Here is a 72,089-nt window from a genome sequence, read left to right on the forward strand (position 1 = left end):
TACGGGAAGATCAACCTCACTAGAATCCCGGCAGAAACGGCGAACGGGAAAGAACCGGTACTTCTCCGTGTCCGTGAGGTCCTCCTCCTCGCAGCCAATCTCAATCGACGGCTTTGAATCCCGTTTCCACCGGTAGTCAATATCGAGAGTCGACTCGCTGCTCTTTAAGATGGCATGGGCGTGAAGATCCCCTTCCTTTTGCTGCCGAAGCAGCAGGTGCCCCCGTTGCAGGGCGCGCCGCCCCCAGAGGCATTGCGTGACGCAGTAGACCTCGTGTGGCACGGCGTCGACGTGTTTCCACCAGCTGCATCCGTCCTCCAAGTTCACCTCGCCAAACCACTCGATTCCGATCATGTGCAGCAGGTACAACATGGGGGAATACTCGCAGGATATCACGCCATCGACGAGCCGGCGAAATCTGGAAGTGACCTTCTCCGTCGCCAGATCGAAGCGCACGTTCCGATACACATCCCCGTGGTGCTCCGTCGCGCGATGCACCGCGTACCGGCAAATGGTGGCTCCGTCGTTGCACGCCGGCGCGCCGTAGAGCACGCCGTGCCGCTCACCGCGGATGCGCACCGTCCTCCAATCCGTGTCCGCCCCGACCGTCAACACCTGCAGCTCTTGCCGCACCATGCTCAGTCTTGTGCTCGGACGAAAGAAGTACCCATCGTAGTTAACCTTCCCTTCGAAAGCACCGTGGACAATCTTGTATCGCCTCGCCACGGCGTCGAAGCCGAGCGTACGCCGCGGTACTGCACGTTTTGGCGTTGGCCGTCGGCGGCGAGAGGCAGGGAGATCGACTCGCCGGCAGGGCCGTACCTGAGAAAACGGGGCCCGGTGCGAATAAAAAAATTAGGCCCTTAACATAACCATTGGCAATTAGAAAAACACAGTTTTGTATATTGTATATTTATTATTAGGTTGGTGGTACGATTTTTTTCATAAATAAGATCTTATGGGAAAGCAATTTCAAAATTCATAAACACTTCATTATTTAGCAGAAACATGACATCGTTCTAGTATTTCTTGAGATAAAAATCTTCAATTAGTTCTGGCTAGGTATCCAACTCGAATTGATGCACCAGATTGCAGTAGTGGAAACAGCAAGGGGTCGCTATATCGGAAGAAGCGAAGCACTGAAAAAAGAGATTTATAGATGGGAAATTGAGAAGAGAACACTAAATAATTAGATAGCGTATTGAGAATGCAGCCTGCACTGGACCTGTCATTGCATCAGCAGATTTATTCGGGAAAACCAGGACATAATCAAATCGGCGATGGAAGAGAGAACTGCTCGTTCTTGAAGAAGAGAGAGATGAGGAGACGTGCATGGGTTGGGGGCTGTGGTGCTAATCTGTGGCCAATTCCCACGCGTGAGTTGAGGGCTGTGGGTCAATGAATTTAGTAGGACCAATTAAACCTACCATTATGATCACTAAGTACTACTACTAATTAACACAAAATTGGAGGCCCTCCTATTTTGGAGGCCCTGTGCGGTCGCACATCCTGAACCTGCTTCCCATACGGGCCTGCTCGCCGGTGAATGGCTCCACGACCTTGATGACGCCGTGCGCGGAGACGCGGAAGCAGATTGGCCCGTGCACGTGCCAATCATCTCCGCGGACTGATCGACAGTGAACCTGGCCGTGACTCTCCATTGCTCGTCGAAGAGGAAGCCGCCACCGTTGAGCGACTCGTGGGCACCGTCGGCCGGTCCGCTTCCGGGATAGAACACGATAGTGTGGGTCGGTGCGCGCGACCCGTGGACCTCGGTGCGCATCGATGAAGCTCGGGTCGGAGATGATGTCGCGCCACTCCTTGCATACGCAGCGGCAGCGGCGAGGTCGCTGGCCGAGAGGTAGAGGAGGATGACGGCGAGGACGTCCGACGGGAGCTGCGCGATGTCGGCGGCATCGGCATCGGCGGCTGTTTTCTGCGTCTTAGAGCCCCGAGGAAGCATCGGGCCAACCTGAACCGTCAGAGTGCTCGCCTGCTCCCTCCATGGTTATTTCTTGGTAATATGTATGCGATTCCGTCACGATCTTGTGAGAGAGGCGGTTTCCAGTATAGGAATTATAATCGGAATCGGCGCTTTATTGTAGCAAGTTTAGAAAGTACTATCTGGATCCAATTGCAGCCTCATAGGACGACAACCTTTTAAGTTTTAACAATAACTAGTATAAATACATGTGCGTTGCATCAGGAGAAATAAATTTTCAAAAGTAGCAAACCATTCATGTTGGTCATATTTTCTCATAATCATGACCGCCATAATTATACCTAATTATGAGATTAAATTGTAAGCCCCACGCTGCCCCAGCTTCTCATATCGCATAATGGTGGGTTCCATCCTTAAATTTTAATAAGATATGGTTTTAAATGAATTTACATCTAGTGGAGACATTTATAGGTGTTCATATTTTTTCTATTAATGACGAGCACGATTTATCATAAGATCTTCTTGTGAGGCCCTCTACATTGTTTTGTAATACCACATAATTGTATTGATTGTTGGAGCCTCCTCTATATGCAATTTAAACTTTATATGCTATCCTCATATCGTAATTCCGCAGCTGTCAATGATTAAAAAAATCAATAGATTAGTAGTTTTAAAAAGAGTTTTTTCTTGAAAAATGTCATGAACACTAATTTTTTGGCTTAAATTTGATGATTGTGCATAACTCTAGCCTTAATTTGAACCTTTTGAATCAAGTACTTTAAACTATGTTTTTAAATATACTATATTTTTTCCCAACTTTTTATCGTATAATTTACCTTTTTTCTGGTCCCTTCATCTTATCGTCATTTCTTCTTTTCAATCTCTAGTATTGTAACAATGAAACACGCTTTCCTTTGATCCTTTGATGTTTCCTTTCTATTTTATTGTTAAGCAGTCCACGATGCCTTGGCATTCGTCGGGATGGAAATTGGTCCCATTTCCACGCCATGCGAATTAAAGCGGCACGGCGTCTGTATCGAGTCACGACACACGGTGTGCAGCGCCTTCAAATCCTAGGCGTCCGGTACACAGTGGTCTGCAAATTAAATATAAGCTAGATTTTTGTCATAAACAAACATGAGGTAGACAATTAAAAGGAAACAAAGCTAACCATCGTCGGGAAAAAAAAAAAGGAAAAAGGCCAAGCATCACCATTACCAGCCACGCTCCTTTTTTTGTGAATGAGCAAGGATGGGGTCGGACACAACCTTATCTCTTCCTGAGATAGATCGAGAGTTTTCCCGTCCAATCCTTTTTCCTGCCTTCTTTCTCCTTCCCACGCATGGTCGCCGCTGTGCCGTATTATTTCTCTCTCCCGCCCCAATCCCCCAAGCCTCTCTCTTGCCTCCTTGTCGTCCTGCTGCGCTCGTGTTCCAGGGTGTGCGACCGGCTTTGCTGGAGAGCGGCGCTGCAAGCTGCCAGCGTTCGTGCGTGACGGTCTAGCAGCAGACCTCACCGTCGATTCGCAGCATCCGGTCTGCTAGTTTCGATTCGCTCCCCAACTCTCGGACCACATAAATATTTGTACTACTGGCTAATTTATGACCAGAATGATTCATATGGATAAAATATGTGGTTTTAAGTGAAATCTAGTAAATGTTCATGGTGCTGCCAATTACAAAGACACAGGTGTTTTTCTTACTGAACTTGTTAAAATGTTAGGAAGCCTACATTTTTTGGTAGGAGGAGATTTTAACATTATTAGGAAATCTTCTGCCAGAAAGAAGAAGAAGAGCTTGACTAAATGGACCTTTTATTTGAACGCAATTTTAGAACAATGGGGTTTGTAAGCGCTAGGACTTTCTAGCAGGATTTTTTCTTTGTTCACTAATAAGCAAAGGGCTTATATTGAAACATATCAGCTAGATAATAATTTATTGAAACATTAGTGAAGCTACCAAATTAGAACTTCTCATATACAGGGTAGAGGAAGCTTAGGATTGCAAGATAAAACACACACGAAGATTAGCATCAACCATCAGAGGCATCTTGCTCGTAAATGTGCACACAGGATTCTGTGTGTTGGCTACATCAATCAAACTTCTATATATGTGATATTTACCATCACATACTCCCAAAATATCATTACTAAGTGCTAATTAAATTACAGACGCTAGTTCTGAATTGAAAACCTGCAGATAGTACCTCTCACAATACTTGTACCAGATGGATCAAGGGCATATTTGATGGACCGTGTAGTTTGGTGTGTCAGAGATTGCACAGATCATGGAGAGGCGTGCCTAGGTACATTGCAAAGGGAGTAGGTGACACCGTTGGGATATATGCAAATGTGATAGATCGCACTGTTCGTGCGGGAGTCGTCCGACCTCGAACTTGCTCGGCCGGTGCCGACCCCGAGCTCGGGACAAACCGGTTTCTCTCGGCGGGATCCTCTTCCTTGGTGCCTATCTCTATCGATTGCTTCGGTCCAAAATTGAACCACACGTAGAGATCACTCATGCTGCTCCCATTAATCTTTTGGGCGCGTAGAGCTCCATCCTTCTCCTGCAGCGAGCATGCGGCCCCGCTGCAGGACGTGCGGGCCCGGGAGGCGCCGCCCGTACGTGACAGGCGAGTGCTGCGCCGGGACGTAGACGGCGTGCGGCACAGCGGTGACATTGCGCGGCCAGCAGCCGTCCTCCCACTCTCCGAACCACTTGATTCCGATGATGCATTGCCACGTCAACCAGTGCGCGGGGAGGCAAGATATCGCTCCCTCCGGCCTCCGGCCATCCACCTGAGCCCGGACCGACGTGATGTTCTCGGTGGCCAGATCGAAGCGCACGTTCGTGATTGCCCCGTCGTCTGCCGCCGCCTTGCTGTGCCAGTACACGCCTCCGTCGCCGCACGCCGGGAAGTCGTAGGACAGGCCGTGCACCGCGCAGGAGAAGGACACGGTCCTCCAGTCCGTGTCCACTCCGACCGTGAACACCTGCGCGCAGCTCTTGGTCTTTGATGTCGGTCACGGTGTTGGCTGCGGCGTCGAAGTCGACGTGTACGATCTTGAATCGCCTGGTAGCAGCAGCGTCGAAGCCGAAGCAGTAGGTCTCCCCGAGGAAGAGCCACCCATAGCCGAGCCGTGAATCTCCACTCCTCGTCGAAGAGCCACCCATAGCCGAGCCTGTCCACGAAATTAAGGCCACTATGTGCGGTCCCACGGCTGGCTGTTCGGTCCCGGTGCAGCGAACCAAAGGAACGCACGCACGCGCGCATTGAATCTAGCTTGATCAATTCTGCACGGGTCAGTCGCTGCCAGCCTGTCTCTTTTCTCTCGCTCTCCCATCATTGTTTCTTTTTTTTTTCTTCACCGGATCCATCGACTTGAGCTCAGCTAGCTGCGCGCGCGCACGCGGCCTGGAAGGATCCTTTTCTGTTTCGCAAAAAAAAAAAAAGGAAGGATCATTTTCTCGCTCCACACAACACCGTCGAATCCATCGGAAATTCATCAGCAAAGTCAATTAGTTAATCGTGGTGATGATGGGTAGGCAAACGGCGGCGGATCAGGAGTCCAACCGTTCCGTTTAATTAATGCACACCCAGATAGATCATCGTTTACTACTAGCAGCGAAGCTCACGTACATGCATGTACAAGCCTTACCGCAAAAATCTCACGTGTACATGTACATGTACATGTACTCATGTAGTACGACATGTACACATCATATATATGGATCATACCGGCCACCTCTAGTCCGCTCGTCCTCTTCTCTCCTTGTGCGGCGGCTGCCCATCTCCCTACCATCTCCATCGGCCAAGATGTTGCTTCACTCAATCACCTTCTTTGTCGTTTCGACGGCAGGAGGGAGGAACAGCCTCGTTCCTCCGTTCTGTAGTTAGGGTTAGGGATTTTCTGATGTGATGCGTTATTAGGGTTTCAAACTATATATCTAGAATCACCCCAGGGGCTAGTCTTATTTGTGAAGGAAATGTCACTTGAAGTTCTGGAGTGGTTTTCTTGTTCACATCACCCTTAGACTGCTCATAGTGGGGAGTAACTTAGACTAGTAACATATGTCATGTTACTAGTCTGGTTACTACCTTCATAGTGGGTAGTAACTTATATGTGGTGTCATGCATTGTGTCATTTATTATGTTGTAGACTCATTTTGCCTTGGGGTGTGTGATGTTATGGTAACATAGCTGAGTTACCACCTCACTCTTTTTCTTCATTTATTCGCATGCTATGTCACCAAAATGCGCTTGAGATGTGTGATGTTACTTAGCTATGTTACTCTCACTATGAGCGAGTCTTATATACACTTATTAGGACCCTATGCAAAAGGGTGGTCATTCCGACCCTTCCTCGTGAGATTTCATGTGAAACCCTTTTCCGTGAGTCCCACCACGTCTATCTCGTAGCGTTTCGCCAAAAATGGTGATTACATGTGACTTTACGCTTTCTTTATATTATCATAGGCCATATGTACATGAAAAACCAAAAGGTGGCCACCTTCTTCAAAGAAGTGAGTTAGCAGCCTCGAAGTGGGACTTTCACATTATAAGTCTAGAATCTTTTTGTGTGATAGTTATATCCGTGAACCAAGTGCTGCTTCAAGTGTCGTATAGCACCATCTAGCCTAGTCCTCTACCTGCGCCGCTCACGGTCCACTCCGACCGTGAAGTCGCCGCTCACGGTCGCGGAAGAGCCGTGAATCTCCACTCCTCGTCGAAGAGGCACCCATGTGCGGTCCCGCGCACGCCGCACGGCTGTTCGGTCCCGGTGCACGCACGTAACTCGGAGCGTCCATTGAGAGCGCCGCGCATTGAATCTAGCCTGCACGGGTCGGTCGCTGCCAGCCTGGCTCACTTCACCGGTCTCACGCTTTTCTCTCGCTCTCCCATCATTGTTTCTTTTTTTTTTCTTCACCGGATCCATCGACTTGAGCTCAGCCCGGAAGGATCCTTTTCTGTTTCGCAAAAAAAAAAAAGGCTGCATTGTGTTCCTCCCATTAATTCCATTAGTTAATCGTGGTGATGATGGGTAGGCAAACGGCGGAGGATCAGGAGTCCAACCGTTCCGTTTAATTAATGCACACCCAGATAGATCATCGTTCACTACTAGCAGCGAAGCTCACGTACATGCATGTACAAGCCTTGCCGCAAAAATCTCACGTGTACATGTACATGTACTCATGTAGTACGACATCATATATATGGATCATACCGGCCACCTCTAGTCCGCTCGTCCTCCTCTCTCCTTGTGCGGCGGCTGCCCATCTCCCTACCATCTCCATCCCATCTCCATCCGCCAAGATGTTGCTTCACTCACCTTCTTTGTCGTTCCGACACGGCAAGAGGGAGGAACAGCCTCGTTCCTCCGTTCTGTAGTTAGGGTTAGGGATTTTCTGATGTGATGCGTTATTAGGGTGGTGGGAGCGGCATCCAGACAAATATATATATATGCCTTAACTCACCGGCGGCGACCTTCACGGCGACGTCTTGGAGTTGACTCTAATCCCACACCGGCGGCGACCTTCGACGGCAACATCTTGGAGTTGATGGCAACGTGTGCTCGTCGATTATTTAGATGGGCAGCTTAGTCTTCTCTCCCTTCTTTAGATCTAGAGAGATCTATATCTCTACATGTCCCTATAGCTTCTGTCGTTATCCGACTTCGTCGATGTGATGAGGTGGATCTTGGTTCAAGGAAGTGATGTTGCACTTCTCGTCAGGTGAGAAGTAGGACGTCGACGCTGTCATATAGTGTTCTTCATTAATTGTCGGGGAAGCGGTGTCAAGGGTGGGAGACCAGGCGACTGTACAATGGATTTTATGCATGTGTGTGTTCAGCGAGCGAGCTCGATGAAAAACGAGGTAGCTTGCAGATGGTCCAACACCAACCTGCATGGAAACATCGGAATGAACACAAGATGTGACTCTGATGCCGACATTGATAGATGTACTACACCGGCAAGGGCGACAAATCACCCACCCAAGCAGACACGTCACTCTCTCTCTCCCTCTCTCCCTCTCTCTGTGTCTCTCTTCACCAGCGAGCATGGTGGTGGCGACAGGATGTGCAACCGCGGATCAATTAACCCGGTGTGTGGCTTGGCGTGAGAGAGCGGAAGGTTCTCTTTGTGAAGAGGAGGAGATATGTGGTAGGTGTGCATCATGCATGTACTACTAAGGATGGGGCCATGTAGCACGGCCTTTTGGCCATGTTTAGTGAGCGAGCTCGATGAATAACGAGGTAGATTGCAGATGCCCCAACACCAACATGCATGGCATCGGCACGTTGAATATGAGAGACGACTCTGATGCCAGCGTTTATGAGTTGTACTACATCTGGCAACGGTGGCAAATCACTCAACTAAGCAGCACGTCTCTCTCTTCACCGACGAGCATGGTAGTGGCGATGAGCTGCGCACCTTGCAGATCGACGGCGGCGTGTGGCTTGGCATGAGAGAGCGGAACGTTCACTTTGCCAAGAGGAGGAGATACATAGGTGCACATTATGCATGTACAGTACTACTCCTAAGGATGGGGGCATGGGGCCATGTAGCCTAGCACAAGTTGCACACTAAATCTGGTAGGAGTATCAAAATAAACGGAAATATTCTCAGAATTTTTGCACAAGAACTAAACACACAGCCTCCTCGAATCTCACATCCTGGGCGACAACCTCACACTCGGCAACGAAACGGTTCCTTCAACCTCACACCCGGCAAGGGCGACAAATCACTCACCTAAGCTTCCCTCACAAATCTCACATCCTGGGCATATAAGCATTTTCCTAGTACCGCGCGCACACACGCACGCACACACACACCGTTGATGATGCCGGTGAGGTTGTAGGTGCAGGAGGGGGACGTCGCTATTCACGACATCGAGCTGGCGTGGGGGACATCCTCCAATAGCGATGTTGCACTTCTCATCATGCGAGAAGTAGGATGTCGACGCTATCATACATTGTCCTTCATCAATTGTCGAGGAAGCGGTGCCGAGGGTGGGAGACGGGGCGGTTGTCCGATGAACTTATGCCAGTGTGTGTGTTCTGAGCGAGCTGGATGAATAATGGGGTCATGTACACATGGAGGAGTCGAGCATGGCCTTTTGGTTTGCACGTAGTACTAGTACAAGTTAGCACACTAAATTTGGTAGGTGTATCAAAATTAAAGGAAATACTAGTCCCCATAATTTTTGGACCAGAATTAATGCACGGCTAGCCTCCTCGGAATAAAGCAAACCAGGCATTGAAGAATTGAGGGAAAAAAAAGGAGAACAGAACGGACGCCTCACTTAACGCTCTCGGCCTCACTTGTCGTTCCCCATTCTCTAATCTCTAGTGATGACGGCCACCCACCACTGCTCCTCCAACCTCCGCCGCCGCACCTCCGGCTACTCCCCCGCCTGATTTCCTCGCGACCGCACCCCACGTCTGCAATCACGACCCCTAGCAGGCCGGCATCGACGACGACGGGCCCCGGCCTCGCACGGAATTCTATCGGTCGTCGACGCACACCGCGCCCAGGACCCGCGGCGGCCTTGCTCGCCGGAGCGCGCGGGGGTCGGTATCACGACGCGCGGTGCTCCGTCGAGCTCGTCTGCCGGCATATGCGTCCGCGCGGCGACAGCGCTGCTCCGGGTGTTCGATTCCCACGCCGTCACCCACCCTTGGCGTTCGCCACCGATGGATGGTGGCTGCTGAGGCGCGCTCGCTCGACGTGCCCCTGGCGGCGCCATTCACCCACCTGCGACGCTTTCAACCACCGCCGCTGTCGGCAGTACGCTCTTCCCGGCACACCCGTATCAAGAGGCTCAAGGGATGAGTTTTGCATCATAGTACGTACTCCGCTTCTTCCCCCAATTCAGTTACTCCTTCAACATCAACTTTCTCTTCTGCTCCGTCACCGCTATGGTAATCGCGGTCCTCCTATTCCTGCCAGCTCGACTAGGTATATACCTGTTCAGGTGCTTCCTCAAGTTGGTCGTGCTCCAGCCTTGCTAGCTCCACTTTTACACATGGCAATAGTAAAGCACAGCGAAAATGTATGTTATTTTCCTGATGCCGTGGTGTTTCAGTTTTATTACTAACGACATGGTGAGGTGAATAAGCAAGTTATTTCTACTTAAGAAAGGAACCTGCTATCAAATACTTGCATCTAGGTAAAGCCGTAAAGCAAACCTGCTTACAATAGTTACACTGAAGTCCTAGTAATCTGCAAGCAACAATGTTGTCAACAGCGAACCATTAATAATTTGTCAACATTATGTATTTTCGGTATTTTTGGGATGTCCCGTTTCAGGCGAAACCAATCTGTTTATTGTTTACACGCATGTCAGATTCTCCGTATACAAACAATGTTGTCTGCATACTTTGTTTGCTCAAATGTGTCCCTGTCCACTCACTAATACTGTGGTGTACGGCCTTCGATTTTATTTGGATGGTTTCTGGATGTAGTAAGAATCTCCAATCTGCATGGATAATACTAAATTGGTTTTTAGTATAACTGACTCTGCAGTGTAATTTCGTTGCATTGTAACTCCCCACCCGCCGCCGCACCTCCGGCTCCTCCCTGGCTTATTTCTTCGCCATCGTGCCCAGGACCCGCGGCGGCCTTACTCGCCGGAGCGCGCGGGGGTCAGTAACACGCCACGCGGTGCTCTGTGGAGCTCGTCTGCCGGCGGCCGCGTCCGCGCGGCAATGGGGTTCAGGCCATCGGGACGGGACGGCGCGGCTCCGGGCGTTCGATTCCCACGCCGTACGTCACCCACCTTTGGCGTGCGCCACTCATGGATGGCGGCTGCTGAGGCTCGCCCGCTCGATGTGCTCCCTTCATCCAGCGGCGGCGGTTTAAACCAACTGCCGCCTCTGTCGCCAGCACCTTCTTCCCAGCAACCGTATCTACTATCTAGAGCCTCAAGGTCCGAGTTTTGCATCATATTCCGCTTCTTTCCCCAATTCAATTACTTCAACATGAACTTTTTTCTTCTGCTTTTTGTCACTGCTATGGTCATCACGGTCCTATTCCTGCTAGCTCCACTAGGTAGACGTGCTGAGGTGCTCCCTCAAGTTGGTCATGTTCCAGCCTTGCTTGCTCCACTTTTACCCATGGCAATAGTAAAGCACGGCAAAATTGTATGTTATTTTCCTGATGTGTGGTGTTTCAGCTTTATTATTATTAACGACATGGTGAGGTGAATGAGCAAGTTATTTCTTCTTAAGAAAGGAACCTGCTATCAGTACTTACATCTAGGTAAAGCCGTAAAGGAAATGAACTAGTGATAAGCTACTGAAAATTCATGTGCACTGAAAAATTCTAGTAATCTGCAAGCAACAACATTTGTCAACATTGAACTATACGTATGTATTTTCGGTATGTCCTGTTTGAGGCGAAACCAACACGCATGTTAGATTCTCCGTATACAAACAATCTTGTGTGTATACTTTGGTTGCACAAATGTGTCCCTGTACACTCATTAATACTGTGGTGTATGGCCTTGGATTTTATTTGGATGGTTTCTGGATGTAGTAAGAATATGCAATCTGCATGGGCATTACTAAATTGCTTTTCGGTATAACTGACTTTGGAGTGTAATTTCGTTGCATCGTAATTGTATCTATTTTAAATGACTAGAACAAAAAACATTTCTTAAGTATTGGTATGGGCCTTCTGCATGGTCATGGTCAGGAAGTTGAGGTTTAGAGTTTGCCACTGGTAGTAATGTTTGCTTCAGCTTTAATCTTAACTTTGGGGGATTGTTATTTTAATTGATTGTTTTGCTTATCCATCTTTTGCAGGGCAGCAGCTGGATGTGCAGCTGGCCAAGCCAGGCCTGGCCGTCGATGGTTTTGGCTCTAGAGGTGCTGCTGTTGTGCTGTCCGCGGTCTGCCCTTGATGTCGTGTGATGGTGACAAGTTCATCTCGGCAACAGTGAACTCTTCTACGCATCCATGGTATAGGTGAGCCATTGCCCCCATCCTCTAATGATGGGAAGCTACAGTTTGCTGAACTTCTTATTTTAGGATAATGGAAGTCTGGATCAGCCATACATATTTCCCTGATTGAGCTATTTGTCTGTATGCTAAAATTTGTTGAAGACATGATAAACTGATATTGTCCATTCTTTCTCCTTTGAGCATGGATTCTTGACTCCTTCTGATTGTTGTTCTAAAATTGGATGCCATGCTATAATCATCAAGGAAATAGGCTGTAGTATTCATATTATGTTTATTCACTTTTGTTGTTGAATGCAATAGCATCTAATATAGAGCTTTATCTAGTCAATCTGGAATTGGCCAAATATCCAACGTTGGCAAACATGCTTATCTAATTAATGAACACATAGAGTAGAATGGTTTGAAGCATCAGGTGGTAATTGGATGCTAATCCTCTGTACTCAGAAGTTGCTAAACTGATATATATTATGCACATTTATTTTCTAGTAGAGTGGATTGTCTGTTCCTCTAATAATCTCGTTTGTTATTCAGTAGCTGATATAGTTAACTTTCGAGTGCTCTTGTTATATATGCACTGGACAGTAAACAATTTTTTCTATTGTAGGACCAAGTGTTGCTGCATGGATGCTAATACCCTTGTTTTGTACGACGCTCAAAGGGGGACAAAGAGGGGATGCTGCACCTCAAGGGACACTAAACACAAAAGGCCAACCCCTGAAAAGGTCCATTTTTTACATGGACTGCCTTGTGCTCCACCATAGTTTCCATGTTCGATCCAGAAACGTGTTATAGATAGCAGCACTAGTTGACTTGTGAAAATCCTTGTGTTTTTCTGTAGAATCATGTGTTCATTAAATGAAGAAGTCTACCGATGATATCTGCCTGCCAATGCCTATCCACTAAGCGGGGCTGGCTCTGTTTCCTTCGGCGTGCTCGCCGGGAACAAGGTGCAGCTGGTTAGCCATCCCTCGTACCTTGTCTTCTGAGAGATTTTTTTTTTAAATTTCTGCATTCAGCAGGTATTCATACAGACTCGATACAAACACAGAAATCTCGAGAAAGCTCGAGAAGATACCGGTGCACCAGAACACAAGCAGAGAGACCCCTGAAAAAAGAAAAAGTACAAACAGGTCCCTTCGAAATCTCCCTGTCACCAAATCCAGGCCCGAGACCAACCGCCGCCGCCGCCACAGGACGCCGGAGGAGGACAGGAGCCACCACCATCCCCAAAAGCCGAGGTCGCACCATCGCCATACGCTGGCTTTGTGAGTCGATTGAGGTCCCATCCGAAACCGGCAAGGCACATCCGTTGTGGCGCGTTGACCGGGGAACTCCTCGTGCTTGCTCGGCTACAGAACTAGTGACCTCAGTCGATGTCGTCGACGAAGCACCACCGGATCCGCCACCTCCAGCCGCAAACCTAGCATCAGGGCACCAGATCGCTCGAGCGCCGACGCCGGCGAGTCCAACGCCGACCACGAAGCTCCTGCAAAGGCTCCCGGATCCACGAGCAGAGTTGGAGAGAGCTCTGCCGTGACGACGACGGATCCGAAGCACAAAAGGCCAGGGCTTGGACGGCACCGTCGTCTCGCCGGCCAAACCTGACCATACCTTGTCCTCTCTGGACCGCATCCAGCAGAGGCACACAGATCTTGCCATCACGCACGAGCGGCAAGAAGACCAGGCCACCGGCTTCGTCACGCCGCCCCGAGGGAGACGCCTCAGCACCTTATTTAGACGCAGCGTTGACTCCTCCACTCCGACAACGCCTCTGGAAAATCTAACCCTAACCCTATCTACAAGCCGGAAATAGAGGACCGGGGTTCCCCCACCCTCCCTCTGCCGTGGCAGCAAGGGAAGAAGAAGGGAACCAACGGCCTCGCCGGTGCTCGACGTGAGGCACGCGGTCGCCTCCGGTTTCGCCTCTGGATGTACTGTAGCAAGAGTAGGAGGGGAAAGCGGAGCCTGCCGATGGAAGCAGCTTGACTGTCTTCGGAGAGATGTGTTGTAGGACGAACCCATCTTGCAGTAAGTTTCCCGGTTGTAGAAAAAAAATCATCTTTCACTGTTTCACAATTTGGATCTTGAGTGTTGCCAGTAGCCTGGACAATCGAATGATATTGTGTAATCTGCTTGTTTGTCCAGGTTGAAGTGTTGATTTTCAATCATGATTGTTACTTTCATTCCCCTGCACGTGTGTTGTATATTGTGGTGCCGTTTGTATGAGAGTATTCATGTCTCAACTGCTGTGTTGTAAAAAACTGTTTCAGCTTTGTGTTTAGCTTGCTTGGTCATATTATAATGTGTTCATATCCCGCACTTGGAAAGTTTGGCTCGATAGAGAACTGAATCACTTTTTTTTCTTGCAGATGCTTGGCAACATACTAGTTTTTGAAAAGATTGTCTGACCAGGAGCAAGATATCATGTGTTCTGAAGATTCAAAATCATGCATGCATTTTTTTAGATGCCTGCTAGGTATGTGCCGAGGCATGCATTCGATATGCAGTTTCTATAGCATGAGATGGCCCGAGACAAAAAAATAGTGATAGGTATTGCGCTTTGCATATCTCAGATCTTTTTACGTCACGGGTTGTGCTTCCCGAGGTATCAAAAAGTCCACAAGCTATTGTCGAGGCAAGCAAACTTGATTTGAGCACAAGTCGTCTGTTGAAGCATGCCTGTCGGTCAAATCATCTTCTTCTGCTATATCAATTCTGTCAGCATGAAAGTGATGCAGCACAAGGGGATGAAGAGGGGCTGCAGCTGCTGTATGACTACTTCGAGCAGGAAGGGTGTGGTGATGATTCTGGTGTGGCACCTTTGCCATCTCCAGCATCCATTGCACTGCTAATATGTCCGGAGAGGACGGCCAGGTCTTCCTCGAAGAGGTGCGGACAGTTTCTTGTTCAAACACACGCACTGGGGTGACGCTGGCAGGATGGTGGGGGGGATGCTGTCAGCAGCCGAGCACGGGCTGAGCTAAGAAGTTCCACAAAATCACTCTCATAACGGAAGGGGCGTGTTAGCGCAAGGAACCCGCATCTAATTACTCGCTAATAATACGAGCGGGGGGTTAATGATCGTATACCAAAGGGACACATGTCACATCCGGAAGGGATGCGTAGCTACCCCTCTGTGTAGCGTGTTTCTTCTGCTGAATATAAATGGATGTATGATCTGTTTGATTATCATTTGAGAAAGATCTGGCTTCAACTCAAGTAACTGAATTATTTCTTATTGCTATATTGGCACAATGTCTTGTCACTGACCGTAGGTTGGGTGTGCTTGTCAGACTTATCTTTTTACAGTAAGCAATGGATCTTCTACTAAGATGGAATTTTTACACCCCGTTCCTTCCTGCATTTTTTTGTGTCTTAGTTAGCCATTCCATCTTTCAATAATCCATTTTGATATCCATTTCCTTCCTGGCATTCGTTGTAGGGCTAGTCATCAATGTTCTGAAGTCCTGACATCAAGCCTTTTTATTAGACTCCAACAAACCCTTACATATAAATTTTTTTATTAAGACAACTATGGGACGAGCCTTGAACATGGGTGCCTTAGGCGCACACCCGTGCATCTAGCCAACTGATCACCCTTGGTTCTGTATAATTAAGGAATTATGAGATCACTATGTACAAACATATCTGTGATAGCAGAACCTCTTCATCTGAGCAACTCATGATTATATGCTTTTTCTGAGATATGCATAGTTATGTAATTTAAATGAATGATTACTTGTATTGTTGTACTGCTGCAGGTTTTCAAATAACGATGATATCTCTTTGTTTGAGTAACTTTAAGGTTTGGAGAATGTTTTATATATTTATAATATCTTCAATCTGCAGGCGCTAATTGCGAGAAAGACAAAAGGTGGCAGAAAAGTATGCAGAAATTTAGTAGAAGATTGCACTGTCTGGAGCAGAAAAGAACGCACTACCGAGCAAGATCCTTATGCAACATATGTTGACGGAGAAAGACAGTTCCAAAAGGCAGCCGGAGATTTCTAATAAAATGTTTCTAGCCTAGTAGAGAGCCCTGGCAGATTCAAACTATTACAGGTATGGCATTGTTGTTTCTTTATTTTGTCCTACTTATGCATGTTTCTTGTTAACTGACTCCATTTGATCTGATCTATGTAGGATTACGAAGGAGGCGAAGGCTATCAAGCTAAAACTGATAGTGGAGTATCTTAAGTAGGCCTGGCTTACCATTGGCTTCAAATACTTCATCCTTGACCTCCTCCCTCACTGTTGTGACATGGCGTCGAGTTCACGGTGCGAAGGCATTGAATTACTTCTTCGACTATGTGGTTTTAGGTAAGTTTCAGGTTCCTGTCCTTAAGCTTTTAAACCATTGAGTGGTACTGAAGGCTCTGTTGTCGAAGGCTCTGTTGTCGGTTATGTTTGGTGGCCTATAGAGAGTAATTAGAATCTGTTTATCCCATTTGACTTCCAATAGTTAAAAGCTTTTACTTTACAGCCACTATTTAGGTTGGTGTGGATGCCCGGATGGCCTCCTATTCAATTGTCTAATAGTAATGCATTTTAGTAAGATGTTCATTCCATTTCCTTGTTACCTGTGTACATATATATATTTGGTAATAATATCATCTGGAGCACCAACATATAGCTCTAAATCACGTTTTATGGTTCAGAATGAATATGTATTGTCAGTTATGTTGTTGGCCTACAGAAGAGTAATATGTATATTGATCTTAAGCATTGTGTGACATACTACTGTTGTGGCATGTGCCTCTTGTATTATTGTAATGGATGCCAGACTTGAAGTATATCGACATGAAACCAGAGCAGACTATTCTTCAGTTAACTTTACTCTTCAAGTTGTGCTTTCCTGATTAATGATTTGGTAGTTTGGTGAGCTCATATCAACCTATTTTTCCACCGTTCGCTTGTTTTTAGATGAGTCGCAACTTCTGCATCGACATTGTCCTTCTTTATTTGGCTATCATTCTTATTGTTGAAAAGCTGATAGTCGATGCTGTGCCATATGGTATATCTTGAGAAATTTTGGCATGTAATCTCTAGACATATCTAGAGTGGGAAATCAGTTTTCTTTCTCTTATTTTGAGCTTGAAATTTGGATTTTATTATTATCGTTGGACTACTTGAATATTCAGTATAGAGGGGCTGCTATTTTGTCAGAGTTAAACAACATATATAGGTTTCTTCGTATGGAACTGGAAATGGGATTCTTTTGGTTGTTCAGGGACTTGGATGTATTGTGACTATTTCTTCTCTTGGCAGGAGCTAACTAGAACTGCATGCAATTTGGCATACACTTGTAAAAATGGAGATTGGAAGGCATCACTGAACACATACACCACTTTTAGCATATGCACTCCTCAAGTCCTCGGCTCACTTTTAAATATCATGCACAAGAATATGTTCCAAAAAATGTATGTGCAAAAAAGTGCAGATATCCATTTCTGGTGTCCAAATTCTTATTAGACCTTTCTTAACATTTGTATTTGTCTAACTTAATAATACATCCTCACCAATAGTCAAGGACTATTTCCTGGCAAGTTTTTCTATAATCGGTTGTTTTGTTCTAGGATTAATCATTAATGATTAGCTGATGCGGAAGTTATTTGATTGGTTTAGCAGTGGTTCTTAGCCCTCCCTCTCTTCTATATATATGTTTTCTGATGTCGGCTTAACTTCATAATTGAAACCGTGGACAGGCTATGCATTCAAAAAATGAAATAAGTTCTGTTATCTCATGTCATGACATGGATAGCACGACACAAAGAATGATAACGAGTTATTTCGTCGTCCATACTCGCAAAATTGCATGCCTTTCTGCTAACTAGCCATTTTAGACTTCAGCAATCCACGTACTTGTAGGAATGCATTAACATTTACGTCTAGATGTGGGGACCTTTTTATATCCCATATAGTTGGGGTACGGATCTAATGAGCATAAATGACTTTATATTCCACATTATTATTTACGGAGTATCCTTGACACACGATTCTCTCTGCATTGTTGTTAACTTTTTAGCTACCTTTGCAGGCTTCCACTTCTTCCGCTCTCGCTGCCGTGCGATGGCGGCAACCATGGTGACGGTGGCCTCTTCTTCGACTCCGTGGATTTGGTGAGTCTCTAGTTCTCCCTTTGTCTCCCGTACTTGGTCATTACAGAAAATGTCTATTGGCTCGCGGTTGTGATGGATCAAATAATATTATCTTTGTGACTTCGGTTTTGCATAAGCCGTAGATGCAATGATATAGCTTCTGCTATGTTCACTTGAATCGGTGGAATGTGACGTTCGCTTTGTTGATTAAATGACTGAAACTGGTAAAGCTTTCCATAAGTTGATATCCTCTCATCTATTTGCAAACGGATAGTCAATTTGCAGAGCAAAGAGGGGTATGGTATAGTGGAGATTCTTTGCATTGAAGGTTGGCGATAACAATATGCAGTTCTCCGTGCCACACAGATTTTCTCTGTTGTGACGGATTCAAACAATCTTTGCCACATCACAAATCTGTAGAAGTGTTGGTTGCCTGTTTTGCTGTCATTACCAGATCTTGGTTTGTTTCCTCTTAGTTGCATGTAGTTATTTTTGTGAGTATAGTTTTGGAACATCATATATTAGCTAAACTGATGAACCGATTTGATGTACGAAGTTACCTCGTGAGCTGAAAGTTTGTGAGGCATATATTCCGCCCAGGCGAGCCAATCTTCCTTCATTTGCAGATGCTATGTTCAGTGACCATATCTCTAAGCACACACTCCATGTACATTTATGTACTGTCATTAGCTGATCCGTTCTTTGTTTCTTCAAGTTGCTAGTTATGATGTTGTACGTTTTTACATGTAATGGATTAGATGGAATGGTGATGCAATTAGATGCACGAGGTCACCTAGTGAGCTAAAACATTAAGAGGCATGTATTCTGTTTGACCCAACCAATCTTGTAATCAGTACTACCCCCTCCGTCCCCGGAAACATGTTGGACCGTCCATTTTGCAAAAAGCCCCTCTAGTTTGAACCAAATAAACATGCAGTAATTTACCACCTGGATCATCATGTCCTCCTTCCTGAGCACTCCCAATGCCGCATGCTCCCTCCTGTCGATATTTGCTCTGCCACGCCCTCACCAGCCACCACGCCCTTGCCTGCACAGCCTGCTCCACCGCTCCCTCTCCAGCCTACTTCCTTCCTCCTTGTCTCTCTGCCTTCCTTCCTCCGCCAACCGTAAGCCGAGGAGGAAAGAAATCCCCTTTTCTCCAAAGCGCGTGAATTTGCCGGCTTCGGCGGCAGTGCTCCACGGCCTCCTCAGCGCCGCCCACCTGTGGGAAGAGTCGCTGCTTGGAGGAGGGTCTCCCCGTCCTAGGTCGCCATATGTGGCCACCTGCGAGACCCCAGGAAAAGCGGCGCACCTCCACTTATCCTCTTCAGTTTCCTATGTCCTTGCTTTTACGCTGCAGCTACAACACCCAATCAAGCAGACCACCGCAACAACAATGTCGCCAAGATTCGGTCCCTGCAGTACGACGCCTACAGCGAAGGCGCTGCCGGCTACAAGGTAAGAAGAGTGTGTCCTGCTACTCTGTGTATTTTGGTCGATGAGTGTGATTGGTGTGTTTAGTTTTGAGGATGCTATGGCTGGTATTTAAATCAATTCCCATAAATTCTTTCTTCTGAATTGGAGCTCTGGCTTACTAAATTCTTGAATAAATCTATTGAAGAATAGTTTGATGCGGGCTCATTCATTTACTGTGCATATTTTTTGGATGTTCATAGGCTTTATATTTCATTCTGTTGTACAGGAGAAGACCAAAAGCAAGGAGTGCTCTTGTGGATCTGCAAAGAAGCAGAAGGTTTCTTGTAGTTTAACCAGAACCTCCAGCGTATCACTTTTGAATGTACCCATGCTCTTTTTAGTCTTTTAGCATATTCTTTGCTTGGCTTCTTATTTTTCCTAAATTGAGCGTATTTCTTCAAATCTGCCAAATTATAGGGCATAAGAACTTGGTTGGAAATCTTGTTCTTTTTGTGGGGGTGATTGATTGTTTCTGTGGGTTTGATGTTGGTACTGCGAGTGAAATTTGGGGGTTCATATATAGAGAAGCTATGTCTTAGAATCTGCTCTCTGTTTTTTCCCTGAATATTTCAAATCTTGTAACGGGGAATTAATGAGTTCCGAAGGTAGTTCTGTGGTTGTTCAACAACTCTGTGTGTTTGTGCATCTCCATTAAATGTTGTGTTTAGTTTCGTGTGGTTAGGCCTTTTTTTACGATGTTAGGATTGACCTATGTATGGTGAATTGGTGATTCTATTGTAAAACAAGTGATCCGATGTGTGCCTTTGGTCAAAAGAATCTTCTAATTTTACCTTTTCTTGTTGCGTTTCCTAATCCGGTTGTGAGCAATAAGGGCATCAGGACCAGTGCATTTGCAGTTGACCAGGCAAATGGTTTAGATGGTCACTTGTACCAACAGACAAAGAAAAGGACAAACAGGGAGTTGGAGAAATATGCCATTTGACCTATGCATTGGAACTTGCTCCATTTTTTTTTGTTCCTTTCTTTAGTCAGTTATGCATGAACAGAAATCTGACATAAATATAGTCCCCAAAATGAAATTCACTTTGTTTCATGCTTGTTCAATACCTTTCTCGAATATACCATGTTAGTTCTTCAAACACTTTCTTGTGTTTGTATGTGTATATGATTGAGTGATGGCTTAACTGTTGAGTTGTAGACTTCGCTTAATGATCTGAATTGTTGTTGACTTCTGTAATCGGTAAAACCCACAAAGATGCTTAAGAATGTCTTGATTTTGTAAAACTGTTCTCTATTTAAGAATGTCTTGATTTAGATGAACTGTGTTCTTTTTCAGGAGTATGAGTTTGTCTAAATGGTCAAAAAAATTACATATGTAAAGCCATGCTCATTTTCTGAAACTTAACATCTGGCCATTTCTGCATCTCCAGACGAGAGTGTAGTTGCTCTTGCAAATGGATGCCCTCACCTTCATTCCATGGGGATGTACTACTGCTAGAACATCCCAGACTGGGCCATGTGCTAGCTTGCAGCAAATAGCCACTTCTGGAGCAAGGCCATTAGCTGGGGCACAGAGAGTGGAAACAGGCATATCTGAGGACAAGCATGGGCTCTTGAACCTGAACATCATCCAGTTCACCGCAGGCGGTGTGCGACTCTTTCCCAGTACTCCACGCGTGCCTTGAGAGGCATTCAGTAATCATGATCAGCTGCCTCAGCCTAACCGCTATCCACTGCACATGTGTCAGAGGGAGTAGCAAGTAATAGTGAACCTTTGAACCATTTATATGTTTTATATGCCATGTTGTGAATAATTTACAATAAGTTGTTGCTTATGTTCTATCTATATAGCTACTCAAGGATAACATAGGCCTGACCACATTTCTTTTCCTCCTATAACAAAAGTACTAATCAATGTTTCAATGAGAATTATTTGTAGCTAGCTAGATCAATTGCTTTCTTATGCCTTGCAACATTTTTAGGTACTGCCTGTGCTATTGCTTATCGAAAGATGGATATTGTACCCTTAAACCATTGCATACTTGTTGCTTGACTTGGAAATTGTTTCTAGCTTTATCAGTTCCTTGTTTTAATAAGAATTTGGAATCAGACCGTTTTTATTCCTTTAACTTTTGATCTAGAGTACATTTGGATCACCTCAGGTGGTGGAAACACAAACCGCTTCCTTTTTTCCTTTGTGTTTTTGAATTTCAGAGGAGAAGTGGACCTTGAGGTGGCCAAGAGGTAGTCATGACCACTGGATCTAGCAGGCCAGCAACGGTGGCCTTCTTCTTCGACGTTGTGGTTTTAGGTGTTTTTCTTGTTCCTTTCCTTTCTCTTCTACTTGCTCTGTGATATCACGACCAATGAGCTGATGACATACTGGTTGTGGTTTAGTGGTGATTGTTGCTTAGGATCTCGTCATGATACCAGTTCCGTAAATACTTCTACTTATTGTACTTTCTGAATATGAAATGATCGGTTTTTTGTTTCAGCCATTTGCACTCCAGGAATTTTATACATTTATATGATAAAATATCGCATTTTTAGGAACCAAAAATTATCGCTCTTAGTTGGTTATTAGTCTGCTCTGGTATATTGATGTTGTGCATCGGATGATTTGAGGTAATCGCAATAGGTTTAAATTTGTTACCATCTAGGTGTAAGTAAAAGAAGTAACTACTATTCCTGGAGTTGTGGGGTTACTTGGTGGTAGTGATGGTGTATTTATTTGGGGATTTTATAGTGGTATTTTAACTACTGCTGATGTGTGTTAGATTGTTGTTTGGTTGGATAACAACAATGATCATTTTTCTTATTATTTAATCTTTATCTTCTGTTTGTTTATACAAACTTCTGCTCTGGAAGTCGAAGATGTTTGCCTCTTGATCAAAAAGAAGCCAGTCTAGGGTCTTTAATATGTTTGTTGGGTTCATGGTACATGCCTGGAGATAACTAAGCTTTGCTCCATTTTATTGTCTGCAAGTTGTATATCTGATGCTTGCCAGCTGTGTGTTGCTTTTCCTGATGCTAGGTAGCTTATGCGCATGTGATTTCCAAACTTGATTTATTTTTTTTGTAGCTAGCTAGCTGGTGTGCATCCTACCTATCTGGTGTTGTCCATGGTTGTCGACTTAATTTTGTTGCATTATTTCATCTTATATTTTTCTTTCCCTGACCAATTTGGCATTTCTGTATGTGCTGTTGCAACTTGGTATTTGAACCTGTAGTGATTTGAGAAATTTTGATACGTTCTTTAAACAAGTATAGTATCACCGCAGTTTGGATATTTATCCACTCTTGAAATATGGGAGCATTGGTCCATTTTATATTCTCTTCAACTACCCAGATCGGATTAGCTACCAGCTGCCTACCTGTACCTACTCGTGTACTTTGACATGCTATAAACACATAGGCAGGCCTGTAATTTGGAAGATGAAGAATTGGAAACACATAGGTAGGTCTACCCAATCTCTAGTTTCTTGTGCTGTTTGTGATCATACTATTTATGATAATCTATCATTTATTTGAAAGTATTTTTCGAGTGAATGTGTTGTTCTCGCAATTGCAAGTCATGGGCTTGTGTTGGTGACATGCACTTTATTGATGTATAATGGTTCCGATCTTTCTTTGGAGTCTAGTTGATCATGTCCTAATCCAGACTAGGTGTCATTTTATTGATTTGTTAGGTCTAAGTACTAGTAGTGCATCCATCTGTAGTAGGTTTAGACCCGATTCCCTTAAATTGGTACTACCTCTGTCCTGAAATATCATACATTTTTGGTGGTATCGAACAAGTTCATTAATAATGAGTCCTTTTTTACTTGTTACAAACAACATCTTGATCTGTTATTCTCAGCAGGGAAGATATATAGTGTTGATGGCTAGGACGGAGGTGGGAGGCGGATGCCACCCTTTGTACCTACAATTGCGACTCAGAAGTGCAAGAGGGGCAAGGAAGGTGCCACAACATCCGAGTCGCTGCGTGAGCATCCAAGGTGGATGTATTTGTAGTCCTCGTGCACGTCCGCAATAGGATGTATCGCTAATCGAGTTGTTGTTGCGTCTGTGCTTGTGTCATGAACTATAGGGAATTTTCTTTTATGAATTGCTGTCACTGATTATGTATCAGTAATATAGCGGATGATGTATCACTTATGCTGAAGTAATAAAATATGCCCGGCTGGTTTTCCATTGAAAAAATGGCCGTGTGTTCTTGTGTTGTGTTAAGCTCCATGTGCAGTAACTTTGGATCCATTCTTGGACCTTAATTTGTTTGTGTTCTTAGTTGTTGCTGATTAATTACTTGAGATAACAAAAATCAGTGTCATTCCGCCCTAGCCTGCTGATTGACATGCAGAGCAAATATATTGTAGTACATACCACAAATAGAGATTGCGATTTCTTCCCCCGCCTGAAGCGATAAAATTAAAAGGTGGTGAAAGTAAATATTTTCCAATTTCTTCGAAATGATATAATGAAAAGGTGAAGAAAGAAAAGATTTGCCAATCCGTACGATGACTTTATTTTTTTGCGCGCAACCTAACATATGTAGCTGGACCAATTTGTAGCATCAACCCACATAAAGGGTAGGTAGGGTGAATGATATTTCGTGAGTGTTTCTCAATCCTGGATAATGTGCCATCGTCCGACTCTTAATTTGCCTACATTGAGAGAAATGAGGCGTCTCCAATTATGTGGTGCATGCAAGTCACACAACCAATGCCTCGGGCCATGAGCTTTGTTTGGTTTCCCTATACTAACTGCAAACTCACCTCATCCTAAACCGTCCATGCTTTTAATCAATCACCGTAAGAATCACCTCATCCTCCTTTCTTCAGCATCCTCAGCTCTATATATACAAGTGACTCGGCACACACCGCGTGTGGGTTGCGCGTGTGACTATGACTTAGACTTTGACTTTTACTTGTCGAGGAGAGGGAGATGGAGAGGGAGCGCTATGGCCGGCCAGCTTCGGCGCCCGGCGAGCGAGCAGCCACACCGGCCGGCGGCGAGATCTTGCCGTAATCAACCTGCAAGTAAGTGATCTTGAACTTTGCTTTGGTTCTATGTATGAATCGATTAATATATTAGCGTAGTGTTGTGCCGTTGTAGGACCACGATCGAGGTGTGCTTTGGCTTCCTTGCCCCAATTTCTATTTGAAGAATAGAGCAACTGGATTCAATTCGTTTCCATAGACTAGCCTATGTGCTTTTGGGTTTCATTTCTTGTTTCCATAGACTAGCCTATGGTTCATTGTCTGACGCAGTACTTGTATCATGAACCGTCAGAGTGCTCGCCTGCTCCCTCCATGGTTATTTCTTGGTAATATGTATGCGATTCCGTCACGATCTTGTGAGAGAGGCGGTTTCCAGTAGTACGAATTATAATCAGAATCGGCGCTTTATTGTAGCAAGTTTAGAAAGTACTATCTGGATCCAATTGCAGCCTCATAGGACGACAACCTTTTAAGTTTTAACAATAACTAGTATAAATACATGTGCGTTGCATCAGGAGAAATAAATTTTCAAAAGTAGCAAACCATTCATGTTGGTCATATTTTCTCATAATCATGACCGCCATAATTATACCTAATTATGAGATTAAATTGTAAGCCCCACGCTGCCCCAGCTTCTCATATCGCATAATGGTGGGTTCCATCCTTAAATTTTAATAAGATATGGTTTTAAATGAATTTACATCTAGTGGAGACATTTATAGGTGTTCATATTTTTTCTATTAATGACGAGCACGATTTATCATAAGATCTTCTTGTGAGGCCCTCTACATTGTTTTGTAATACCACATAATTGTATTGATTGTTGGAGCCTCCTCTATATGCAATTTAAACTTTATATGCTATCCTCATATCGTAATTCCGCAGCTGTCAATGATTAAAAAAAATCAATAGATTAGTAGTTTTAAAAAGAGTTTTTTCTTGAAAAATGTCATGAACACTAATTTTTTGGCTTAAATTTGATGATTGTGCATAACTCTAGCCTTAATTTGAACCTTTTGAATCAAGTACTTTAAACTATGTTTTTAAATATACTATATTTTTTCCCAACTTTTTATCGTATAATTTACCTTTTTTCGGTCCCTTCATCTTATCGTCATTTCTTCTTTTCAATCTCTAGTATTGTAACAATGAAACACGCTTTCCTTTGATCCTTTGATGTTTCCTTTCTATTTTATTGTTAAGCAGTCCACGATGCCTTGGCATTCGTCGGGATGGAAATTGGTCCCATTTCCACGCCATGCGAATTAAAGCGGCACGGCGTCTGTATCGAGTCACGACACACGGTGTGCAGCGCCTTCAAATCCTAGGCGTCCGGTACACAGTGGTCTGCAAATTAAATATAAGCTAGATTTTTGTCATAAACAAACATGAGGTAGACAATTAAAAAGGAAACAAAGCTAACCATCGTCGGGAAAAAAAAAAAGGAAAAAGGCCAAGCATCACCATTACCAGCCACGCTCCTTTTTTTTGTGAATGAGCAAGGATGGGGTCGGACACAACCTTATCTCTTCCTGAGATAGATCGAGAGTTTTCCCGTCCAATCCTTTTTCCTGCCTTCTTTCTCCTTCCCACGCATGGTCGCCGCTGTGCCGTATTATTTCTCTCTCCCGCCCCAATCCCCCAAGCCTCTCTCTTGCCTCCTTGTCGTCCTGCTGCGCTCGTGTTCCAGGGTGTGCGACCGGCTTTGCTGGAGAGCGGCGCTGCAAGCTGCCAGCGTTCGTGCGTGACGGTCTAGCAGCAGACCTCACCGTCGATTCGCAGCATCCGGTCTGCTAGTTTCGATTCGCTCCCCAACTCTCGGACCACATAAATATTTGTACTACTGGCTAATTTATGACCAGAATGATTCATATGGATAAAATATGTGGTTTTAAGTGAAATCTAGTAAATGTTCATGGTGCTGCCAATTACAAAGACACAGGTGTTTTTCTTACTGAACTTGTTAAAATGTTAGGAAGCCTACATTTTTTGGTAGGAGGAGATTTTAACATTATTAGGAAATCTTCTGCCAGAAAGAAGAAGAAGAGCTTGACTAAATGGACCTTTTATTTGAACGCAATTTTAGAACAATGGGGTTTGTAAGCGCTAGGACTTTCTAGCAGGATTTTTCTTTGTTCACTAATAAGCAAAGGGCTTATATTGAAACATATCAGCTAGATAATAATTTATTGAAACATTAGTGAAGCTACCAAATTAGAACTTCTCATATACAGGGTAGAGGAAGCTTAGGATTGCAAGATAAAACACACACGAAGATTAGCATCAACCATCAGAGGCATCTTGCTCGTAAATGTGCACACAGGATTCTGTGTGTTGGCTACATCAATCAAACTTCTATATATGTGATATTTACCATCACATACTCCCAAAATATCATTACTAAGTGCTAATTAAATTACAGACGCTAGTTCTGAATTGAAAACCTGCAGATAGTACCTCTCACAATACTTGTACCAGATGGATCAAGGGCATATTTGATGGACCGTGTAGTTTGGTGTGTCAGAGATTGCACAGATCATGGAGAGGCGTGCCTAGGTACATTGCAAAGGGAGTAGGTGACACCGTTGGGATATATGCAAATGTGATAGATCGCACTGTTCGTGCGGGAGTCGTCCGACCTCGAACTTGCTCGGCCGGTGCCGACCCCGAACCGGGACAAGCTGGTTTCTCTCGGCAGGATCCTCTTCCTTGGTGCCTATCTCTATCAGTTGCTTCGGTCCAAAATTGAACCACACGTAGAGATCACTCATGCTGCTCCCATTAATCTTTTGGGCGCGTAGAGCTCCATCCTTCTCCTGCAGCAGCATGCGGCCCCGCTGCAGGACGTGCGGGCCCGGGAGGCGCCGCCCGTACGTGACAGGCGAGTGCTGCGCCGGGACGTAGACGGCGTGCGGCACAGCGGTGACATTGCGCGGCCAGCAGCCGTCCTCCCACTCTCCGAACCACTTGATTCCGATGATGCATTGCCACGTCAACCAGTGCGCGGGGAGGCAAGATATCGCTCCCTCCGGCCTCCGGCCATCCACCTGAGCCCGGACCGACGTGATGTTCTCGGTGGCCAGATCGAAGCGCACGTTCGTGATTGCCCCGTCGTCTGCCGCCGCCTTGCTGTGCCAGTACACGCCTCCGTCGCCGCACGCCGGGAAGTCGTAGGACAGGCCGTGCACCGCGCAGGAGAAGGACACGGTCCTCCAGTCCGTGTCCACTCCGACCGTGAACACCTGCGCGCAGCTCTTGGTCTTTGATGTCGGTCACGGTGTTGGCTGCGGCGTCGAAGTCGACGTGTACGATCTTGAATCGCCTGGTAGCAGCAGCGTCGAAGCCGAAGCAGTAGGTCTCCCCGAGGAAGAGCCACCCATAGCCGAGCCGTGAATCTCCACTCCTCGTCGAAGAGCCACCCATAGCCGAGCCTGTCCACGAAATTAAGGCCACTATGTGCGGTCCCACGGCTGGCTGTTCGGTCCCGGTGCAGCGAACCAAAGGAACGCACGCACGCGCGCATTGAATCTAGCTTGATCAATTCTGCACGGGTCAGTCGCTGCCAGCCTGTCTCTTTTCTCTCGCTCTCCCATCATTGTTTCTTTTTTTTTTCTTCACCGGATCCATCGACTTGAGCTCAGCTAGCTGCGCGCGCGCACGCGGCCTGGAAGGATCCTTTTCTGTTTCGCAAAAAAAAAAAAAGGAAGGATCATTTTCTCGCTCCACACAACACCGTCGAATCCATCGGAAATTCATCAGCAAAGTCAATTAGTTAATCGTGGTGATGATGGGTAGGCAAACGGCGGCGGATCAGGAGTCCAACCGTTCCGTTTAATTAATGCACACCCAGATAGATCATCGTTTACTACTAGCAGCGAAGCTCACGTACATGCATGTACAAGCCTTACCGCAAAAATCTCACGTGTACATGTACATGTACATGTACTCATGTAGTACGACATGTACACATCATATATATGGATCATACCGGCCACCTCTAGTCCGCTCGTCCTCTTCTCTCCTTGTGCGGCGGCTGCCCATCTCCCTACCATCTCCATCGGCCAAGATGTTGCTTCACTCAATCACCTTCTTTGTCGTTTCGACGGCAGGAGGGAGGAACAGCCTCGTTCCTCCGATTATGTAGTTAGGGTTAGGGATTTTCTGATGTGATGCGTTATTAGGGTTTCAAACTATATATCTAGAATCACCCCAGGGGCTAGTCTTATTTGTGAAGGAAATGTCACTTGAAGTTCTGGAGTGGTTTTCTTGTTCACATCACCCTTAGACTGCTCATAGTGGGGAGTAACTTAGACTAGTAACATATGTCATGTTACTAGTCTGGTTACTACCTTCATAGTGGGTAGTAACTTATATGTGGTGTCATGCATTGTGTCATTTATTATGTTGTAGACTCATTTTGCCTTGGGGTGTGTGATGTTATGGTAACATAGCTAGTTACCACCTCACTCTTTTTCTTCATTTATTCGCATGCCATGTCACCAAAATGCCTTGAGATGTGTGATGTTACTAGCTATGTTACTCCCACTATGAGCAGTCTTATATACACTTATTAGGACCCTATGCAAAAGGGTGGTCATTCCGACCCTTCCTCGTGAGATTTCATGTGAAACCCTTTTCCGTGAGTCCCACCACGTCTATCTCGTAGCGTTTCGCCAAAAATGGTGATTACATGTGACTTTACGCTTTCTTTATATTATCATAGGCCATATGTACATGAAAAACCAAAAGGTGGCCACCTTCTTCAAAGAAGTGAGTTAGCAGCCTCGAAGTGGGACTTTCACATTATAAGTCTAGAATCTTTTTGTGTGATAGTTATATCCGTGAACCAAGTGCTGCTTCAAGTGTCGTATAGCACCATCTAGCCTAGTCCTCTACCTCGATCGTCCTAGAAATTTTCTCTTGTTATTCGATTCCTACCCACATGTTCAAAGCCCCTTCGACATAATGCCTTGTGGACGTACGCTCAATTTATTCATGAAGAAGTTAACTAGATTGAAACCAAGAGTACTCACGAGTGTTCTTCATCATGCACCCCCTCCCGCCATTGAGATTGTAGGTGCGGGAGTGTCGTGGGGTAAATTTGGCGACGTCCTCCAACAGTGATGTTGCACTTCTCGTCAGGTGAGAAGTAGGACGTCGACGCTGTCATATAGTGCTCTTCATTAATTGTCGGGGAAGCGGTGTCAAGGGTGGGAGACGAGGCGACTGTACGATGAATTTATGCATGTGTGTGTTCAGCGAGCGAGCTCGATGAAAAACGAGGTAGCTTGCAGATGGTCCAACACCAACCTGCATGGAAACATCGGAATGGACACAAGATGCGACTCTGATGTCGACGTTGATAGATGTACTACACCGGCAAGGGCGACAAATCACCCACCCAAGCAGACACGTCACTCTCTCTCTCCATCTCTCCCTCTCTCTGTGTCTCTTACATGCATGGTGGTGGCGACAGGATGTGCAACCGCGGATTAATTAACCCGGTGTGTGGCTTGGCGTGAGAGAGCGGAAGGTTCTCTTTGTGAAGAGGAGGAGATGTGTGGTAGGTGTGCATCATGCATGTACTACTAAGGATGGGGCCATGTAGCATGGCCTTTTGGCCATGTAGCATGGCCTTTTGGCCATGTTTAGTGAGCGAGCTCGATGAATAACGAGGTTGATTGCACATGCCCCAACACCAACATGCATGGCATCGGCACGTTGAATATGAGAGACGACTCTGATGCCAGCGTTTATGAGTTGTACTACATCTGGCAAGGGTGGCAAATCACTCAACTAAGCAGCACGTCTCTCTCTTCACCGACGAGCATGGTAGTGGCGATGAGCTGCGCACCTTGCAGATTAATTAACACGACGACGGCGGCGTGTGGCTTGGCATGAGAGAGCGGAACGTTCACTTTGTCAAGAGGAGATACATAGGTGTGCATTATGCATGTACAGTACTACTAAGGATGGGGTCATGGGGCCATGTAGCCTAGCACAAGTTGTACACCAGATTTGGTAGGAGTATCAAAATAAACGGAAAGATTCCCAGAACTTTTGCACCAGAACTAAAACACAGCCTCCTTGAATTAAGGCAAACAAACATTGAAGAATTGAAGAAAAAAACAAAAGGAAAACGAAAGGGTTCCTCCAACCTCACATCCGGCAAGGGCGACAAATCACTCACCTAAGCTTCCCTCACAAATCACTCACATCCTGGGCATATAAGCATTTCCTTAGTACCGCGCGCGCGTGCACACACACACACACACCGTCGATGATGCCGGTGAGGTTGTAGGTGCAGGAGGGGGACGTCGCTATTCACGACATCGAGCTGTCGTGGGGGACATCCTCCAATAGCGATGTTGCACTTCTCGTCATGTGAGAAGTAGGATGTCGACCCTATCATACATTTTCCTTCATCAATTGTCGAGGAAGCGGTGCCGAGGGTGGGAGACGGGGCGGTTGTCCGATGAACTTATGCCAGTGTGTGTGTTTAGCGAGCGAGCTGGATGAATAATGGGGTCATGTACACATGGAGGAGTCGAGCATGGCCTTTTGGTTTGCACGTAGTAGTACAAGTTAGCACACTAAATTTGGTAGGAGTATATCAAAATTAAAGGAAATACTAGTCCCCATATTTTTTTGGGCCAGAATTAAAGTACAGCTAGCCTCCTCGAAATAAAGCATCGAAAAGAATTGAGGAAAAAAAAAAAGGAGAACAGAACGGACGACGCTCTCGCCCTCACTTGTCGATCCCCATTCTCTAGTGATGACGGCCACCCACCACTGCTCCGCCGCCGCACCTCCGGCTACTCCCCCGCCTGATTTCCTCACCCCACGTCTGCAATCACGACACCTAGCAGGCCGGCATCGACGACGACGGGGCCCGGCCGCGCGCGGAATTCTATCGGTCGTCGACGCACAGCGTGCACAGGACCCGCGGCGGCCTTGCTCGCCGGGGCGCGCGTGGGTCGGTAAAACGACGCGCGGTGCTCCGGCGAGCTCGTCTGCCGGCGGCCGCGTCCGCGCGGCGATGGGGTTCCGGCCATCAGGACGCGACGGCGCGACCCCAGTCCCCAAGTATTCGATTCCCACGTGTCAGGACCCCAAATATCTGAAGGTAACCTCTGCCTGTTTACCAACTTAACCTGAACCTAAAGTTCTGTACCTCAAACCGGACAAGGGCAATATTGTAAAATGCTTGAGCCTGCTGTGCGTTATAAACAGCAGGTGGGGAGGTTGGGAGGATCAAGCAAAATAAAAACAAATTATTTCCTGTCTTTATTTTTCAGTAATTTATCTTCCTGTTCAATCTGGAGCCAAGCGGAGCTCCTTCTTTCTTCTTCCTTGTGCAGGATCGCTGGGTCCTGACATCGTGGTATCAGAGCCATCGAGCCTCTGCATACCTTCCCAACCCTAACCCCTGTTCCTCCACGCCGCCGCCACACCCACCCACTCCGCCCATCCATGCCCTCATCCATCATCCGCACACGCTCCCAAGAAAAAATCGCCATGGAGCGAGGAAGCGACGACCAAACTCGTCGCCGATGAACGAGCGGGCGCGGGATGAGGAAGCGATCCGGGACCACATCCCCCGCGAGGTCCTCGGCATCGGCCGCCGCCTCGAGGAGCAGCGGTTGGACACACGGCAGGCGCTGGACAACATCCACGCCGAGATCGCGAAGCTGACGCAGCTCGTCATGGCGACAGTGACGGCCACGCCAACGGCACCACCGCCTACGCCACCGTCCACCACGCCTCCATCGGCACAAGGTATGCCTGCCCATCTCCCCACCCAAAGCCACCAATTTTCTACACCTCCACCACATCCTTCCTCCACCCTTTCACCAATTCCTGAACTGTCCACGCCACCTTCCTACACCCCTCCGTCCGCCAACATTCCCCCAACATTCCAACATCAGTATAGCATGCCCCTCCACTTCGGCCAACTATCCCCAACCCAATTACCCCACCCAACCTTCCCCATCAACACCTCCACACTACCCCCTCCCGTCTACACGGTAACCAACCCAATCACCACTTCTGTTCCATCCAGCTCGGGAGAAATCATGCACCTTTCCCAACTCACAAACCCCAACACCCAACCTCAGTATTACGCACCACCCAACTCACCACCTCTACCATACACCAGTTACATGCCGACACACAGCCCCTACTATGCATACCAGCTCGTTCCACACACTCAGTATCCGCCCACTACTTACCCACATACAACCCGGCCGGTCACCACAACACCGACCAACCCGACGTACCAGCCACCCGCACCAAATAGAGACCGGACAAGCCAACCTTCCTACAATGATACACACTCGGAAATCCATATCCGCACACCACACATCGAAATTCCACTCTTTTCCGGCAACAACCCCAGGGCTTGGATGCTTGAATGTGATGATCTGTTCAATTTAGCTAACATTCCTACAGAGCAGCGAGCAAAATGGGGAATTGCCCATGTGCGCGGTCAGGCGAAGACATGGTTAAACAGTTCAAATGTCAACCTCGGTACGGTCACCTGGGATGCCCTCTGCCAAGCACTGATTGACCGTTTCCCTGATTCCGTGAGTACTGATCCTATGGACCAGATGCAACAACTGCAGCAAATCAACTCTGTCAACAATTATATTGACACATTTGAGCAGTGGATGACAGCAATGAAGAGAAACCGTCCATACCTTCCGGCTGATTTCTTCGTCGACCGCTTCGTCAGTGGCTTGAAGGACAACATTAAGCATCAAGTGCTATGCCAAAAACCAGACAACTTGTTGTCGGCATATTGGTATGCCCGCCAATACGAAAAAGCCTTCCTCTCGTCAGTAAGGAGAATCCCAAATGCAGCGCAGAATCAGCGACCTGCTCCAGCTCCTCCACAAGGCAGGCCATTCCAAGCACGAGAAAATCGACCCCGGCCCGCAAATGACGAGACCACGAGGCCCAAGAAAGTGTTGGTATTGCCACGAGAATTACATGCTTGGGACACAAGCGTCCGGAATGCGACGAGTCATCAACGCAATAACAATGCAATATGACTCTGAAGATGATATGGATGACGTTAATGCAATGATAGCAGCAACTGATGGTGTAGAAGAAGCACCTAACCAATTGCAAACTAGGGAGCCAGATGACAAGGCAATGCAAATCTCAGCTGCGGCATATGCTGGAATTCCTAGTGACTCCACAATTTCCCTGTTGCTCAACATTAAAGGCTCTCAAGCAATTGCTCTAGCAGACACCGGGAGCACAAACACCTTTATGGACAAATCTTTTGCTATCAAACACAACATCAGGCTGACTGACATAGCTCCCCGATCAGTTACAGTAGCTGGAGGTGGACAGCTAGCTTGCACGGCAGTGGCACACAACTGCCAGTTTTCTCTTCAAGGCATGCAACTCAACACAGATTTCAGAATTTTGGATCTCCAAGGAGCAGACATTATTCTCGGTGTTAACTGGTTCAAACAATACAACCCAGTCACTTTCGACTTCATTGGACGTTCCCTTACTATCAGTATTGAGGACACGCCACACACATTCCAAGACCATATACTCTCTGCTGACCACTTGTTCATCTCAAGCGATGAATGCAGTAAATTGCTGGAGCAAGGGGCTACTGGTTACCTCCTAGTGCCAACACTAGATGATGACAACAATACATGCATGACCACAGTGGAGGTCACACCTGCAGATTTGCAAGATCTGCTGGGCCAATTTCCTGACATTTTCCAAGAGCCAAGTGGCCTTCCTCCTCAAAGAGCCTGTGACCACAGTATTCCACTCATACCAGGAGCTAAACCACCTAACATTCGGCCTTACCGCATGTCTCACTCCCAAAAGAATGCAATTGAGCAGTTGATACAGAAGATGCTCCAAAATTCAGAAATCAGATTGAGTAATAGTCCTTTCTCTTCCCCGGCCATATTAGTGAAGAAGAAAGACAAATCTTGGCGATTGTGTGTTGATTACAGGGGCCTTAATGATCTCACTATCAAAAACAGATTCCCAATTCCTGTGATAGAGGATCTGTTAGACGAGCTTCATGGTGCTACAATATTTTCCAAGCTCGACCTCCGGTCCGGCTATCATCAAATAAGGATGAAAAATGATGACATCCACAAGACGGCTTTCTCTACACACCTCGGTCATTACGAATACCTGGTAATGCCCTTTGGACTAAGCAACGCACCGGCAACATTCCAAGAGTTGATGAACTCCATCTTTGCCAAATATATCAGAAGCTTCGTGTTGGTCTTCTTCGATGATATCTTAGTCTATAGCAAAACTCCTCAGGAACACAGGAGGCACCTATGGCTTGTTCTCAAAACTCTGCAACTACATAACCTGAAAGCCAAGCTCAATAAGTGCACCTTCGGCCAACCGTCTGTCGAGTACTTGGGCCACATCATTTCAGCTGCAGGAGTGGCTACTGATCCAGAGAAGATCAAGGATATCATCAATTGGCCAGAACCCAAAACTCTAAAAAAGCTGCGGAGTTTTCTCGGTCTGACAGGCTATTACCGCCGTTTCATCAAAGGATACGCTACAATCTGCCAACCTCTGCACCAAGCCCTCAAGAAGGATTCTTTTGTCTGGGAACAAGCACAACGATCGGCCTTTGACACACTCAAGCGAGCCATGACAACACCACCCCTATTGGCCTTGCCAAACTTCCGAACCCATTCATTCTTGAAACGGATGCATGTGCTACAGGTGTGGGAGCTGTCATCATGCAGGAAGGGAAACCATTGGCCTTCTTCAGTAAGGGACTTGGTCCAGTAAATAGTGCCTTATCAATATATGAAAAAGAAGCTATGGCTATACTGTTGTCACTAAAGAAATGGCGCCATTATTTCTTGGGAAACAAACTGATCATCCGCACTGATCAAAAGAGTCTGAAATACGTTGGAAGCCAAAGGCTAATTGAAGGAGTGCAACACAAGCTCATGCTCAAGCTGTTGGAGTTTGACTACAAAATTGAGTATAAAAAGGGAGCTGAAAACACAGCAGCCGATGCGTTATCTCGTCAGTTCCAGCAAACCGACAATGACTCTTGTTCTCTCATCTCCCAAGCAATTCCTGCTTGGACGGAAGACATTTTCCTCTCGTATGAAAATGATGAAGCATGTACCAAGTTATTGCAAGAGCTTGCCATTAACAAGGATTGCAAACCCAATTTCTCCTTGCAAAATGGCATTCTTCGCTACAAAGGCAAACTCTACATTGGACAGAACACTGATCTCCGACAAAGATTGTTTGATGCCTTTCACGCGTCACCTCTTGGTGGCCACTCTGGCAATAGAGTAACACTACACAAGCTCAAGAACCTGTTCTATTGGCCACACCTCAAGCGGTTTGTGGTACGACAAGTAGCGAGTGCCCTACCTGCCAAATATCAAAAGCGAGAAGGTGCAATACCCGGGGCTCCTAAACCCACTGAACATTCCCAAAATGAAATGGTCTGAAATCAGCATTGATTTTGTTGAAGGACTACCCAAGTCAAGAGGCCATAATGTCATCCTGGTAGTGGTTGACCGCCTAACCAAATATGCTCACTTCTTACCTCTGGCACACCCTTACACTGCACACAAAGTAGCTTCTCTATTCATTGATAACATATTCAAACTGCATGGTCCTCCTTCTGTGATTGTCAGCGACAGGGACACAGTTTTCACCAGTATAATCTGGAAAGAGATATTCTCTGCAATGCAAGTCTCCCTGAAATTCTCCACAGCTCATCATCCAGAAACAGATGGGCAGACGGAACGCGTCAACCAATGCCTGGAACAATACCTTCGCTGCATGGCCTTCAAGGAACCCAAAAAATGGGCAGACTGGCTGCCAACGGCTGAACTATGGTACAACTGTGCTTACCACACGGCCATAAGGATGTCCCCATTTGAAGCATTGTATGAATATGCTCCACCACACATTCAAACTCTGTCCATCCCTTGCAATGTGGAACCGGAAGTCCAGGTTACCCTAGCTGAAAAGGATCACATGATCAAGAACCTCCAGCAAAACTTGGCTCAAGCTCAAAACAGAATGAAGAAGTTTGCTGATCTGAACAGGACTGAACGAACCTTTGAAATAGGTGACATGGTCTACCTCAAAATGCAGCCCTACAGAGAAACAGCTCTTGGCCTGCGCAATGCTCTCAAGCTGACATCCAAGTGGTATGGACCATACCGAGTGCTGAAGAAGATCGGGCAGGTCGCATACCAACTGCAACTACCACCAAAAACTCTCCTCCATGACGTTTTCCATGTCAACCAACTGAAGAAGCACCTGGGCAAACGAGCAGTTCCAAACCCAACTCTGCCACTCGTCACTCCGGACGGTAAGATAAAAACTGCTCCCCTAGCTGTTCTTGCTCGTCGACAGGTTCCTCGCAGCGCTGGAGAGTATGACATAGCTGTGCCACAATGGTTGATACATTGGGAAAACCTATCAGCGGATGAAGCAACCTGGGAGGATGCCCAATTCATACAGGCAACATTTCCGAGCTTCAAGCCTTGAAGTCTTGACTCAAGGAGGGAGCCCTGTCAGGACCCCAAATATCTGAAGGTAACCTCTGCCTGTTTACCAACTTAACCTGAACCTAAAGTTCTGTACCTCAAACCGGACAAGGGCAATATTGTAAAATGCTTGAGCCTGCTGTGCGTTATAAACAGCAGGTGGGGAGGTTGGGAGGATCAAGCAAAATAAAAACAAATTATTTCCTGTCTTTATTTTTCAGTAATTTATCTTCCTGTTCAATCTGGAGCCAAGCGGAGCTCCTTCTTTCTTCTTCCTTGTGCAGGATCGCTGGGTCCTGACACCACGCCGTCACCCACCCTTCGCGTGCGCCACCGATGGATGGCGGCTGCTGAGGCGCGCCCGCTCGACGTGCCCCTGGCGGCGCCATTCAACCACCTGCGACGCTTTCAACCGCCGCCGCTGTCGGCAGCACGCTCTCCCCGGCACCCCCGTATCAAGAGGCTAAAGGTATGAGTTTTGCATCATAATACGTACTCCGCTTCTTCCCCCAATTCAGTTACTTCAACATCAACACTTTCTCTTCTGCCCCGTCACCGCTATGGTAATCACGGTCCTATTCCTTCCAGCTCGACTAGGTGTAGACTCTCCCTCAAGTTGGTCATGTTCCAGCCTTGCTACCAACACTTACCCGTTGCAATAGTAAAGCACGGCAAAACTGCCATCTTATTTTCCTGATGCCGTCGTGTTTCAGCTTAACTACTAATGACATGGTGAGGTGAACAAGCAAGACATCGCTACTTCAGGAAAGGAAACCTGATAACGATACTTACATTTGGGTAAAGACGTAAAGGAAATGAACTACTGATAAGCTACTGAAAATTCATGTACACTGGAATCCTAGTAATCTGCAAGCAACAATGTTGTCAACAGTGAACCATTAATAGTTTGTCAACATTATGTATTTTTGGGATGTTCCGTTTGAGGCGAAACCAATCTGTTTACAGGCGCATGTTAGATTCTCCGTATGCAAACAATGTTGTTTGCACAAATGTGTCCCTGTCCACTCATTAATACTGTGGTGTACGGCCCTGGATTTCACTTGGATGGTTTCTGGGTGTCCTAAGAATCTCCTATCTGCATGGATATTACTAAATTGGCTTTCAGTATAACTGACTCCGCGGTGCAATTTCGTTGCATTGTAATTCTTCTATCTTTTTTAATGACTAGAACCAGCAAATTTCTTAACTTTTGGTATTGACTTGCTGCATGGTCATGGTCAGGAAGTTGAGGTTTAGAGTTTGCTACAGGTAGTAATTTTTGCTTCAGCTTTAATCTTGACTTTGGGGGATTGTTATTTAAACTGATGGTTATGTTTATCCATCTTTTGCAGGGCAGCAATCGAGATGTGCAGCTGGCCGGGAGGGAGCCAGGTTGGATGACCCGACCGTTTTGGCTCTGGCGGTGCTGATGCTGTGATGTTCGCGGTCTGCCCTTGCTGTCGTGCGATGGTGATAAGTTCACCCCGGCAACAGTGGACTGTTCTTCGTCTCCATGGTATAGGTGAGCCATCATCCCCATCCTCTAACGATGGTAAGCTACAGTTTGCTGAATTATGTACCATAGGATAATGGAATTCTTGATCAGCCATACATATTTCCCTGGTTGAGCTATTTATGTGTATGATAAATTCGTTGAAGACATGATAAACTGATATTATCCATTCTTTCTCCGTTGAGCATGGATTCTTGACCTCTTCCTGACGGTTGTTCTTAAATTGGATGCCATGTTATAATCATCAAGGAAATAGGGTGTAGCATTCATGGTGTGTTTATTCACTTTTGTTGATGAATTCAGTAGCATCTAATGCAGAGCTTTATCTAGTCAACCTGGAATTGGCCAATTATCCAACGTTTAGGAAACATACTTATCTAATTAATTGACACATAGAGTAGAATAATCGTAAGCATCAGGTGGTCATTAGATGCTAATCCTCTGTACCCAGAAGTTGATAAACTGATATGAATTAAGCACATTTAGTTTCTAGTAGAGTGGATTTGTCTATTCCTCTAATAATCTCGTTTTTTGTTTAGTGGCTGATATAATTAACTTTCGAGTGCTCTTATTATATATGTACTTGACAGTAAACAATTTTTCCTATTGTAGGACCAAGTGTTGTTGCATTGCCTCTAATCCCCTCGTTTTCTACGACGCTTAAGGTGAACAAAGAGGGGACGACCTGGACATTCTTCACCTCAAGGGACACTAAACACAAAAGGCTGGCCACCGCAAAAGGTCAATTTTTTTCACATGAGCTGTCTTGTGCTCTAGCATAGTTTCCACATTCGATCCATAAAGTGTTATAGCTAGTAACACTCGTTGACTTGTGGAAATCCTTTTGCTTTTATGTAGAAGCATATGTGTTCATTAAAATGAAGAAGTCTACCGATGACATCTGCCTCTGTGAACTCTAGCATGGTGGCTGGCGATGGCCTGCCAATGCCTATCCGCCGAGCGGGCCAGCCTTCGTTTCCTTTGGCGTGCTCGAACAAGGTGTAGCTGGTGAGCCACCCCTCGTGCCTTGTCTTCAGAGAGATGTGTTGTAGGACAAACCCATCTTGCAGTAAGCTGTCCGTGGTCTGCCCTTGCTGTGGTGTGATGGTGACAAGTTCACCTCGGCAACAGTGGACTCTTGTACGCCTCCATGGTATAGGTGACCATTGTCCCCATCCTCTAACGATGAAGCTACAGTTTGCTGAATTATGTACCATAGGATAATGGAATTCTTTATCAGCCATACATATTTCTCTGGTTGAGCTATTTCTGTGTATGATAAATTCGTTGAAGACATGATAAACTGATATTGTCCATTCTTTCATCGTTGAGCATGGATTCTTGACCTCTTCCTGATGGTTGTTCTAAAATTGGATGCCATGTTATAATCATCAACGAAATAGGCTGTAGTACTCATGGTCTGTTTATTCACTTTTGTTGATGAATGCAGTAGCATCTAATGTAGAGCTTTATCTAGTCAATCTGGAATTGGCCAAATATCCAACGTTAGGAAACATGCTTATCTAATTAATGAACACATAGAGTAGAATAATCGTAAGCATCAGGTGGTCATTGGATGCTAATCCTCTGTACTCAGAAGTTGCTAAACTGATATATATTAGGCACATTTATTTTCTAGTAGAGTGGATTTGTCTATTCCTCTAATAATCTCGTTTTTTGTTCAGTGGCTGATATAATTAACTTTCGAGTGCTCTTGTTATATATGCACTTGACATTAAACAGTTTTTCCTATTGTAGGACCAAGTGTTGTTGCATCGAGGCTAATCCCCTTGTTTTCTAAGATGCTCAAAAGAGAACAAAAGAGGGGGGATGACCTGGACAGTCTCCATCTCAAGGGACATTAAACACAAAAGGCCGACCACTGCAAAGGTCCATTTTTTTTTACCTAAACTGCGTTGTGCTCTACCATAGTTACCACGTTCGATCGAAAAACGTGTTATAGCTGGCAACACTCGTTGACTTGTGGAAATCTTTGTGCTTTTCTATAGAAGCATGTGTTCATTAAAATGAAGATGTCTACCGATGACATCTGCCCCGTTGAACTCTAGCATGGTGGCTGGCGATGGCCTGCCAATGCCTATCTGCCGAGCGGGCCAGGCTCCGTTTCCTTTGGCGCGCTCGAACAATGTGCATTTGGTGAGCCATCCCTCGTGCCTTGTCTTCAGAGAGATGTGTTGTAGGACAAACCCATCTTGCAGTAAGCTGTCTGGTTGTAAAAAGAATCATCTTTCACTATTTTACGATTTGGATCTTGAGTGCTGCTGGTAGCCTGGACAATCGAATGATAGTGTAATTTGTTTGTTTGTCCAGTCTGAAGTGCTGATTTTGATTCGTGATTGTTACTTTCAGTCCCCTGCACACGTGTTGTATATTGTTCTGCCGCTTGTTTGAGATTATTCATGTCTCGGCTGTGTTGTAGAAAACTGTTCCAGCTTTGTATTTAACTTACTTGGTTAGATTACTTTTGTGATGTTGTACTGTAGCCTTTTGTCCTGCCTCATGTACCTATAATGTGTTCATCTCCCGCACTTGGAGAGTTGGCTCGATAGAGAATTGATCACTTTTTGTTCTTGCAGATGCTTGCAACATACTAGTTTTCGCCAAGATTGTCTGATTAGGAGCAAGATATCATGTGTTCTCAAGAGTCTAAATCATGCATGCATTTTTTAGATTCCTGTTAGGTATGTGCTGAGGCAAAGCATTCGACATGCAGTTTCTGTAGCATGAGATGGCCCGAGAGAAAAATAAAATTGATGGGTATTGCGCTTTGCATATCAAAAAGTCCACAAGCTATTGTCGAGGCAAGAAAACTTGATCTGAGCACAAGTTGTTTGTTGAAGCATGCCCGCCGGTCAAAGCACCTTCTTCTGCTATGTCACTTCTGTTGTCATAAAGGTGATGCAGCACAATGGCAGATGAAGAGGGGCCGCAGATGCTGCATGTCTACTTCGAGCAGGAAGGACGTGGTGGTGATTCTGGTGTGGCGCCTTCGCCATCTCCGCCAGACATTGCACTGCTGATATCTCCGGAGAGGATGACCAGGACTTCCTCGAAGAGGTGCAGACAATTTCTTGCTCAAACACATGCATACATCTTGATTTGTATGTCCTGGATTGATTGTGTTGAACAATATTTCATCTCAAAATATTCTTTGCTGCTTTGGTGGTTAGCTTTGTGCTTAATTTACTTGATCAGTTTACTTCTGAGATGATGTAATGTAGACCTATAATAATGTGTTCATCTACTGCACTTGGAAAGTTGGCTTGACAGAGAATTGCATTTCTTCTTCAGTTACAGAAGGAAGAGTGAAACTTCTTGGCCTAAGTTGCATATTTGGTCATCTGCCGGTCAAAGCACCTTCTTCTGCTATGTCACTTCTGTTGTCATAAAGGTGATGCAGCACAATGGGAGATGAAGAGGGGCCGCAGATGCTGCATGTCTACTTCGAGCAGGAAGGACGTGGTGGTGATTCTGGTGTGGCGCCTTCGCCATCTCCGCCAGACATTGCACTGCTGATATCTCCGGAGAGGATGACCAGGACTTCCTCGAAGAGGTGCAGACAATTTCTTGCTCAAACACATGCATACATCTTGATTTGTATGTCCTGGATTGATTGTGTTGAACAATATTTCATCTCAAAATATTCTTTGCTGCTTTGGTGGTTAGCTTTGTGCTTAATTTACTTGATCAGTTTAGTTCTGAGATGATGTAATGTAGAACTATAATAATGTGTTCATCTACTGCACTTGGAAAGTTGGCTTGACAGAGAATTGCATTTCTTCTTCAGTTACAGAAGGAAGAGTGAAACTTCTTGGCCTAAGTTGCATATTTGGTCATGGAATTTAGTTGTTCTACATGTCTCTGGTAGTTTCATATTTGACATGGTGCTGAGTATGTTAAATCAGTCTGCAGTACTTTCTTGTACATGTTTTGTTATAGGATAACATACTATCCAGTTGTGCTTTATCTTAGTACTAGCAAAAGTGCCCGTGCGTTGCATCGGAAGAAATAAGTTCTCATATACAGTAGCAAACTATACCTAATAAGATTATATTAAAAGCTTTTCGCCACTTGTAATACCGCATACCGCTAATGATGGTGTGTGCCATCCTTAAATTTAGTACTTCCTCTTGTTCAATAGAAGTACCCTAAAAAGGAGATATATCTAGATATATATATATATACTCGATCTGCACAATATAAAAGTAGAGAACTGGCTGCATGAAAATAAGACGACATTGTCTGTTTTTCTCATTTTCAGCAAACAACAATCATTCAACCAAACAACGGAAGAAAGAAATAGAAATAGTACATTTGTGCCTCTGTGTTAGGCTTTTGCCGCTCAACGAAAGAGAAAACAGAAGTAGGGGCGAAAGCCGAAGTAGGATGAGTGCGATAAAAATACCCCAAATCATACCAGTCAGATCTAAATCATCCCGAGAACAAGAGAAAATAGAGATAACTCCTTGATACGGTCACTGATATCAACAAAGACGGAGTCGGTGGCATCGCTCGCATAGCCGTGGAGTGGCAACGACGGCCTCGAGGGCTGAGCATACCTTCCATCCAAGATCCGCGTCGGTCAGCCCTCCACGCACCCCACTCTATGTTTCTCTCTCTCGTACCGGTTCTGACGCAAGGGATGCGCAGCAGGCGATGATTGTCGGCTCAGGGCACGCGGACTGTTTGGCGACACAACAAACTCTTTAGATCTAGAAAAGATAAGACGGTGTGGTTCTCATTGTATCAGAACCGGCAGAGCAAACTCGGCCGCACCCTAGAATTTCTTTTTTACCATCTATATTCCGCATGAGTTTAATTAGATGTGGTAAAATAGATTATATGATTTCTATAACCCTATGCTATTCAGATAAATTCTACGGTACGTCCTAGCTTTGGTAATGCACATTTCTATTTAGCACGGCTCATACCGTTTTTTTTTTCTTTTGTGATTTTGTAGCTGCTGGGTGCTGGCAAAGCTTTGCAAGCAAAAAGGGACCGAGGAGATAAAGTTGTGACTAGTCTTCAGCCTCGTGCACGCAGCTATGAGGAATTCCCCATTTGGAGATCCCGGGGCCGCTCTCTGCCTCGTGCGCGCAGGCGTCCGCCCTCCGCCGGCTGCAGCTTGGCTATCCCGACGGAGCTCGCTCCTTCCCCCGTCGTCGAGTTTTGGCCCAGCCTCGCCGGCTCCCCTCTTGTGCAGCAGTCGCCGCCCAATGGGCTGAGCTCCTCGTCATCGAGGCACCCGACAGGCCGCGTCGCCGAGCCGAGGACCTTCGTCCTCGTCGCACCCAGCCGGCCCTCCTCCTCCGTCGTTCATCTCACGTGCGCGCGCACCTTACGTTCTTCCGCCGGTGCTTGCCACAGTGCCAAATCCCAATCCCACCTCTGCCTGGCGCCGTACGGCTAGGTCAGAATTTCAGTCAATTTCGGGGCAATTTCAAAGCTCTGCGCTTCACTCCACTTCTCTCCCATTGTCCATCCATGGGTAAGTTATTTGGAGACACCTTGTTGATAACCAGCCAATTTGCGTGGTATATAAACGGATGTTATTTCCTGTGCAGAACCGAGGTGGGACTAAAAACAAGAATAAAAAGACACGATGAAGCGAGACCGAATCGAACCGTGCGTTCCGTGGTCAGAAATTGGCCTGTTCAGCCGGCCCACATCAAGCAAAGCTACCCGCTGTTTGCCCGGGGGGAGAAGAAAAGAAGAGGATGGAACGGTTACATGGCATTGGTGCGTAGTATGTAAATTGGTGGGAGGGTAAAATGGTCCAATAAAATGTTGGACGAAAATTTTGGCAGAAACCTTAGCTCCTTTATTATTAGGTATAGATTGTATCGTGCATTAACCACATGGTATGCTGAGTGCCTTCTATATGAGCACATCATGTGTATGTGCTCCCATCAAATTCTAGATAGATCAATGCATGGACATGCTACTACCGTATATGTGTTCATGTATGCTTGTGTACTTCCCTGCTTTACTAGGTTTGGTGATATATTCAGGTTTAAATAGAGGAGCTTGGACCCGAGAACCCAACAGGTTATGCATTAGACAGTGTTGACCCTACTTTTAGACTGTTTAGTTGAGCATCGATGGTTGTTAGTAAGTGCAAAAGTCGTGAGTGAGAACCACATACTGAATATAAATGGATGTATGATCTATCCTATCTGTTTGATTATCATTTGAGAAAGATCTTGCTTCTGGGCATCTGAGTTCTATCTATCGCAAGTAACTGAATCATTTCTTATTGCTATATTGGCACAATGTCTTGTTACTATGACCATAGATTGGGCGTCTTTTCTGTATTCAATGGATTGTTTACTAAGAATGAATTTGGCACCCCGTTCCTTCATTTTATTGGTCTCTTAGTTAGCCATTCCATCTTCCAATAATCCATTTTGATATCCATTTCCCTCCTGTCAATATTCATGGTAGGGCTAATCATCTATGTATGCTTATTAGATCATGGCGCCTTTTTTTATTAGACTTGTCCAACAAGCCCTAGCATCCATAACATTTTTATTAATACAACTGTGGGTTGAGCCTCGAAAATGGGTGACTTGGGTGCACACCCATGCATCTAGCTAACTGATCACACTTGGTTCTGTATCATTAAGGATTTTTGAGATCACTATGTACAAACATATCTATGATAGCAGCATCTTCGAATCTGAGCAACTCATGATTATGTGCTTTTCTGAGATATGAATAATTATGTAATTTACATGAATGATTACTTGTATTGCCATACTGCTGCAGGTTTTGATATAATGATGGCATCTCCTTGTTTGAATAACTTTAAGATTTGGATAATGTTTTGTATACTTATAGTATCTTCAATTTGCAGGTTCTGATTGCCAGAAAGGCAAAAGGTGGCAAAAAGTATGCAGAAATTTAGTAGAAGATTGCACTCTCCGGAGCAGAAAAGAATGCACTATCGAGCAAGATCCTTATACAACATATGCTGACGGAGAAAGATAGTTCCAAAATGCAGCCGAAGATTTCGAATTAAATGTTTCTTGCCCAGTAGAGAGCGCTGGCAGATTCAAACTATTACAGGTATGGCAAACATTGTTGTTTCTTTATTTTTTCCTACTTATGCATGTTTCCTGTTAACTGATTTCATTTGGTCTGATCTATCGAGGATTACGAAGGAAGTGTAGGAAGATAAAAATTACACCGGAGTATCTTGAGTAGGCCTGGCTTACCATTGGCTTCAACTACTTCATCCTTGACCTCCTCCCTCCCTGTTGTGTCATGGAGTCGAATTCATTATGCGAACGCGTTGGTGTTTTTTTCTTCGACTCCATGGGTTTAGGTAAGTTTCCGGTTCCTGTCCTGAAGCTTTTAAATCGTTGATTGGTACTGAAGCTCTGTTGTCGGTTATGTTTGGTGGCCTATAGAGAGTAATTAGAATCTGTTTGACTTCCAATAGTTAAATGCTTTTACTTTACAACCATTATTCTGGTTGGTGTGGATGACCGAATGGCGTCCTTTTCAATTTTTTAATAGTAATGCATTTTAGTAAGATGTTCATTCCATTTCCTTGTTACTTGTGTACATATATAGTTCGTAATAATATCAAGCTCTAATTCACTTTTGTTGGTTCATAATGAATATATATTGTCAATTATGTTGTTGGCCTACAGAGAGTAATACGTATATTGATCTTAAGCATTGTGTGTCATATTACTGTTGTGGCATGTGCCTCTTGTCTTGCATTATTGTAATGGATGCCAGATGCAAGCAGCAAACTGTCTTTGCAAACTCAAGTGTGTTGCTACTGATGCCAGATGCAAGCAGCAAACTGTCTTTGCAAACTCAATTGTGTTGCTACTGTTATATTGTTTCTGCATTGTTTCGTTCTAATTGTGTGGATGATATGACCGCTTTGTTTTGTGTTTTACAAGTTGTCTCAACAATGCTTAATTTGTGAGAATGATGAATGTAGTTTGATAAATCAAGTGTAGACTTTAAGTATATCAACATGAAACCAGAGCAGAATATTCTTCAGTAAACTTTACTCTTATCGTTGTGCTTTTCTGATTAATGATTTGGTAGTGGTGAGCTCATATCAACCTGTTTTCCACTGTTCGCTTGTTTTTAGATGAGTCACTACTTCTGCAGCAATATTGTCCTGATTTAATTAGCTATCATTCTTACTGTAGAAAAGCTGATAGTTGATATTGTGCCACTCCAAAGAGTGACCATATGGTATTTCTTGAATGTAACAGAAAAAATTGCATGTAATCTCTAGACATTTCTAGAGTGGGAAATCAGTTTTCTTTCTCTTACTGTGAGCTTGAAATTTGGATTTTATTATTAATGTTGGGCTACTTGAATATTTAGTATATAGGGGCTACTATTTTGTCAGAGTTAAACAACATATATAGGTTTCTTCGTATGGAACTGGAAATGGGATTCTTTTGGTTGTTCAGGGACTTGGATGTATTGTGACTATTTCTTCTCTTGGCCACTAGAACTGCATGCAATTTGGCATACACTTGTAAAAATGGAGATTGGAAGGCATCACTGAACACAAACACCACTTTTAGAATTATGGTCAGTTATCCATATGCACTCCTCAAGTCCTCAGCTCACTTTTAAATATCATGCACAAGAATATGTTCCAAAAAATGTATGTGCAGATATCCATTTCTGGTGTCCAAATTCTTATTAGACCTTTCTTAACATTTGTATTTGTCTAACTTAATAATACATCGTCACCAATAGTCAAGAACTTTCTCCTGGCAAGTTTTCTATAATCGGTTGTTTTGTGCTAGGAGTAATCATGAATGATTAGCTGATGCGGAAGTTATTTGTTGGTTTAGCTGTTGTTCTTAGCCCTCCCTCTCTTCTATATATATGTTTTCTGATGTCGGCTTAACTTCATAATTGAAGCCGTGGAAACGCTATGCATTCAAATAATCAAATAAGTTCTGTTATCTCATGTCAGGACATGAATAGCATGGCACAGGGAATGATAATGAGTTATTTCGTCATCCATGCTCGCAAAATTGCATGCCTTTGTGCTAACAATTTTGACATACCTATCCTGGTTAACAATTTCGTCGTCCATGCTCGCAAAATGGCACAGGGATTCTGTCTGCATTGTTGTTAACTTTTTAGCTACCTTTGCAGGCTTCCACTTCTTCCGCTCTTGCTGCCGTGCGATGGCGGCAACCATGCTGACGGTGGCTTCTTCGACTCCGTGGTTTTGGTGAGTCTCTAGTTCTCCCCTTGTCTCCTGTACTTGGTCATTACAGAAAATGTCCATTGGCTCGCGGTTGTGATGGATCAAATAATATTAGCTTTGTGACTTCTGTTTTGCATAAGCCGTAGATGCAATGATATTGCTTCTGCTATTTTCACTTGAATTGGTGGAATGTGACGTTTGTCTAAATGGTTAAATGAATGAAACTGGTAAAGCTTTCCATAAATTGCTATCCTCTCATCTATTTGCAAACAGATAGCCAATTTGCAGAGCAAAGAGGGGTATGGTATAGTGGATATTCTTTCCATTGAAGGTTGGCGATAACAATATGCAGTTCTCTGTGACATGCAGATTTTCTCTGCTGTGACGGCTTCAAACAGTCTTTGCCACATCACAAATCTGTAGAAGTGTTGGTTGCCTGTTTTGCTGTCATTACCAGATCTTGGTTTGTTTCCTCTTAGTTGCATGTAGTTATTTTTGTGAGTATAGTTTTGGAACATCATATATTAGCTTAACTGATGAACCGATTAGATGTACGAAGTTACCTCGTGAGCTGAAAGTTTCTGAGGCATATATTCCGCCCGCCCAAGCCAATCTTCCTTCATTTGCAGATGATATGTTCAGTGACCATATCTCTAAGCACACACTCCATGTACATTTATGTACTGTCATTAGCTGATCCGTTCTTTGTTTCTTCAAGTTGCTAGTTATGATGTTGTACGTTTTTTACATGTAATGGATTAGATGGAATGGCGATGCAATTAGATGCACGAGGTCACCTAGTGAGCTAAAACATTAAGAGCCATGTATTCCTTTTGACCCAGCCAATCTTGTAATCAGTACTACCCCCTCCGTCCCCGGAAACATGTTGGATCATCCATTTTGCAAAAATCCCCTCTAGTTTGAACCAAATAAACCTGCAGTAATGTACCACTTGGATCATCCTCTCCTCCTTCCTGAGCACTCCCATCGCCGCATGCTCCCTCCCGTCGTTGTTTGCTCCGCCACGCCCTCACCAGCCACCATGCCCTTGCCTGCACCGCCTGCTCCACCGCTCCCTCTCCAGCCTACTTCCTTCCTCCTTGTCTCTCCGCCTTCCTTCCTCCGCTAACCATAAGCCAAGGAGGAGGAAAGAAATCCCCTTTTCTCCAAAGCGCGTGAATTTGCCGGCTTCGGCGGCAGTGCTCCGCACCTTCCTCAGCGCCGCCCTCCTGTGGGAAGAGTTGCTGCTTGGAGGAGGGTCTCCCCGTCCTAGGTCGCCATATGTGTCACCTGCGAGACCCTAGGAAAAGCGGTGCACCTCCACTGTTCCTCTTCAGTTTCCTATGTCCTTGCTTTTACGCTTCAGCTACAACACCCAATCAAGCCGACCACCGCAACAACAGTGTCGCTAAGATGTGGGCCGTGTGGTACGATGCCTGCAAAGATGCGGGCGGTGCAGTACGACGCCTGCAGCGAAGGCGCCGCCGGCTACAAGGTAAGAAGAGTGTGTACCGCTTCTCTGTTTAGTTTTGAGGATGTTATGGCTGGTATTTAAATCAATTCCCATAAATTCTTTCTTCTGACTTGGAGCTCTGGCTTACTGAATTCTTGAATAAATCTATTGAAAAATTGTTGGATGCGGGCTCACTGTGCATATTTTTTGGATGTTCATAGGCTTTATATTTCATTTTGTTGTACAGGAGAAGACCAAAAGCAAGGAGTGCTGTTGTGTATCTGCAAAGAAGTAGAAGGTTTCTTGTAGTTTAGCCAGAGCTGTAGCGTCAAAAGAACCTCCAGCGTATCACTTTTGAATGTACCCATCCTCTTTTTAGTCTTTTAGCATATTCTTTGCTTGGCTTCTTATTTTTCCTAAATTGAGCATATTTCTTCAAATCAGCCAAATTCTAGGGCATAAGAACTTGGTTGGAAATCTGGTTCTTTTTGTGGGGGTGATTGATTGTTTCTGTGGGTTTGATGTTGGTACTGCGAGTGAAATTTGGGGGTTCATAGTTAGAGAAGTTATGTCTTAGAATCTGCTCTCTGTTTTTTCCCTGAATATTTCAAATCGGGGAATTAATGAGTTTCGAAGGTAGTTCTGTGGTTGTTCAGCGACTCTGTCTGTTTGTGCATCTCCATTAAATGTTGTGTTCAGTTTAGTGTGCTTAGGCCTTTTTTTACGATGTTAGGATTGACCTATGTATGGTGAATTGGTGATTCTATTGTAAAATAAGTGATCCGATGTGTGCCTTCGGTCAAAAGAATCTTCTAATTTTACCTTTTCTTGTTGCGTTTCCTAATCCGGTTGTGAGCAATAAGGGCATCATGACTAGTGCATTTGCAATTGACCAGGCAAATGGTTTAGATGGTCACTTGATCCGGTTGTGAGCAATAAGGGCATCATGACCGGTGCATTTGCAGTTGACCAGGCAAATGGTTTAGATGGTCACTTGTACCAACAGACAAAGAAAAAAAAGATAAACAGGGAGTTGGAGGAATGTGCCATTTGACCTATGCATTGGACTTGCTCCATTTTATTTTTTGTTCCTTTCTTTAGTCAGTTATGCATGAACAGAAATCTGACAGAAATATAGTCCCCAAAATGAAATTCACTTTGTTTCATGCTTGTTCAATACCTTTCCCGAATATAGCATGTCAGTTCTTCAAACACTTTCTTGTGTTTGTACGTGTATATGATTGAGTGATGGCTTAACTGTTGAGTTGTAGACTTCCAGTAATGATTTATTCCAACATGAGCTGAATTGTTGTTGACTTCTGTAATCGGTAAAACCCACAAAGGTACTTAAGATTGTCTTGATTTTGTAAAACTGTTCTCTATTTAAGAATGTCTTGATTTAGACCAACTGTGTTCTTTTTCAAGAGTATGAGTTTGTCTAAATGGTCAAAAAAAATTACATATGTAAAGCCATACTCATTTTCTGAAACTTAACATCTGGCCATTTCTGCATCTCTAGACGAGAGTGTGGTTGCTCTTGCAAATGGATGCCCTCACCTTCATTCTATGGGTATGTACTACTGCTAGAACATCCCAGACTGGGCCATGTGCTAGCTTGCAGAAAATAGCCGCTTCTGGAGCCAAGGCCATTAGCTGGGCCACAGAGAGTGGAAACAGGCATATCTGAGGACAAGGATGGGCTCTTGAACCTGAACATCATCCAGTTCACTGCAGGCGGTGTGCGACTCTTTCCCAGTACTCCACGCGTGCCTTGAGAGGCATTCAGTAATCATGATCAGCTGCCTCAGCCTAACCGCTATCCACTGCACATGGGAGTAGCAAGTAATAGTGAACCTTTGAACCATTTATATGTTTTCTATGCCATGTTGTGATGAATTTACAATAAGCTGTTTCTTATGTTGTATCTATATAGCTACTCAAGGATAACATAGGCCTGACCACATTTCTTTTCCTCCTATAACAAAAGTACTAATCAATGTTTCAATGAGAATTATTTGTAGCTAGATCAATTGCTTTCTTATGCCTTGCAACATTTTTAGGTACTGCCTGTGCTATTGCTTATCGAAAGATTGTTTCTAGCTTTATCAGTTCCTTGTTTTAATAAGAATTTGGAATCAGACCGTTTTTATTCCTTTAACTTTTGCTCCAGAGTACATTTGGATCACCTCAGGTGGTGGAAACACATACCGCTTCCTTTCTCCTTTGTGTTTTTGAATTTCAGAGGAGAAGTGGACCTTGAGGTGGCCAGGAGGTAGCCATGACCACTGGATCGAGCAGGCCAGCAACGGTGCCCTTCTTCGACGTTGCTGATGACATACTGGTTGTGGTTTAGTGGTGATTGTTGCTTAGGATCTCTTCATGATACTAGTACCGTAAATACTTCTACTTATTGTACTTTCTGAATATGAAATGATCTGTCGGTTTTTTGTTTCAACCATTTAAACTCCAGGAATTTTATACATTTATATGATAAAATATCGCATTTTTAGGAACCACACATTAGCGCTCTTAGTTGGTTATTAGTCTGCTCTGGTATATTGATGTTGTGCATCGGATGATTCCAGGTAATCGCAGTAGGTTTAAATTTGTTACCATCTATGTGTAAGTAAAAGAACTAACTACTATTCCTGGAGTTGTGGGTTACTTGGTGGTAGTGATGGTGTATTTATTTGCGGATTTTATAGTGGTATTTAACTACTGCTGATGTGTGTTAGATTGTTGTTTGGTTGGATCACAACAGTGATCATCTTCTTATTATTTAATCTTTATCTTCTTTTTGTTTATACAAACTTCTACTCTGGAAGTCGAAGATCTTTGCCTCTTGATTAAAAAGAAGCCAGTCTAGAGTCTTTAATATGTTTGTTAGGTTCATGGTACATGCCTGGAGATAACCTAAGCTTTGCTCCATTTTTTATCTGGTAGTAGTATATCTGATGCTTGACAGCTGTGTGTTGTTTTTCCTGATGCTAGGTAGCTTATGCGCATGTGATTTCCAAATTTGATTTGTTTTTCATGTAGCTAGCTTGCTGGTGTGCATCCTAGCTACCTAGTGTTGTCCATGGTTGTCGACTTAATTTTGTTGCATTGTTTCATCTTATATTTTTCTTTCCCTGACCAATTTGGCATTTCTGTATGTGCTGTTGCAACCTGGTATTTGAACCTGTAGTGATTTGAGAAATTTTGATAAGTTCTTTAAACGAGTGTAGTATCACCACCGTTTGGATATTTATCCACTCTTGAAATATGAAGATGAAGAATTGGAAACACATAGGTAGGTCTACCCAATCTCTAGTTTCTTGTGCTGTTTGTGATCATACTATTTATGATAATCTATCATTTATTTGAAAGTATTTTTCGAGTGAATGTGTTCTCGCAATTGCAAGTCACGGGCTTGTGTTGGTGACATGCACTTTATTGATGTATAATGGTTCCGATCTTTCTTTGGAGTCTAGTTGATCATGTCCTAATCCAGTCTAGGTGTCATTTTATTGATTTGTTAGGTCTAAGTACTAGTAGTGCATCCATCTGTAGTAGGTTCTAGACCCGATTCTCTTAAATTGGTACTACCTCTGTCCTGAAATATCATACATTTTTGGTAGTATCGAACAAGTTCTTAATAATGAGTCCTTTTTTACTTGTTACAAACAACATCTTGATCTTTTATTCTCAGGAGGGATGATATATAGTGTTGATGGCTGGGACGGAGGTGGGAGGCGGATGCCACCCTTTGTACCTACAATTGCGACTGAGAAGTGCAAGAGGGGCAAGGAAGGTGCCACAACATCCGAGTCGCTGCGTGAGCATCCGAGGTGGATGTATTTGTAGTCCTCTCGTGCACGTCCGCAATAGGATGTATCGCTGATCGAGTTGTTGTTGCGTCTGTGCTTGTGTTATGAACTATAGGGAATTTTCTTTTATGAATTGCTGCCACTGATTATGTATCAGTAATATAGCGGATGATGTATCACTTATGCTGAAGTAATAAAATATGCCCGGCTGGTTTTCCATTCAAAAAATGGCCGTGTGTTCTTGTGTTGTGTTAAGCTCCATGTGCAGTAACATTGGATCCATTCTTGGACCTTAATTTGTTTGTGTTCTTAGTTGTTGCTGATTAATTACTTGAGATAACAAGCCTGCTGATTGACATGCAGAGTAAGTATATTCTAATACGTACCACAAATAGAGATTGCGATTTTCCCCCCGCCTGAAGCGATAAAATTAAAAGGTGGTGAAAGTAAATATTTTCCAATTTCTTCAAAATGATATAATGAAAAGGTGAAGAAAGAAAAGATTTGCCAATCCAGATTTTATAGTTTTGTGCGCGCAACATAACATATGTAGTCGGACCAATTTGTAGCATCAACCCACATAAAAGGGTGTAGGTAGGTTGAATTATATGGCGTGAGTGTCTCTCAATCTGGATAATGTGCCAGTCCGACTCTTAAGTTGCCTACAGTGGGAGAAATGAGGCGCCTCCAATTATACGGTGCATGCAAGTCATGTAACCAATGCCTCGGGCCATGAGCGTTGTTTGGTTTCCCTATACCAACTGCAAACTCAGCAATCCGGTACACTATTCATCTGAACCCTCCATGCTTTTAATCAATCACCGTAAGAATCCCCTCATCCTCCTTTCTTCAGCATCCTCAGCTCTATATATACAAGTGACTCGTCACACACCGCGTGTGGATTGCGCGTGTGACTATGACTTAGACTTTGACTTTTACTTGTCGAGGAGAGGGAGATGGAGAGGGAGAGGGAGCGCTATGGCCGGCCAACTTCGGCGCCCGGCGAGCGAGCAGCCACTCCGGCCAGCGGCGAGATCTTGCCGTAATCAACCTGCAAGTAGGTGATCTTGAACTTTTGTTTTGGTTCTATGTATGAATCGATCAATATATTAGCGTAGTGTTGTGCCGTCGTAGGACCATGATCGAGGTGTGCTTTGGCTTCCTTGCCCCAATTTCTATTTGAAGAATAGAGCAACTGGATTCAATTCGTTTCCATAGACTAGCCTATGTGCTTTTGGGTTTCATTTCTTCTTGGAAGATTTTCACGAACGAGGGATCGTAAGTTTTCCTCCTGGGTCGCCTCCGCTCACGCGAACCCTAGCCAGGGCCTCCCCCATCCGGTTCCCCTGTTCGCTGCCGCCGCCGGTGGTGGCAGCACTCGTCTCGCCGAGCGCGAGGGCTGAGGTCGCATGCGGCCGCGAGCATATAGGCGGAGATATGTATCGACGCCACAGACGTGCGTGGTGGCCCTTCGAGTTGAAGACAAATGCGGTGGTGTTGAGCAACGGCGACAAACATGGTCGCCCCCGGTGGCGCGATTGGAGAAGCTGCAACCATGATGTGCGGCAGCGACGAGCCCATCCTTGTTACGATCTAGGCCGACAAGTCGTTGCCGCTGTGCACATTGGACTCACGGCGACGTTCGCTGCCGGCGAGTCAGAGAACATGATAGGCATCTCGGTAGCATGTTCTCTCGCCTCGGCTTGCCGAACATCTCGCAAGCCCGAAGGTCAATCGGCGTGAGCAGGGACGGCCTGCGTGTTTGGGGTAGAGCCGCAGAGGGCGTCGCGGCGGAAGAAGCTCCGTGCATCGGGAGCCACTAAAGCCTATTCGTGCGGCACGCTGTGTTGTCAACGGGAGCACACAGCGAGGTGGGCGAAGCTGGGTTCGCAGCGGACCAAAGATGAGCTCGAGCGACCGTCGATTCTGTCCGGATTCGGTCATCAACATCCGAGTATGTCACCTCTCTCTCGTACTTGCTCGATAAAATCGATTTTATTTCTTTTAGCAATTGCTTGCACCTGAAGGGAAGTTCCACCAAGTACAATATATAGCATAGAGTATATCCTATTATCAACTTGCAACTATGTCAATATCTGGGCGCACTTACAAAAGCTTTTATTTCATCTCTAAGCTCATGTTTAACCCTGGCTCCTAGCTTATCAATATGTACTGAAAACACAGCAAACCAACTAACCAACTCTGAATACTCGGCTCCACACTATCAAAATGCCTCCTGCTCCTTTGTTTCCAAATATTCTAAGCACAAAGGATAGCACACTCATGAAACAGTGGCTTATTCAGTAGTCATGCAGCTGTGGAGATTGTACTACTGAGATCAAGACTCATGTCCCAACCAACAGGCTGCACTGAAATGGCAAGTGAAAAACAGATGGTCACTTGTCTCCATGTGGAACTGATAGATGACAAAATTAACATTGGGAATAGGGCAATTTCTCCAAACAACATGTCTCGGGTATTGAGTTTATCCATAGTCAGAAGTCGGGGGAAAAATCTGTGCTACATCATACATTTCGTTTTCCTAATCTTAGGAAAAAAAGGAACAGGACATACATCTCTGAATGGAGGGTACATTCTCCATTCAATCTTGCGGATGTGCCATGTTTTTCGGCACGAATGTTGCTTCGGAGAAGCTACTGAATGCATAGAATCATGTTTTTCATAATGGATGGCATGCTTCCACATTTATGTATCAGTTTCTCGTTAGAGTTGGGAGGTGATCGCATTCCCTGTCACCCTTATATAGAGGGCAACAAGATCGGACGTGTTGTGTTCTCATAAGGTGCACAAGGACACATCACCAATTTTGCATTTTTTTCATACAAAGCAACAAGTGCTCCGGGTTCCACTATCAGGCCTTGTTTACTTGTCTGGTATTTTTGGGTTTGGGAGAGTAAAATACCGGCCCACGACCGAATCCCGAAAGTTACCGGACCGCCCGTTTACTTCTCTGGTTTTTTTTGGTAATATTCCGGCCCATCCCAGATCTTCCCGACCCGGTAGCCTGCACCCTCCGGTTTTCTGAGCCACGAGGCTGACCCCGTGTATTCTATCGTGGAAAGGGGAGACGAGCGACTGAGGCTAGGCAGCGGCGGCGACCGGCGGCGGGGAAAGGCGACGGCGGCAGGGAAAGGCGACGGCGGCGGGGCAAATCAAGACGGCGCCGACGAGATCCTCCTCCGGCGACTGGTCCCCGGTGAGTCCTCGCACCTCCTCCCCTTTTCCCCTCTTCCCTAGGGTTTCTTGGTCGGTGGTTGCTCCCGGGTCGGCCGTCAACGGCAGCCGGGGTCGTGCCGTGGCTGGGGTCACGAGAGGAGCGAGAATGCGGAGACGAGGACATCTTAGGTAGAAGCGGATGAGCTCACCTGTCGTTGGCGGGCGACGCGCGCGTCGTGGCGGGCGTTAGCATGCTCGTGTGCGCTTCCGCGAGGGACGACCACACCAAGTCGCCGGCAGTGGCACGAAGCGGATTGATCCGTATTTTGCTTCCACGGTTCGGCTCGTAAGTAATGCGACGCATGGTTTGGGGATCTAGGTTGCTTCGTCGGTTCGTTACCTTTGGACCAACATGTTGGATACGCAAATTCATACAGAGTACCTAGTTTGCTGTGTTCTAACCAAGAGAAGCCATGCATACATGATACATTAGAAACAAAACACCTATGACTGATTGACTGCTAACAAGCAACCCAAAGAATAGTCAGCCAGCCACGTTGATCGACCAGCTAGTTTCCTTCACATTCTGTGTTTCTATTGAAAACTGATCCCATTTTTTCTGTGTGTTATTAATAATGCACTACATGTTTTATCTGCCTTTCCTATCTTCCGAACTTGCCTGCAAGCACACTGACATGGTTCACCATTAGGCCATCCGTCTTATGGTTAAACTCCCTGGAATTGTTTGGTTTAACATTGACATTGTAGTTTTGGAAGGACTGGAAATTATCAAATTGATTAGTTTGTGCAATGTATGGATTTTCACACAATGAAACTGTACTGCTGCTGCCTGTATGGGCTTCTTAAGTTGCAGCATTAATTTATTTTGCCCTTTTGAACATAAAGTGATACTTACATTATTTATTTATTCCGCCTTGTTGTTGCTAGTTGTGGTTTATTTTATTCTGCCTGGAGTATGTCATGTCATCTTTTTTTGATAGATACCTGCACCTTGGCCTATTGTTGGATTGGATCAGCCACCTCCATCTTGGGAACTTGTGAGAACTCCTGTGTTTGGTATGAATCATATTTACTGCCTGTACTTGATGTGAAACCATGCAATCTAGCTCTTGCATTCTTATTGTCCTCCTTTAATTGCTATTGTTTTAGTGCTGCAATGAATACACAAAGGCTAGAGCTTATTAGGAAGAGGAGAGAGGAAGACGATGAGGAGTTCATGTTCTTACTTTTACCAATATTGCACTATCACAAAAGGAGTAGAAGAGGGCAAGTAGAGAGAACGCAGCGGCATAGCTCGTCTTGTATGGCATGCAACGTGTGCAAGGAATCCTTGACGGGCATGTTAAGAATTGCCGCGTAGCCTATAGGATGGAGCCACATATTTTCGGATCATTGGCATCCTATCTTAGAAGAGAAAATTTATTGAAGGACAAAAGGATCAAGGTTGAAGAAAAACTTGCTATTTTCCTCTACATGTTGTCACACAATGCCTCTTTCGAAGACCTACAATTGGAGTTCCAACACAGCAACCGCACTTTCCACAAGTGCATAAGAGAGTTCTTCAACATCATCCCTGTCCTAAGTAGGCGATTTACGAAGCCTCCCATTATTGACCATCCGCATCCAAGAATAGCCAATGATGACCGTTTCTTCCCCTACTTCGAGGTTCTTATTTTGAAACCCCAACCTTCTACCTTACCTTAATCCACATCCTTTCTTATATCACCACTTCTTTCTTACTTTGCAGAATTGCATAGGGGCAATTGATGGAACACACGTGCCTATTTCCATATCACCGCACCTTGCTGCACCATTCCGAAATAGAAAGGGAACCCTCAGCCACAACGTAATGATAGTTAGTGACTTCGACCTTAACGTCACATACATCTCTTGTGGTTGGGAGGGTTCGGCCACAGATGCTCGAGTCCTTCGCTCTGCAAAGGCCACTGGTTTACCTGCAATACTGCTTGCACTTTATGTTCCAGGCAAAGCATATCTTCAATGCAACTTCTAATATGCTAATGTTGTATCCTAAATATATAATGCGGTATCCTAAATATATAATGTTGTATCCTGAATATACCACTTCATGCATGGCCTGAATAGCTTTATCTCTTGCCAGTAATTATATGTGCTGATATCTTCACCGTCAGGTTGAATTGTTCAATCTGTTCCTTTTATTATTGCTAGTTGATATTAACAAGTGATGTTGCGTCCATTTGTTTAAGTACATGGCTTATATATTTAGACAGATGATGGTGCCAGCCTAGAGTCAGGTGATATATCTAGCCATATATGAATCTGAACTCAAGTGTTGTATGCATTGAACTTGGTCTTTAAGGATGGGCTTAGTTAAATTATAAGGATGCTCCCTAGTTGTAGTCACTGTACATTTGAACTATCCAGTACTAAATTAGAATGGAGGCAACCTGTCGATACATGTAGTGATGGTTTTGTAGTATGTGTTATCACATTGCCAAATGTCAATATCACCACCTTTTTTTCTGACTGTATCATCCGTGTCATGGCAACACTATTGTCTTGTTGGTGGTTTACTTCTGCACAAGTGGTGGTTCAGGCTTCAGCTTCAGTATTTTGGTTTTACTAGTATCATGGGTTTGAGGTCTTATCCTTGGGCTACTGCATTTCCAAAAGAATTTTATCTACCCAATGCACTACAAGTTCCAGTGAAGCGTACAAGAATGATACTCCTAGAACTAACTAGCAATCGATGTAGTACAATACTAGTATAATTTGTTGGTTGTTATTGGAAGTTATTCTAGCTCTCAAGAATGATACTACTCTGTCTGTTTCCTGTGTTGATTTGCACACTCACTATAAGCTCTCTGTAGATTCAATGCATGCAAAAAATAGACGGTCTCTGTCTCCTGCTATGTCTGATCCAACTCGGGGAAAGGGTCAACCTGCTAGCTATAGCCGATCAACACCCTGTTGCTAGCTGTGGTTTATTTTATTTAGCTGCTTGCACTTTATTTGTAAGATAGTTGATACCACCAACCTTACTAGATGCTTAACTATGATGCCACCACCCTTTATTGTTCTAGTAGTTAGTGCTTGTGGCTGTCGATTCCTTTGCTCACTAGTTGCAGATACTATACATTTGAACTATCTGTAAGCGATGTATCAGTACTAAATTTTACCTCTGCATGTATTTTTAGCTCGAGGTCCTCCGGCGGCGGTGGCGTGGTTTCCGACGTTCGGCGGGCGAGCGCGCCATGACTTCTAATGTACTCGTCAAACTGCATGACATTGATTTTATGGCGGAGGTTGCTCATCTGTTGGGTGGAGCATTTATTTATATGTGTGTGATTGTTCGAGAAGATTGCATAACATAATTGCATGACACCGAGTTTATGTTAAAGACAAAGTTTTTAATTTACTGATTGTACATTATCACGTCTTGGGATGCAAAGATTGAGTTTTTATCATCTGATCTCAATCCTTCATATCCCCTCTCATCCCCAAAAAATAAAGTAACTAGAGGATGTGGGGGAGGGTGTGGGGAAATGAGGGGAAATGAGGGGAAAATTGGGGATTGGGTGAAAGGGGGGTTTTCACCCAATCCCCTCTCATCCCCAAACCCCTAGGGGGTGAAAATACCATAGGTGTAAACAAGGCCTCAGCGATAGCAGAACAGAGTTTTTTTTAGAGACTATATCCACCGTCTAAAACAGACCATAACAACATAAGAAGTTCACCAAATAATTAAAGCACAAGAGTAAACTATATTTAGATAGAAAATAAGAATTCATGATATATGGTCGACCAATGGTGCTTAAGATTGTGCTACTTCTCAGCACGTGAAATATAAGCGGCTACTGCATAGTTCCGCCAAAATAGAGCGCCAGGGGAGCTGAAGATACTGTCGGGACGTAGGCAAACGTGCTAATATCCATTTTACCCGAATAAGTGGCCGCCTGCCTTGCTCCTGACAATTGTCTACCTTGAACCGCAACAAACTGGCCGCTGGACCAGTTCTTGGCCGGCTCCTCCTCCACGCCAATCCCGATCAGCAGTTGTTCGGACCCGATGTCGAGACCCTGAATACTCCTGCTCACGATCTTGTGAGCGTACAGAGCCCCGTTCTTGTTCGGTAGCGCGAAGGTGCCCCCGTTGTAGCGCATGCTGCCTTGGGATGCGCATCCCGTGGGGCAGGGTCATAACAGCATCGACATATAGTGCCATGGCGTCCATATCACCGGGCCAGCAGCCGTTCTCCGACTCATCGGTCAGCGACCTTATTCCGATGATGCACGGATGACCATTTTTCCACGCCGGATGATGGCAAAATATCGGTCGTTTGTTGACAACAGGGCACTCAACCGATGTGATCTCCTCCGTCGCTAGATCAAGGCGAGCGTACATCGGAATCTTGTGGTGATGCTCCATGTAACTCCAGTACACGGCTCTGCTGTTGCACGCCAGGTCGATGAAGGAGGTATAGCTGAAGGAGAGGTAGCTGAAGGAGACATAGGCAGTGTTCACGGTCCTCCAGTCCTTGTCCTGTCCGATTGTGAACAGCTTTATAGACATAGTATAGTTGCCGATATTGGCATGATCATAGGCAATGTGTTTATGAATGATCTTGTATTGCCCTGCCGTGGCGTCGAATCCGAAGCAATACGAAAGAGCCACATTGCTCCATGACGAATCTGTGGGCAGCGGCAGGATGGTCGCCTCGCCGGTGAAGGGTTCGACGACCCCGATGATTTGCTGGAGTCCGTCGTGGAAGCAGAGAAGGCCATTGCACGTCCCTATCATGGCCTCGGATTCGCCGACGATGAACCTTGCTGTGAGCCGCCAGAGCTCGTCGAAGAGGAACCCGCTGCCGGCACAACCCTTGGAAGAGTGCACGAACACGACCGTGTGTGTCGGGGCGTGCGATCGGTGTACCATGTGCGCCTTGATGAAGGTTGGATCTGAGATGACGTCTCGCCATTGTTTGCAGACGATGCGGAAGCGGCGGAGGACGCTCGCCGGGAGGCGGACCAGGATGCTGGCGATGACGTCTCGCGACCCGAACACGGCTGCGGCTGCTTTGGCATCGGCGGCCGTTACCTGGTTGTTGGACACGCGCCCAGGCATTGGAATTGCGTCAATCTGGGACATGTCCTTGGCTGGTTCGTGTGTATATGAAGACGAGTAGAGTCGTATGGGACGGTTTCTCGTTAGAGTTGTTGTAAATCACCTGGACTATGGAGTCTATGGTAATTAAGTTCTACACCTTTCCTAATTTTCAGCTAGCTGAAATGCCAATTCGCTTAAGTCAGATAGCAGGAACGTGGGACCCACATGCTAATTGGGCCGGCCCAGTAACTTCTTGGGCCGGCCCAGTTGCTTTAATGTGGACCCCACTTTTTAAATGGGCCGGCCCGATACCAGGAAAGTGGGTCCCACAAGTCTTGTGGGCCGGCCCTTTTGCATGTTGACCGGTCAATCGAGTGCATTCGGCCCGGCCCACATGTTTAGTGGGTCGGCCCATTAAAGTTTTGACCAGTCAACCTTAGAGGTTAGGCCCGGCCCACGTAACTAATGGACCAGCCCAGCTATATAGTTGACCGGTCAAAATAAGTCAGCTGGCCCGGCCCGCAAACTTAGTGGGCCGGCCCGCTTAAGACGTGGCAGGCCTCGTGTGGGCCTACCATCTACCACGGGGTTTCAGCCGGTTAACGCCGTTAAGTGCCAGTTAACGGCGTCTGCCACGTGTCAGTTTGCATGACGTTAGCAGACCAACGGGCTCCCGAAACACTTGGGCAACGGTCCGATTTTCCGTGGCGGAAGGGCGCCCAAGCGCGACGGACCGAAAAAATCGTCGTAGGACTTTGCTCGACGCAGTTTCGACAACAGAACCCATATCGTCGGGTTAGGCCCATAGGCGACGAAAAATACCCCTTAGCGGACGATTTTGAGACGTTGTCTATCAGAACTTTTCTTGTAGTGTAGGGTGGAATTGATGTCGTCGTGCTCGCCCTTATTTTCAGCAAGTAAGGCTTCACGAGGGCGTGACGCGAAGCTTCGCCTTCATGTCGGTGCCCTAGAACATGTCTGAATATAGATTTCCATGAAACTGACAGAGGTGGAGATATTCATGGTGATAGTGATCTAAGATTGGTATTGGCGGAGAGGTGTATTGGTTGCGGTGAAGACAATGCGACGCAGATTTTTGCTATGTGTCGGGTGTTTGGCAATTTGCAGCAACTGCCTTGGCGATACAGGGCAGTAGCACAAGTGGACCACATATTTGGTGATGCTCCTCAAATACCGAGTAACGATTTTTAGGGTAAAAAATCCAAGGTCTGGCCTTCATTGGTTATATCTAGCAATGGCATTGCAAAAGGCATTGTTTTGGAAAGTCGGACTTTCTCCGGGTGAAAATCCAAGATCTTCGATCGGGTGATGACAACGCTTGTATATTGTTTTCTTCTTGAAGGTGTTGCTTTTGGAGAATCTCTTGTGTAGTCCGGGTGTTGGCATTGACGGTGGTTAGAGTACTGCAGTTGCGTGTCATCAACGCGAAGGGGTATTTATTTTCTCTTTCTATTTTTATTTTTCTTAGCTTTGTACATCCTTGATGTCTTTGGATATCTTATTGGTGTTATTGGTGTAGTGACGGGTGTAATTGGTATCTTTGCGATATTAATATATACAGTTTTATTGAAAAAAGGTAATATATAATAATACATCAATATATGAGTGACTATAAATGTGACTTCATCTCCATAGAAGAGTAATAATCTCCTTATAAGTGTTTGGTTCCTTGTGATGGCCCAATGAACAATAAAAAGAATTGGATGCCGAATATCTGGCTCAAAGTTGTGCCACCTTTTAGAAATAGGAATTGTATCAATACACAGCTTTAGGCATGTCATAACAAAAAAAAAAGTATGACTCTAGAGGGTTTTAAGTGAAACCCAGAGTCTAGGGGCAAGTTGCAACGAAAAAAATGGATTTGAGTGACTAGTCCATTTGAATGAAAACTGGCATCCGAGACCAGCTGTGATTCAACCTAATAGTTACCTAGGTTCGAGCAGAGCCGAGTTTGAAATTTTGAGCCAAATTTAACCTAATTTTATATAAAAACAACTTTTAAATGTCTAGGCAAACTAGGCCCAAAATTTTCAGGATAGATCAAGGAGAAGGTTTGAGTTTTTTCTGAATTTTATACAAATGTTATGCAAATACTCTAGTTTTTTAGACAGACACATCTTATAACATAATTCTAAACATTTAAATGGATGGGCATATTGGCTCAAAAATTCCTGAATTGATCAGGAAACATCGATTGAATTTTATAGTTCTTGTAACTTTTTTTGTTTTACAAACTTTGTGCTGAATTTGGCTAAATCTGACATAGCTTGTGAAAATTTTAAATGTCTAAGGAAAATATGGCTCACAATTTCTTTGATTGTTCAAGGTACACACCTGGATTTAGTAAAAAAACAATGGTTTCAGTGTTTTTTTTTGTACAACTTACCTCTAGACTATAGATATAGGGCATATATCTGAAAACCCTTGGTCACTATTTCCTAATACATCAGCCCCGTGTCTTTGTGAAATTTCCTTTGTTTTCAATGGAAGTATTTTGTTGACTATATCTATAAAAGTACCAAGAGAGCCAAATCATGAATCACAGACTAGGAGGCTTGCTCAACTATAGCGCAAACGAAATCGAGTGCATCAGTGGAATTTATCGATCGAGTTGATTCCTCCTTTATAGAGTTTGTGCAGATCTTTTAAGAGGGGTGCCCAAGTGTAGCGAAAAAGGAGCTGGAGACACTGTTGGGACATAGGCAAATGTGCTAATAGCTTGCCGTTGAGGCGGGAGTCGTACTGTTACGGGAAGATCAATCTCACTAGAGTCCTGGCAGCGACGGCGAACTGGAAAGAACCGGTACGGGTACCTCTCCGTGAAGTCCTCCTCCTCGCAGCCAATCTCAATCGACGGCTTTGAATCCCGTTCCCGCTGGAAGTCAATATCGAGAGTCGACTCGCCGCTGTTTAAGATGGCGTGAGCGTGAAGATCCCCTTCTTTCTGCCGCCGAAGCAACAGGTGCCCCCGTTGCAGGGCGCGCCGCCCCCAGAGGCATTGCCCAGTGGAGTGCGTGACGCAGTAGACCTCGTGCGGCACGGCGTCGACGTGTTTCCACCAGCTGCATCCGTCCTCCAAGTTCACCTCGCCAAACCACCTGATTCCGATCATATGCACCAGGTACAACTTGGGGGAATACTCGCAGGATATGACGCCATCGACGAGCCGGCGAAATCTGGAAGTGACCTTCTCCGTCACCAGATCGAAGCGCACGTTCCTGTACACGTCCCCGTGGTGCTCCGTCGCGCGATGCACCGCGTACCAGTAAACGGCGCATCCGTCGTCGCACGCCGGCGCGCCGTAGAGCACGCCGTGCCGCTCACCGCGGATGCGCACCGTCCTCCAATCCGTGTCCGCCCCGACCGTCAACACCTGCAGCTCTTGCTGCACCATGCTCAGTCTTGTGCTCGGACGAAAGAAGTACCCATCGTAGTTAACCTTCCCTTCGAAAGCACCGTGGACAATCTTGTATCGCGTCGCCCTGGCGTCGAAGCCGAAGCAGTACGCCGTGGTACTGCACGTTTTGGCGTTGGCCGTCGGCGGCAGAGGCAGGGAAATCGACTCGCCGGTGAATGGCTCCACGACCTTGATGACGCCGTGCGCGGAGACGCGGAAGCAGAGCAAGCCCATGCACGTGCCAATCATCTCCGTGGACTGATCGACAGTGAACCTGGCCGTGACTCTCCATTGCTCGTCGAAGAGGAAGCCGCCACCGTTGAGCGACTCGTGGGCACCGTCGGCCGGTCTGCTTCCGGGATAGAACACGATAGTGTGGGTCGGTGCGCGCGGCCCGTGGACCTGGTGCGCGTCGATGAAGCTCTGATCGGAGATGATGTCGCGCCACTCCTTGCATACGCGGCGGCAGCGGTGGAGGTCGCTGGCCGGGAGGCAGAGGAGGATGACAGCGAGGACGTCTGACGGGAGCTGCGCGATGCTGGCGGCATCGGCATCGGCGGCCGTTTTCTGCGTCTTGGAGCCCCGAGGAAGCATCGGGCCAACCTGAACCGCCAGAGTGCTCGCCTGCTCCCTCCATGGTTATTTCTTGGGAATATGTATGCGATTCCGTCACGATCTTGTGAGAGAGGCGGTTTCCAGTAGTAGGAATTATAATCGGAATCGGCGCTTTATTGTAGCAAGTTTAGAAAGTACTATCTGGATCCAATTGCAGCCTCGTAGGGAGACAACCTTTTAGTAGTAAGTTTTAACAATAAGCTTGAGTTTTGCTTTATCTGTGAACACTACTATAATTCACGTTGGAGCTACGCGATGGCAGTGGATGCAACTGCCACGCGCCTCTCGGGAGACATGCTTGCCAGCGACCTCCGCCTCCCGGCCAGCGACCTCCGCCGCCTCCGCCGCTTCCGTCGCGTCTGCAAGGAGTGGCGTGACGTCATCTGGAATCCAATTTTCATAGAAGCACACCAGGTCCAAGGACCACGCGCCCCAAACCACACCATCGTGTAGGTCTCCTCCTCCGAGCAGCACACCGGCCGTGGGTTCCTCTTCGACGAGCACTGGCGACTCACGGCGACGTTCGCTGCCGGCGAGTCGGAGAACATGATAGGCACCTGCAACGGCCTGCTCTGCTTCCTAGATGTCGGCCAAAGCGCCATCACCGTCGCGGATCCCTTCACCGGCGAGTCGTTCGGGCTGCCCCTGCCGCCGACGGCGAGGCGGCGCGAGGTCGACGCATACTGCTTCGGCTTCAACACCAACACGAGGCGATACAAGGTTATTCACCAGGGCGAGGGTTTGTACATTGCCGGAAAGAAAGTGCTACTTCACGTGTACACGGCCGGGGGAGGCGAAGAGTGGAGGAGCTTGCAGGTCGCCGGCGTAAAGCCCGGTAACTCCTGCGGCAGACCCGTGTGCGCCGGCGGGGCAGTGTACTGGTGCGTGACAGAGACGGACGGGCTGCGCAAGTTCGCTCGCTTCGATCTCGCCACTGAAGAGTTCACAACGCACTTTATTCAGAGGAGCCAGCAACAGCAAGTCGGCCTAATTCATTCAGACGCATGGGCATTCCTGACGGCCGATACGCGGCTGGGGGTGCTGAAAGCATTGTTCGTCCGAGAAGGCGACTGCTTGGTGTACAAGTACACTTTGAAGCTACCACATTGGCAGTATGCCGATCGAGTCACAAACCCTACAACGGGGGCACCTGCTATTGCAGGACTATGTGGACGGTGGCCTATACGCTCACCCGATTGAGCCGGACGGTCATGATCTAGGCTCCGGGAAGCTACTGTTGAAGAAGGGCAACAAGGAAGAGGAGGAGGAGTATGATGATGATGATGAGCTGGCCAAGAACGCTGACCTGATGAATGGCTGCAGGTTGTTCGTCCCCATCTTGTTTAACCAGGAGCCGTCAGCCATAGAAATGCGAGCCCACACAAGAAAGCTAGAGTAAGGACGTTTGGCTACGCCCCGCCGGTGTCTCCTGCTCCCTTAGCACACTACTTCGGTAACCTTTGAGGGTTACACACAATTTAGGCAAAAATCAATGGTTCATTGTCTGACGCAGTACTTGTATCATGTAATTGCAGAGCAAGATTATGTAATGCTTAGCAACCATGACTATTGCAAATACATACTGCTGCTACTGTTGAGCAGCACGGCAAAAGACACACACTTAACAGCTTTCTGATGACAAATTTGTTTGCCAAACTAACTTGAAAAGAACTATTAAGTTCATTGCAACAATAGTTTGTGTGTGCAGAAAATTTTGTGCTTATGCAATATTTTAATGTACCTATGCAACATGTTTTCATCCAAATCACTCGATTTGAACGTCAATGCAGTCATGATTCATGAAATGACTTTTTTCACCCATGCAACAATTTCTATAACCTATGTATGTTGTTCCCATACATGACTAAGTAAAATCCTGTCAAGTTTTTCAAGCGGAGGGTACATTCTCCATTCAATCTTGCGGATGTGCCATGTTTTTCGGCAGGAATGTCGCTTCAGAGAAGCTACCGAATGCATAGAATCATGTTTTCCATCATGGATGGCATGCTTCATCATTTATGTATGCAGTTTCTCCACAAAGGACTTCCCCTGCGCCGTTAAGTGTGAAGCCTAAGTGTAGAACTAGATTACATACATGATTTTATGTCAGGTTTATTTTTCAATGCTAGAGGATTAGGTGAGAAAGAAAAGGAGATTTCATTAGGGAAAATCTCCATGAATTTAAACTAGATTTGTCTGCATTCAAGAAATAAAAAGGAGTTACTTGCTGGATAATTGGCTACTTGGCTTGACTGGTAGAACTAAATTTATTTCGTGTTGGGAACCTGCCAAAGGGGCTTCTGGTGGAATTGTCATGGGAGTTAAAGAAGAAAAATATGATGTAAATATTTGTACTACTGGCTAATTTATGACCAGAATTATTCATATGGATAAAATATGTGGTTTTAAGTGAAATCTAGTAAATGTTCATGGTGCTGCCAATTACAAAGACACAGGTGTTTTTCTTACTGAACTTGTTAAAATGTTAGGAAGCCTACATTTTTTGGTAGGAGGAGATTTTAACATTATTAGGAAATCTTCTGCCAGAAAGAAGAAGAAGAGCTTGACTAAATGGACCTTTTATTTGAACGCAATTTAAGAACAATGGGGTTTGTAAGCGCTAGGACTTTCTAGCAGGATTTTTTCTTTGTTCACTAATAAGCAAAGGGCTTATATTGAAACATATCAGCTAGATAATAATTTATTGAAACATTAGTGAAGCTACCAAATTAGAACTTCTCATATACAGGGTAGAGGAAGCTTAGGATTGCAAGATAAAACACAAACGAATATTAGCATCAATCATCAGAGGCATCTTGCTCCAAAATGTGCACACAGGATTCTGTGTTGGCTACATCAATAAAAAAAATTATATCTGTGATGATATTTACCATCACATACACCCAAAATATCATTACTAATTAAGTGCGTTCTGAATTGGAAACCTGCAAATATTACCTCTCACAATACTTGTACTAGATGGATCCAGGGCATATTTGATGGACCGTGTAGTTAGGTGCATTAGAGTTTGCACAGATCTTGAAGAGGCGTGCATAGGTACATTGCAAAGGGAGTAGGAGACACGGTGGGGATGTATGCAAACGTGCTTAGATCGCACTGTTCGTGCGGGAGTCGTCCTACCTCGAACTTGCTCGGCCAGTGCCGACCCCGAACTGGGACAAACTGGTTTCTCTCGGCAGGATCCTCTTCCTTGGTGCCAATCTCAATCAGTTGCTTCGGTCCAAAATTGAACCACACGTAGAGATCACTCATGCTGCTCCCATTAATCTTTTGGGCGCGTAGAGCTCCATCCTCCTCCTGCAGCAGCATGCGGCCCCGCTGCAGGACGTGCGGGCCCGGGAGGCGCCGCCCGTACGCGACAGGCGAGTGCTGCGCCGGGACGTAGACGGCGTGCGGCACGGCGGTGACATTGCGCGGCCAGCAGCCGTCCTCCCACTCACCGAACCACTTGATTCCGATGATGCATTGCCACGTCAACCAGTGCGCGGGGAGGCAAGATATCGCTCCCTCCGGCCTCCGGCCATCCACCTGAGCCCGGACCGATGTGATGTTCTCGGTGGCCAGATCGAACCGCACGTTCGTGATGGCCCCGTCTGCCGCCGCCTTGCTGTGCCAGTACACGGCTCCGTCACCGCACACCGGGAAGTCGTAGGACAGGCCGTGCACCGCGCAGGAGAAGGACACGGTCCTCCAGTCCGTGTCCACTCCGACCGTGAACGCATGCAGCTCCTGCTCCTGTGCGCCGCTCACGGTCGCGGCGGCGTCGAAGTCGACGTACACGATCTTGAATCGCCTCGTAGCAGCAGCGTCGAAGCCGAAGCAGTAGGCGCGGGCGCTGCAGGTCGCTGGGGCTCCCTGAGGCGGCAGCGGCAGGACGATGGAGTCGCCGGCGAAGGGTTCGACTACACGGATGACGCCTTCGCCTTGGAGTCTGTCGCGGAGGCAGAGCAGGCCCTTGCACGTGCCGATCATGTCCACCGAGGCGTCGACGGCGAACCTGGCCGTCAGCCTCCACTGCTCGTCGAAGAGGAACCCGCCGCCGTTGAGCGGCTCTTGGCCAGCAGCGCCGTTGACTCGTCCCGGGTAGAAGACGACGGTGTGGGTGGGCGCGCGCGGGCCGTGGAGCATGTGCGTAGCGATGAAGACCGGATCAGAGATGGCGTCGCGCCACTCCCTGCAGACGCGGCGGAAGCGGCGGACATCACTCGCCGGAAAGCGGAGCAGGATGCTGCCGAGGACGTCTCGCGGTAGGGACGAGAAATTGGCGGCGTCCGCATCGGCGGCCGTTTTCTGCTTCTTCGAAGGCGGAGGAACCATCGTGCCAAACTGCCCTGAACCGATGGAGTGCCTGCATTGCTGGGAATATGTATGCGTCGCGGTGGCGAGCCTGTGATCGGTTCCCAGTCGGATTCGTAATCCCAATCGGTATCAGGTTCACCACATATCTCGTTGACTTATTAGCTTACGATTTGACAACAACATTGTCACGGCTTGCCATCGTTGTGCTGATCTGGTATCCCTCCCAACCTCCAAACCAATTCTATTCCCGTTTATTTCGGGAATAACGTGGAAACCCCTCCCCACACCACAAGCGGCATAGGTCATCCCCACAAGGGCCATGGGCCCGGCCCACTACACGGTAATCTTATCCTAGTCTCTTTATGTTTTTTTCCTTTTATATTTTCTGGACCTTTTGTTTCATTCATTTAATTAAATTTGAACAATATATTATTTAAATATTTATCATCTCTGTAACATAAACTTCTCTTTTAAAAGCCACGGACATTTATTTTCGCATATTGTGTTTTTTTTACTAAATGAACTTATATATTTGAGTAAGTGGATGCTAAAAGTTCCTTTGGCACATGAGCACCAGTGATCCCGATTTCTGAAAAAACATACTTTTGGGATTTGGAAAAATCTAAGCTTAAATACGCAGATACATAGACATATTCTAAAGGTACAGTAAAAATTATGGAGGAAAATATGTTATATTATGAACTATATAAAAAGACAAATGTCTGACAAAAACTATCTCTATACATAGCCATAAATTTGTTTTTTCCTGTATCTCAAAATACAACATGGTTTCAGCGAAACTTCTCACGAGTATTCAGGACATGTGTATGTATTCATGGAATAAATTTTATGATTTGTGAAACATAGAAATACAATTTTCAAATATTTAAAAAACCAGGAGCACTAGTACTCATGTGTACCAATTTTGCTCTCGAGTGGATGTTACTTTAAAAAGTCATGTAAGTTTTTGGGCGATAGCAATGAAGGGTCAACATTTTGTATTCCAAATTGTATGTTTTTTTTAGCAAAACATATGTAACATTCTTGTAGACTTATGAACTTATTTCCAATATATTCATTTAAAAATATCACGATCAAATTATGTTTCTAAGTCATAATTTTGGTTAGAACATACTTCGCACATTTTGTGTATATGTTGTAAGTAACCAAATAAAAATGTGAATCAAATCAAATTATTGTTAACAACGAGAATAAGCTTCTAATATGGTACTATTTTGTATAAAAATATAGCTAATACAATACACAGATAAATTTGCATGTCCTAATTAGCGGATTTCCGTCTCCCATTAATTGTCGAGGGAGTATTTGCGGGATTCTAGAAATGAATGAATTAATGGGATAAACACAGTCTCAATGAAAGTACATATGTAGAAAATGAATTGTCATGCTTGCTCACAGCGCTTCCAAAAGTTAAAAAGAAAAATTAAACGTCAATCAAAATGAAGGAGTGTGCTTTAAAACATGTGGAACTCATCAAATAAAATACTCCTAGGTGAAAATGTTACTAGAGGTTACACATGCATGCCCTAATAAGTAGAGCGCGCAGAAGCCAGAGACAGCGTCGGGGTATAGGCAAAAGCGCATAAAAAGCGGTTTTCGTATGCTTCTATTATGGGTACATCAACCTGGTAAGAACGAGTGGCCGGCGACTTGTTTCTCTCTTGGTGGCGACGGTGAACTGGAGCGAACTTGTACCACACGGTTGGTTCCTCCTCCTTGAATTCTTGGCCAATCGTCCCAATCAGAAGTTTCTCCCTTCCAAGGTAGATTTCTGTGAGAGACGTGTTGCTGCTCTCGATCTCGCGAGCGTACAGAGATGCATCCTCCTCTTGCAGCAGCAGATGCCCCCGTTGCAGGGCGTGGCCCTTGGGGAGTACCCGCCGCCGACCCAGCCTCTCGGCACGAATCTTGTGCGGCAAGGCGGTGATGTCGTGCGGCCAGCGGCCGTCCTCCCACTCTCCAAACCACCTGATTCCGATGTCGCACAGGCCCGACCATGTCCCTGGGTACTTGCAAGCGATCGTCCTCACCGGCATCCTGTCGACTACCAGCCAGTGATCGACGGGCGTGATCTCCTCCGTCGTCAGGTCGAACCGTGCGTGCTTCAGGGTCCCATCCGGCGTTTTGCAGCGCCAGTACACTGCCCCGTCTCCGCTCGCCAGCTCGTCGTACGAGGCACGGTGCAAGGCGCACGCGATGCGCACGGTCCTCCACTCCTTGTCCGCTCCGACGGTGAATACGTGCATATCTTGCTCCGGGGCCTCGATCTTGTGCAGAGAAGAGTTGCAGGGGCCGTGAACGATCTTGTATTGCCTCGTCTTGGCATCAAAGCCAAGGCCGTACACGTCGGGGCATTGGTGCATATACCTAGCCGGAGACGGCGGCACTATGATCGACTCGCCGGTGAAGGGCTCCACAACCTTGATCACGTCAGGGAGGAGGAAGAAGAGG

At 45.7% G+C, this 72,089-nt stretch overlaps 4 long non-coding RNA genes and 6 other non-coding genes across 10 annotated transcripts; all 10 read left to right on the plus strand.

The window, feature by feature from the left end:
- The first annotated feature begins 10,677 nt into the window (after positions 1-10,677).
- Positions 10,678-12,568, plus strand: LOC124653894. The gene is made up of 3 exons (XR_006988086.1): positions 10,678-10,870; positions 11,748-11,909; positions 12,511-12,568. It is a non-coding gene; the product is annotated as an uncharacterized LOC124653894 (long non-coding RNA).
- A 5,720-nt stretch (positions 12,569-18,288) lies between these two features.
- Positions 18,289-18,412, plus strand: LOC124658518. The gene has a single exon (XR_006989247.1). It is a non-coding gene; the product is annotated as a small nucleolar RNA snoR86 (small nucleolar RNA).
- A 111-nt stretch (positions 18,413-18,523) lies between these two features.
- LOC124658553 lies at positions 18,524-18,615 on the plus strand. The gene has a single exon (XR_006989273.1). It is a non-coding gene; the product is annotated as a small nucleolar RNA Z266 (small nucleolar RNA).
- Positions 18,616-18,756: 141 nt separating this feature from the next.
- LOC124658543 lies at positions 18,757-18,848 on the plus strand. The gene has a single exon (XR_006989266.1). It is a non-coding gene; the product is annotated as a small nucleolar RNA Z266 (small nucleolar RNA).
- A 2,539-nt stretch (positions 18,849-21,387) lies between these two features.
- LOC124653895 lies at positions 21,388-23,327 on the plus strand. The gene is made up of 3 exons (XR_006988087.1): positions 21,388-21,752; positions 22,791-22,898; positions 23,304-23,327. It is a non-coding gene; the product is annotated as an uncharacterized LOC124653895 (long non-coding RNA).
- A 14,023-nt stretch (positions 23,328-37,350) lies between these two features.
- On the plus strand, positions 37,351-40,449 carry LOC124653897. The gene is made up of 5 exons (XR_006988089.1): positions 37,351-37,446; positions 38,330-38,499; positions 39,103-39,231; positions 39,349-39,649; positions 40,249-40,449. It is a non-coding gene; the product is annotated as an uncharacterized LOC124653897 (long non-coding RNA).
- A 1,433-nt stretch (positions 40,450-41,882) lies between these two features.
- Positions 41,883-47,909, plus strand: LOC124653896. Its single transcript, XR_006988088.1, has 4 exons — positions 41,883-42,064; positions 45,368-45,579; positions 45,675-45,838; positions 47,662-47,909. It is a non-coding gene; the product is annotated as an uncharacterized LOC124653896 (long non-coding RNA).
- Positions 47,910-48,003: 94 nt separating this feature from the next.
- LOC124658521 lies at positions 48,004-48,127 on the plus strand. The gene has a single exon (XR_006989250.1). It is a non-coding gene; the product is annotated as a small nucleolar RNA snoR86 (small nucleolar RNA).
- Positions 48,128-48,238: 111 nt separating this feature from the next.
- Positions 48,239-48,330, plus strand: LOC124658546. The gene has a single exon (XR_006989268.1). It is a non-coding gene; the product is annotated as a small nucleolar RNA Z266 (small nucleolar RNA).
- Positions 48,331-48,472: 142 nt separating this feature from the next.
- LOC124658552 lies at positions 48,473-48,564 on the plus strand. The gene has a single exon (XR_006989272.1). It is a non-coding gene; the product is annotated as a small nucleolar RNA Z266 (small nucleolar RNA).
- Positions 48,565-72,089: the final 23,525 nt, after the last annotated feature.

This window comes from Lolium rigidum, chromosome 5, assembly GCF_022539505.1.
Source record: "Lolium rigidum isolate FL_2022 chromosome 5, APGP_CSIRO_Lrig_0.1, whole genome shotgun sequence".
Lineage (NCBI taxonomy): Eukaryota > Viridiplantae > Streptophyta > Magnoliopsida > Poales > Poaceae > Lolium > Lolium rigidum.